This window comes from Pleurodeles waltl, chromosome 6 (assembly GCF_031143425.1).
Source record: "Pleurodeles waltl isolate 20211129_DDA chromosome 6, aPleWal1.hap1.20221129, whole genome shotgun sequence".
NCBI lineage: Eukaryota > Metazoa > Chordata > Amphibia > Caudata > Salamandridae > Pleurodeles > Pleurodeles waltl.
The window spans coordinates 1,110,571,315-1,110,643,403 of NC_090445.1; the positions used below are offsets into that span (position 1 = coordinate 1,110,571,315).

Genomic DNA, 72,089 nt, shown 5'->3' on the forward strand with positions numbered 1-72,089 from the left:
GCCATCAAGGCCAGGCACCTCATCCCCCGGCAGACTCTGAATGACCTGCAGTATTTCCTCAGTAGTTATAGGTGAATCATGGTATGCGTGATAGGCATGGCCTAGCCTTAGCATCTGAATCGTATTCAGGTAGACATTCAAATCAGGCAGGGTCTGGACAGAGGTGGCGGTGTAGACTTTCGAGTTAAAGGAGGACCTCCCACTTAAAAGTTCCAAGGGGGTTGGGCATGAGATTGGCCTTGTCATCAAGCAGTTCCACCATATAAGTGGCCACCTGTGGTTTACGGAGCAGGCCAGTGAGAGTCTTGGTCGGATGGTCCCCTTCCTCAAACCAACAAGACTGTGCATCACGATTTAAGTAATGAGTTTCCCTCTCCGCTTCGTCGGAGAACTCCAAGAGTTTAGCCCGGATGTCGGCCAGTAAGCTCTCATCCTTAGAACGGTACTACTCCAACTCCAGGTTGTGAAGATTGCGTTCTAGCTGTGTATTGCTTTCAGTACCCTGATTGTTTGGCGACCCATATGCTGCGGCTTACCACCTTAAAAGTTTCCCAGAGTGTGGAGGGTGACCACACGGAGCCCTCGTTGTGTGCAAAGTATTCTGAAATCCCCTTGTGGACCTCCTCGTGGAATGGCATGTGTCGCAGTGAACCCGGTGCAGGCGCCAGGAGAATGCGCAGGGCACAGCCTGAGGGAACCGCAACTCCAACATCGCCGGGGCGTGATCCGATAATGTGCGGGCAAGTGTGTTACCCTAGTTGTCCATGTCTGTACATCTTGAGAATATAGCCAATAGTCAATTCTAGACCAAGCATTAAGGTGTGCCATGAGGCAACTGCCCTCAAAACTGTTTGCATGGGTGTCTCTTCATATATCTAGTAGGGGATTGTCTTGGATGATCATGTTAAGCATCTGTGCTGTGTTAGGATGAGGGGGTTTGGAAATCCCAGATTGATTCAATGGATCAGCCAGCAGCTCATTGAAATCACCGCCCAATATTACTGCCTGGGTCTGAGGCCAGCTATTAGCCTCCAGATTCTGATGAAAAACTCAGGGTCGCCTGTGTTTGGGCCATACACAGCTGTCAAAATCATGGGCTGCCTTTGTAAGGTACCCGCTAGGATGACATATTGCCTATCCTTGTCAGTGATGGTACATGTCAGGTGCCATGGTAGCCCTCTGTGGAGGAGGATTGCCACACCTCTGTATAGCCCTGTGTGGGCCTTGCAACACCCCTTGGCGTGCAGACATGGAGCAGATGAATGTGTGAGGCACAGTTCCTCAAGAAAGCAAATATCTACTCAATGTCTAGTGGGCATACATGAACTAAGCAGGCTTTTCTGTGGACGTTAAACCCACAGATATTCCAGGCGAGACAGGTGGTAGGAGTCATGGCACATGAGAATGAGGGAGCATGGAAAAAACGAGGTCAAGTAGTACAGCAGAAGAAATGCAGATGATCAGGGTTGAGGTGACCTACTGTGCAGGGACCAGGAACTGAAGGAGAACTTCAGCAACCAGCAAGTCAGAAAAACAACCTTGGCGCCCCCACCTCCACCTTCAATCCTCGAACATGGTTAATGAAAACAAGACCACCCACCACCCCATTTCCCCACCCTAAAAGTAATGATCAAATTGGGACTCATCCCTGGAGGTGGAGGATAGCTGAGCATTCAACCCTGCCTAGGTGTGGCAAGGTTGTCAAACAGGGAAGATCCCATGTGTGTGACACAGCAGATGTTCCTATCAGCTCGAAAACTGTATTGCTGAGGCGGCTCTGGCAGAAATAAAAATAGTCTGTTGGTACAGAATAATGGGAGTACAATAGTGGCATCAGCAGAGAATCACAGTGCCAGCAAAGAAGGTACCAGACCTTCAGAGCCACAGAAGTGCTGAGCAATCATTCATTGTCATTGAGGGGGGCTACATCAGAGTGGTGTTGCAATTCTTTAGGTGCGCTGTCTCTTTCGGAAATATGTTTGGTGAGCCAATTTTGCATCTGTGAAGAAATACGGCTCTCCCTCAAAGGAGACTCATAATTTGGCTGGGTACAGGAGTGTAAGCAAGACCTTTGGCTTTTTACAGTAGTTTCTTCATGGGCAAAAACTCCCACTGGTGGCCTGGTAGGGTCAAGTCGGGATAAAAGGAGAGAGCATTTCCCTGATATTGAATCGACTGGTGTTGTTGTGCAAGTTACAGCATCACGTTGTGGTCCCTGTAAAGCAGCAATCTTGCAATTATGGGACGGGCTGGCATGCTAGGGGGAGGCCTCGGTCACAGCGAGCAATAAGCTCGCTCCACAATGAATACTGAGGACAAGGCCTTTCTAAACAGATCGCGAACCATGGATTCCACAAAGTCTTCCAAATGGTAATTTCCCTGGACTCCAGGATCCTAAAGATCCTGAGGTTATTGTGCCTTGACCTTGCATTGAGGTCTTCCTTTTTGGCCTTACTAAGTTCAAGAAATGTGTCCATTCATAGGAGAAGGACTTTGGAATCTGCCTAGGCACCATTTACATCTGAGACACGGTTCTACGGGGGATCCAATCGGATTTCATGTTTATCTGTGCTTTGTTTAAGTAGGCCCATGTGGCTGGTGAGTATTTTGAGTTTCGCATTAATAGTTTTCAAGCTGGCTTTCACATTCACCAAGAGTTCTCTGAGGTCGATATTGTGCTGCTCATCACCTCCAGTGTGATCTGGGGGGGGTACCCAGGTGTGGCTCCTGCTCTGCCTGGTGTGTGAGGCGCTTACCCTCAAAGGTAAATTTAGACTGTTGAGTCTTGTGCTTGTTATAGTCCTGGCTTGTGATAGCTTGGCCTGGAAGTGACGTGCCTCAAAATGGGCTGGCATGCAGCAGGAGGCTATGGTGTTGAGGGGGAGAGAGGTTGCCAGTTTGCCAGGCCCTAGAGATGAGGGTCGGATCTAGCAAGAAGCTTTGAAGCGGTGCAGATCCACCCTGCCCCGCCTCACGCAAGTGTATTGTTCGTCTCATGGACCAAAAACAGATACTACATCTCAGGGGGCATTGATGGTGAGGCAGTGGGCCCCTGATCAGAGTGATACGCTTCAGCTGCCAGCACATGCGGTGTCACCAAAGGACGCCCCCAGCCGGATTGCCCCAACTATAAGGAGAGGAAGGTATACGATATGGCCTGCAATAAAATCAGGGTTGGCCTCAAGTATAGAAAGCTCACCCAAGCAGCTGCGGTACATCGCTGCGTTAGATTGGAAGGGCTTATTGTTCAATGCAGTGCCCCAGTTGATGCACAGCTCGGCACTCCACTGAATGAAGCCCTGTCTGCCTGGTAGGACCCGCCACATGTGAGGGACAAACATCGTCTCACAGGTGCCCCACTCGGCCACCAAGGCAGGGGGTATCGTCATGGAGCTTTCCGTGCCACCGAGCAAATTCCCGCTCAGGAGCTTCTGTCCACAGGAACGAAGTCGGTGTATGGGGAGGCTGTGCAGCCGCTGGAAAGAATCCCCGGTAGCCACACAGGCTATGCAGCCAGCCAAGCAGGGAGCGCTCCTGTGCCCTGCATCCCTGGTCAATGGGGCGCGTGTGCCAGGACATCAGCAGGTGTTCAGGAGGGGTAGTCGGCAACTATGTCCCCTTTGCAGGTTCTCTCCCCTGGGTGTGCGTGGCCTCCAGTGCCCAGGTCTGCTCAGGGCCCAAATTGCTTGGACGCCGCCCAGGCCTTGTGCTGTCACCAGTGCACCAATGGCAATCAGTCCACGGTGCTGGCCACAATCATGGGCAAATTACCACAAAAGTTTGCTAAGGGTAGCACTGTGAGTTCTGGATTCTGTGGGGGCTAAAACAACTTATGTGAGCCTGGTGTTTGTGGGATGATTGAAGGATTTTAAGATCAGCTAACTGGGCCACACTACAGAGCGGCCATCTTGCAGACTCTGCCAAGTGAGACAAAATTCAACAGAAAAATTTAAAAAGGCAAATTAGGGAGAGTTGAAGAATTCAAAAATGGCAATTGATACCGGACAGACAAAAATGTTGCCAATCAGGAGGAATAGGTTTGAATTGGTCTAAATGTAGAGTTGTAGTGGACACTGAATTACTATATGGTATTGCACAAACACAACTCCTATCCTCACCGCTGTTCACCAATGTTAGAAACTGGGTCTCTAATTGGCAGAGGTATGCACCCTGTCCAAGTAGGGAACACAAGCCTAGTCAAGGCAGGTCACGTACACAACCTAAATTAACCTGTGCTCACCCTCTGATACCTTGGAACAAAGCAGGCAGGCTTCACTTAGAAGGCAATATATAAAGTATTTGTGCAACACACATGCAGCAATCACAATGGAAACACCACAAAAGGACTCCACATGGCTTAGAAAAATAGGAAGTATTTATCTGGTTAAGAAAAATAATACCAACGTGAAAAAAATCCTATCAGTAGGACATGAGATACCAATTAAATGAATAAATTACAAAAGCAGTGTGGTCGGAATCAATTGAACCCCTATTAAGGTTTATACTGTAATGTCTACACATGGGCAGAGTCTGTGTACGTCGTGATGGCCCTTTATGGGCACAACTGCCCATGCCGTCTGTGGGTGATCACAGCTGACTTGGACTCAGGGAGGGCAGGCTTTGGTAGGTGAAAAGGTAGAAGCTGCTATGTGAATCACGTGACTACCCTGCTCCAAGATGAAGGTGGAAGAAGCACTCCTCCTTGGGTACTCGGAGGGTCCCACAGGTCAGACTCACAATGGTGGAGTGGTGCAGGGGTTGCAGGGAAGCACCACACCGGTTCAAGCAGATCCTCAAGGGTTATCGCTGCTTCAGCAAAGTGGTGCAGGGCTGCGGAAGAGCACTGCGCTCACTCAAGGAAATCCTTTGGTTAAGCTCTCCTTCGGGATCCTCCACAGCAGGCACCACTTCAGCCAAGGGAAGTGGGGGATATGAACAAGCACCCCGCTCACGGGGGACTCCAAGAACAAAGCCCCACTGTGGCAGAGCGGGGCGAGGGCTGTGATGAAGAGCTGTGATCGCTGAGGGGAATCCTTAAACAGCAGATACCCCTTTAGCAGAATAGCAAGAGGCCATAAAGAAGCGCTAATCTAGCTAGGACACTCCTCAAACACAGTTCCACTTTGACAGAGCAGTGTGAGGGTTGCAATGAAGTGCCGCTCACAAGGTCTTTGATGTCCATTAGACCTCGGGGGTAAACAGGGGGCAAGCCAGCAAGCCCTTGGAGTCACTCTGGGGGATAGTTCTCGATGTACTACAGCTAGCCAGAGGTCAGCATAAAAAAGAGCAGCTCAGTGAGGCAGAGTAGCAGTGCCTTGCAACAGTCAAGCCCAGCAAGATGGCAGTCCTTCTGCACAGCAGCCTTTATTCCGCCATAGATTCTTCCAGGTCCAGTGTTACGATTTTGGGGGGACTGAGACCCAGTACTTATACTAAAAAGTGCCTTTGATGTGAGGGATGACTACAAAACATTTCTCTGAAATGCACAGTCCCCCTTTCAGCTAAGCCAACGCTCCAGAATATCCGTGAGAGGTAATCAGCCCCTTTATGTTGGCTCCAAGCCAGTACCCTTTGAGGTGTAATTGTAAGTCCATCCCAACCTTCTCCCCAGGAAGACCAATCAATATGCAGATGAATGCAGATACAGTTGAGTATCCTGTTTTGTGGGTGTCTGAAGGGAATGCACAAGTGTAGCTGTCACCTAACCCAGGCCGGATGTGTATTGGAGATAGTCTGTCAGGCACACAGGCCAGTCTGGGCAAAGAAATGCCCACTTTTTAAAGTGACATTTCTAAAATAGTAATAATAAACCTGACTTTACCAGTAAAGAGGATTTATCACTACCATTCCAATGATACCAATCAAGCTGCTCCTCTCTGGTCAGGAATTACAGCTTTAAAGTATGTTTAGGAATTCCCAATGCTGGCCTATGATAGGAGCAGGCCTCACAGTAATGAAAAGCTACTTTGGGAGTTTTTCATCACTAGGACAAGTACAGCTTAAAATTACATGTCCTGCTTTTCACTTACATGGCATCCTGACCCGTGGGCTACTTAGGGTCTATCCTAAGGGTGACTTATATGTAAGAGAAGGGGATTTTAAGGCTTGTCAAGAGGTTTTAAATGCCAAGTTGAAGTGGCACACACCGACACTGCAATGGCAGGGGCAAGACATGTTTACAGGCCTACTTAAGTGGGTGGCACAATCTGTGCTGCAGTCCCACTAGTAGCATTTCATTTACAGACCGGGAGTATGTGAGGATACCACTTTACGAGGGACTTACAAGAAAATTAAGTTTGCCAATTGTGGATACACCAATGTTTCCATGTTCAGGGGAGAAGCACATGCACTTTAGCACTGGTTAGCAGTGGTAAAGTGCTCAGAGTCGTAAGGCCAACAAAAAAGATACAGCAACAAAACAGGAGGTAAAGAAAACAAGTCTAGGGAAAGACCACCCTAATGATGCCAGGTCTAACAATCTACTACTGGTTAAAGTTTAAAATGTGTTCTGTGCCACAATTAAAAAATCTCTAGTTCACTGCCACAACCCCGTGAGGCTGTTTTGTGAGCAGTCTAACCATTCATGGTGGTAAATATAGTAACAAAAATCACTCCATTATTCCACTAATTCGAGCTCCATACATACTATGGGGGTCATTACGACCCTGGCGGTCATGGACCGCCAGGGCCGGGGACCGCGGATGCACCGCCAACAGGCTGGCGGTGCATCCAGGCCAATTCTGACCGTGGCGGTAAAGCCGCGGTCAGAAAAGGGAAACCGGCGGTTTCCCGCCGGTTTTCCCCTGGCCTGAGGAATCCTCCATGGTGGCGCTGCAGGCAGCGCCGCCATGGGGATTCCGACCCCCTTACCGCCAGCCTGGTTCTGGCGGTTTTGACCGCCAGAACCTGGTTGGCGGTAACGGGTGTCGTGGGGCCCCTGGGGGCCCCTGCAGTGCCCATGCCATTGGCATGGGCACTGCAGGGGCCACCTAACAGGGCCCCACCAAGATTTTCAGTGTCTGCATCGCAGACACTGAAAATCGCGACGGGTGCAACTGCACCCGTCGCACCCTTTCCACTCCGCCGGCTCCATTCGGAGCCGGCATCCTCGTGGAAGGGGGTTTCCGGCTGGGCTGGCGGGCGGCCTTCTGGCGGTCGCCCGCCAGCCCAGCGGGAAACTCAGAATTACTGCGGCGGTCTTTTGACCGCGCAGCGGTATTCTGACGGCGGTACTTTGGTGGGCGGCCTCCGCCGCTCGCCAAAGTCAGAATGAGGCCATGTGTTTTTCGGCCGAATTACCACTACATGAATTGTAAGATGGAAAACTGAGCCGGCTCTGTTGGGTTTTGAAACCGCAATGTACAAAGGACTTTTAACTCGGTGCGCAACTGACTTGCTGAGGCATCCTTCCAGCCTTGGTAGTATGCAGAGGTATATAAATGTCAATTTCCTCTCAGTTAGAAACCAGAAAAATTAAATGTACTTGCTTTGTAATGCCAGAAAAGTTATAGGTATTTACTTTGTAATAGACTGTATCAATTAAAATCTGCAAATGTTGATGTAAAATTGCATATATTCGCAGTAAATCACCAAATCCAATATTGAGAGACCCACATGTGCAACCTGCTGCCTATAATAGCAAGCTCTGCAAGCAAAGGCCACCACCGAAGAGATACTAATGCGACATAACCTACAAAATGTCAGAAAATGCCCTCAGAATAACTATAAAACACTACGAAGGGCCTATATTGATCTATTACGAGTCTGAATGAAAATCAAATGGCGGTCTGCTTTCAAGTATAAAATATCACCCCTGAAGCTTTCGAAGCCGTTCAAGATGTGCATCCCCCAGTACCCACATGTACTTCACTACGCAATCCTGCATAAAATATGCCCAAACAAAGGAAAAGGCATGGCCCTAGGAGAGTTCTGAACAGGCCAAAAAAATTGAATCCCATGAGCAGACCCACTGTGCTTGAGAATTCCCAGCTAGCCTCCCCAGGCAGCAGGTCATACTCACCACAGCCGCCTGGGGGAGATTTTAAGGTTGCATATGAAGAAAGAGTAGCCATCAAGCAGTGAATCACAGGCTGTCTCTGACGGACACCACCCCCTCACTCTCCATTACCATTCTCTATCAGGCCAGCTGGATGCATGGGTGTCAATTCACCAAAATGCCAGGGGTAGCGGAAGTGACGTTACATACATTTCGCCTTTACTGTGACTCACTCACACACACACACACACACACACATATGCTTACACATACATTCACACACTCACATAAGCACACCCTCACCAGCAAGCATGCATACCACATACATTTGGGAGCATTTCTACTTACCTTAGTCGTCCCATAGGGTCATTTGCCAGCGAATTGTACTTCACGTATTTATCACACAAATAGAGAATAATATTATTCACTATTTGTGTAATGAAAAAAAAACCTGACAAACCCAGGAAGGTGGTCGCCAACCCTACCCGGTGTTCCAAGCGCTGATTTTGCTACCTACGAGGCCAGGGGTAGCAAACGCAGTGGCAGAGGTTGCAAGGGGCAAGCCTGGGGTCACTGTTACGCCCCCTAGCGACCTCTAAATGAAGTCCAAGGCTGGATGCCGTGTAGCCCTGCACAGAGCCTCCATCCGGACAGCTGTCACCTCTGGACAGAAATTGTGCCTCAGCCTCTGTCCCGTCCGTCCCAAGCTGAGTACTTCCATCCCTGTGAACTGTCACACTTTCAGCAGCAGGTGATAGCCGAGAAAACAAGAGGTCTCTAGCTGAAGTGAAAGGAAGAGGTGCCTCTCTCTTTCGATCTCGGCTTTTTCCAAAAAGAAGTCATCATGCCAGAAAAGGACATACTGCTCCAGGTGAGGCATAAAGGAAATCTTGGGCCAGAAAACGAACGACTGCTATAGGTGAGGCGTAAAGGTGGTCTCAGGATGGAGTCAGGAACAGAAAACATCAACGGTCATCAGGGGCAGCCAGTCAGGAAGGTGGCCTAAAGGTGAAATTACACCTTTTCTAACACACCTAGCCCCTCTGCCGGCCGTCCATATGCCCCCTTAGCCTCCCAGGCAACCAGTGATTGCCATTTGTGAGCAAAACTGCAAAACTTGAAAATGGCCGAAATTAGCCACCACCGTGTGCTGGTCCAATCAGGACTGCACCTGTCTCCAGGGCCCAACAACTGAGCAACAGGGCCCCTAGTCCGTTTGCTGCCTTTATTTATTTTAGTATGTCTTTGTCCCTTCCATGGAGCACAGACTGTTTACCACCTCCCTGACTGGCTCATTATATTCTTCCTTGATTGAAAAGGATTCCAGCCTCATCTTTCTGCTTGACTGATTCTACTTATCTCTGCCAGGTCATCAATCTCTAATGCGTGTGAGGAACAATGCTCTGTCTAAGCGCTTCTTTCTTTTGGTTAGTGCTCTTTGCTGATAGCATAACTTAAACAATCCTGTTCCCTAATATCAGGCCCATGCAATAGGCACTGGAAGTTGGGGATTGGGGTGGGTGTTAGGCTCTGTCTTCCAGGGAGCTTGGTTTTTACTACGCTTTCTCTGACCGCAAGCTCAGAAGATTTATATGACAATTTTGCTAGGGGTGTGAATGGAAAGGCTTTAGAATATTCTCTTTTTCTCGCACACAACAACATTTAAATGTCAGTAAATGATCTGTGCATATACTTCAGAATATATTTGAATTAGGAAAGCACAATGAAGTCTATATTGTGAAATTCTGGTGTGGCGAAAACAAAAATGTTATTGCGATTAAAACAAATCAGTACACTAGGTAATGCTGATTTCCACACATTATCACATTATCATTTGTGTGCAGTATAGTTTTATACGTAAAACTTTATGTCTGCAAAGGTAATGGTGGTATCAATTGAAAATGTGTTGCATGTAATGGCAATGTGCTACTACGCCATGTAGTAGCCCACTCTTCGCCACTCCAGTATATGTCACTTTTCTCAACTCTACGCCACTCTATGCCACTCCACTATACAAGACTTTACTCCACTCTATGCCCCTCCACTCTATGCCACTCCTCTCTGCGCAACGCCACTCTACGTCACTTCACTCTATGCCACTTCACTCTGCACCACTCTACACCACTCCATGACACTCAGACAACACTCCAATCTATGATACTCCACACTATACCACTCTACACCACACCACGCCACTCCACACCACTCCACTCTATTCCACTCTTCTCCCCTCTATGCTCCCATACACCACTCTACGACACTGCCCTCTACTCTACTTCTCTGTACAACACTCTACTCAACTCCACTCTATGACACTCTACTCCATTCTATGCTACAACACTCTACTCCACACCACTATACTCCACCCCATGCCACTCTTTGTTACTACACTTTACACCACTCTGCACCACTCTAATCTATGACACTCAATTCCCTTCCACTCTAGAACACTCAATGGCACTTTACTCCACTCTACATCACAATACTCCACTCTATTCCACTCCACTTTATGCCTCTCCACCCTCTGCCAATCTATTCCACTTTGCCAATTTACGCCACTCTACTCTACAATGCTCTACTGCACTCTATACCAATCTACGCTCATACACTCTACTCCCCTCTACGCCACTTACCTCTTTGTCACTCCACTCCACTCTATGCCACTCTACTCTGCACCACTGCACTTTATTGTATTGTATTGTAATAGTATTTATATAGTGCTTACTACCTCTGACGAGGAGTTGAAGTGCTTTCGGCGAGTAGCTCGCTACCCCGGAACCCAAGAGGAATTAGTGGTGCATTATTATAGGGATATATGAGTACAGTTTTAGTATTATTAGGAGTTAATTTGAGCAGAGGATTTGCGAGTTTGTTAGTTGGATTGACTAGAGTAATGGAGGGATAGAGGAGGGAAAGATCCAGAAGTGTTAATTAGGAGTTTATAGTAATAGGATGAGGCTTGGGATGAGTAAAGGAGAGATGGAGGAGGGACGAGTCTGTGGAAAGGGTTAGGGAGATCATAGTAGCAGGAGGGGTTTTGGATGAGTCAAAGGTGAGATAAAGGAGGGAGAATTTAGTAGGGTTGTTTGGGAGATCATGGTGGTAAACTGAGGTTTGGTTGAGCTAGATGTGGAAGAGACGGGAAGAGCTTAGGCAGGGTTATTTTGGAGATTAGTAGAAAGAGTTTGGGATGAGTCAGAGTGGGGATGGAGGATAGATTGATAGAGGCATGACATAGGATGATGGGTAGAGAAAGTAAAGCTTACAAGAGAGTAAATATATATTACTTTCATTTATTTATAATTTTACTTATATTTACATATGCTTTAGTTAATAATTATTTTTATTTAATTTATTTATTCATTATTATTTTTTTACTTTAATTTATTTATTCATAATTTGAATTTTATTTATAGACTGTATTTTATTTGATTTTTCTTTAGTACAGTAGGACTACAGTAATAAATAAATAGATATGCAAATACATAGTAAGGGAATATATGTTCACGGAATATAATAATGGGTATAATAATATGAGAAGAAAAGTCGTATTGTATAAACACAGACCTTCAAGATTTTTAATATTTAAAGTTAATTAATATGCGTACTTTTATAACATTTATTTCTTTCCTCAATTTTTGAATAGTGAAATGCTTATGATAATAAAACATTTAATCAGTGTGATAAAAAACAAGAGCAGGGATTCACAAGTATCTAATATATCAACTTATCTAGGAGCTATGCAATGACCTATTGTTAAGTATAGAATATATATGTATATACACACACATACATGCACACATATCACACACACACACACATATCTATATGTATATAAATATATATATATATACACATATATGTATATATATATTTATATATATATATATACATATTTAATTGTGAGTAAATTTACATTTGATTAAAGAGTATGTGTGTAATTTATTGCTATGACATAGTAGCGATACATATTTTCTAAAGAACTATACATAGCTATAATATACACATAATCAGATGAAAAATATTTCTCAACACAGGCATATGCAGTCCATTGCTGTTTGAATATGGTGGTTATAAAAGAAAGAGCCAACTCTTGAGTGGTCTTCTGAAGACAAGATAGTTATCCGTGGATCTTATATTTGGGGGTAATGAATTCCATAGTTTGGCTGCTTGAACGGAGATGGATGTACCACCTATAGTCTTTTTCTTGTATGGTGGTGTTCTAAGGCGGGGTGCCAATCTTGAGCGGAGGTTTCTTTGTTGAATGTATTTGGTTATTTTGTTTCTGATAAAAAGCGGTCCTATTCCATGTATAGCTTTGTGGGTGACACAAAGCAGCTTGAAGGTTTATCTTCTGGCAATGTGTACCCAGTGTAGTGCTCTCAAGGCAGGGGAGATGTGGGCTTGTGGCTTTACATGTAATAGTAGCCTGGCAGTGGAGTTCTGAATACGTTTTAGTTTTTTCATAATTGATAGAGATGATCCATGGTAGAAGCTATTGGCATAATCCAGTTTGGATAGTACAAGAGAGATAGTAGCCTGCACCTTGTGTGGAAATCCGAGATGGGGGAAGATGCGTTGCAGAGTCTTCAAGGTGATGAAGCTTGTTTGTGCTAATTTGTCCACTTGGGCATTCATTGTTAATTTTGAGTCCATGGTAATTCCAAGGTTTTTAACTTCCTCGGATAATCGAGGAGGTGGTCTGAGATCGTCAGGCCAGGCGCACAGTGGCTCATCATTTTTCCAGTCACCACATATGAGTATTTCTGTTTTGAAGGCATTTAGTTTGAGATGGCTCCAAGTCATCCACTGAGCAACGGTTCTGAGGCAAGTGAAGATTTGTGAGTTTTCAATGTCTTTGGGGCATTCCAATTTAAGTAGTATTTGTGTTTCATCTGCATAGTTGTAGCATGTGAGTTGAAAATAATTGAACATTTCTGGTAATGATATCATGTAGATGTTGAAAAGCAAAGGTGAGATGATTAATCCTTGGGGGACCCCTGCTTTTGTGAGGTACGGTTTGGACGACAAGTGGGGAAAATAGATAATATTAGTTCTGTTTTGAAGGTAGGATGTAATCTAGTCGAGAACAGTTCTTCTAGCTCGGCTTTGTGGAGTTTTTGAATTAGGGTGGCATGGTCAACCGTATCAAAGGTAGCTGAGGGGTGAAAGACAAGTAGTGCAGCAACTCCATTGAGGTTGACAGTGTTATTAAGATCATCCCAGATTGTTTTGAGTGCCGATTCAGTGCCTGTTCCTGAATGGAATCCAGTTTGGTAGTCTGAAAGTATGGAATTGTCTTCAATGAATTGTGACATCTGGGCGAATGCTGTTCTTTCTATCAGTTTGCCCAGGAAGGGCAATTTGTGATTGGTCTGTAGTTGTTGGAGTCCTGTGGGTCTAGGTTTGTTTTCTTCAATAACAGATGTATGTATGCCCTTTTCAGGTCTTCAGGAAAAGTTCCTGTAGTTAAAGGGTTGTTGATGATTCTTCTTACAGGTGTGGCTGCAGAAGTAGATAAAAGAATGGTCTTGAAGATGTGTGGTAGACAAGGGTCAGAAGGGCAACCAGAAGGCCTGCTTGCTTTGACCAAATACATAAATTCACCATGTGATATTTGTTTGAAGGACTGTAGAGGCTGTGTTGATTTATTATTAGATGGGATTTTAGGAAAGGGATTGGTACTGATTGTTTTCTTCTGTTTTAAATAGGAGTCCAATGTGTCTGCCTTGGTTGTGTAATGAGTTGCCAGTTTGTTTGTGAAATCTTGAGTAGTGAGATGACTTCCTTCCATGCATTCAGGTTTTCAAAATTCATTAGCATTTAGAATTCTGTGTGAGTAACACCTTTTTTAGCTTTTTTTGATTGATGATTTGTATATTCTGATAAGTTTGTGTAGGTGCAATTTGTCTTGAATGTTGTTTGTTTTGAGCCAGGTCCGCTGCAACCTTCTAATTTGCTGCTTTATCTTTTTGGGTTCTGTGTTTCTCCAAGGTGTTGGTTTTCTTTTGTCCTGGTTAGTTTTTCTGAGTGGTATTAGGATATCAAAAGCTTCCTGTAGCCACTCATAAAGTTTTGGAACAGAATTAATTGTATCTAGATCTGTGTGGCTGTTAGTTGTGTTTCTAAGTCATCAAAATTGAGTTTGCTCCATGGTCGATAGGTGCATGTATGTAAGTAGTTGTGGGGTGTATGGATTTGTGGTGTTTTATGTAGGAAAGTTATCAAACTGACCATGTGATTGGTGTGATGCTATGGACGATAACTAGTTCAGGCTTAGCAAAGATGACATCTAGGATGTGTCCAGCGATGTGTATGGGATTGTGTGCAATCTGATGTAGGTTTAATGCGACAAGGCCAGTGGTGATAGCTTTTGGATGGGGCATATTGGGTTTGTCAAACCAAATATTTAGGTCCCTAAGAATGCATAGGTTTGAGTATAATGTAATAAGGTTTGAGACTGTATGTAGAAAAGCATCTAAGAATGTTGAGTTGTTAGGTGGAGGTCTGTAAAGTAGGAGAAAGTTACAGGAATAAGTTGCTGTAGGATGGCATCTGGTGAGGAGGGCTTCACAACCTTGTATTGAAATGCTGTTTGTTTTACTGAGATTTATTGCTTGTTTGAATGTAATAGCTAGTCCACCTCCTCTCTTGACTATACGGTTTTATGTGATGGTTTGATAGCCCGGAGGAACGGCTTCATGCAACACTGGGGCATGCCATCTCCCAACCATGATTCTGTTATGAATAGTAAGTCAGGTTGTGTGTCTGTGAGCAGGTCGTAGATGTGGTGCTTGTTTTTTTAGAGTCATCGAGTATTTATGAGCTGGTAGTTTAGAAAAAGTGTGTTAGTGGCAGTGTTGTTATGTTTAGAAGGGTGAGCAGTATATTTTAAGCTTGTAGCAGGTGTGTTAGTTGTGATAAATATGTGAGGGTCACAATGGTCCTGTTTTTCAAAATGGTGTACCTCTTCCAGCAGGCTTAGGAGGCATTTTGTTGGGTCTGTGTGTGTGTCAGTGGTGGACTTAGTGGCTGAGAGAGACATAAACAATTTACTTTTTTTGTAGGGTAGCTGTAGGAAAGTATCAGCTTGCCTGGCATGTTACCCCCATATTTCACTGTATATATGTTGTTTTAGTCTATGTGTCACTGGGACCCTGCCAGGCAGGGCCCCAGTGCTCATAAGTGTGCCCTGTATGTGGTCCCTGTGTGATGACTAACTGTCTCACTGAGGCTCTGCTAACCAGAACCTCAGTGGTTATGCTCTCTCTGCTTTCCAAATTGTCACTAACAGGCTAGTGACCAATTTCACCAATTCACATTGGCATACTGGAACACCCTTATAATTCCCTAGTATATGGTACTAAGGTACCCAGGGTATTGGGGTTCCAGGAGATCCCTATGGGCTGCAGCATTTCTTTTGCCACCCATAGGGAGATCTGACTATTCTTACACAGGCCTGCCAGTGCAGCCTGAGTGAAATAACGTCCACGTTATTTCACAGCCATTTACCACTGCACTTAAGTAACTTATAAGTCACCTATATGTCTAACCTTCACCTGGTGAAGGTTGGGTGCAAAGTTACTTAGTGTGTGGGCACCCTGGCACTAGCCAAGGTGCCCCCACATCGTTCAGGGCAAATTCCCCGGACTTTGTGAGTGCGGGGACACCATTTCACGCGTGCACTATACATAGGTCACTACCTATGTATAGCGTCACAATGGTAACCCCGAACATGGCCATGTAACATGTCTAAGATCATGGAATTGTCATGATCCCCCGGGTCTCTAGCACAGAACCCGGGAACTGCCAAAGCGCCTTTCCGGGGGCTCCACTGCAGCTGCTGCCAACCCCTCAGACAGGTTTCTGCCCTCCTGAGCTCCAAAAGCAATGGCATGACCAGAAGGCTGTTCTGATTCAGTACCAACCAGGACAGAAGGTGTGGGTATTGGAGCCTGTGGCCCCAAGAGCACTCCAAGACAAATGGAGTGGACCCCATCTCATTGTTGAAAAGAAGGGCGAGGTCACCTACTTGGTTGACCTAGGCACTGCCAGGAGTCCCCTTAGGGTGCTCCATGTCAACCGCCTAAAACCCTACTATGACAGGGCTGATCTCACCCTGCTCATGGCAACAGATGAGGGTCAGGAAGAAGAGAGTGAGCCTCTCCCTGATCTCTTCTCTTCCACAGAAGAGGATGCTCTAGTGGAAGGAGTAGTGTTGGCAGACTGTCTTACTGCTGAGCAGAAAGACAACTGCATAAATCTCCTAGGTCAGTTTTCTGAACTCTTTTCAACTGTGCCAGGCACCACATCTTGTGTGAACACACAATTGACACTTGAGACAGCATGCCTGTCAAGAGTAAAATCTATAGGCAGCCTGACCATGTCAGGGACTGCATAAAGCAAGAAGTTCAGAAAATGCTTGACTTAGAAGTGGTTGAACATTCTGAAAGCCCATGGGCCTCTCCTGTGGTGCTTGTACCAAAGCCTCACTCAAAAGATGGAAAAAGGGAGATGAGGTTTTGTGTAGATTACAGAGGGCTCAACCAGGTAACAAAAACTGATGCTCACCCTATACCCAGGGCAGATGAGTTCATAGATACACTGGCATCTGCCAAGTATCTAAGCACCTTTGATTTGACTGCAGGGTATTGGCAGATCAAATTATCAGAGGATGCTAAAGCAAAAACTGCATTTTCGACTATAGGAGGGCACTACCAATTCACAGTAATGCCCTTTGGTTTGAAAAATGCACCTGCCACTTTTTAGAGGTTGGTGAATACAGTCCTGCAAGGGTTGGAGGCTTTTAGTGCAGCATATCTGGACGATATAGCTGTCTTTAGCTCCACCTGGGATGATCACCTGGGGAAAGTTTTGGAGGCCCTGCAAAAGGCAGGCCTCACTATCAAGGCTTCAAATTGCCAGATAGGGCAGGGGAAAGTGGTTTATCTGGGACACCTGGTAGGTGGAGAACAGATTACACCACTTCAGGGGAAAATCTAGACAATCATGGATTGGGTTCCCCCTACAACACAGACCCAGGTGAGAGCCTTCCTAGACCTCACTGGGTATTACAGGAGATTCATTAAAAACTATGGCTCCATTGCAGCCCCACTTAATAATCTCACTAGCAAGAAGATGCCTAAAAAGGTATTGTGGACAGCTAGCTGTCAGAAAGCTTTTGAGGAGCTCAAACAGGCCATGTGCACTGCACCTGTCCTAAAAAGCCCATGTTCCTCCAAGAAATTAATTGTTCAAACTGATGCATCTGAATTAGGGGTAGGGGCAGTCTTATCACAACTCAATTCTGAGTGCCAGAATCAACCTATTGCTTTTATCAGCAGGAGGTTGACCCCTAGAGAAAAGCGTTGGTCTGCCATAGAGAGGTAGGCCTTTGCTGTGGTCTGGGCACTGAAGAAGTTGAGGCCATACCTGTTTGGCACTCACTTCATTGTTCAGACAGACCACAAACCTCTACTTTGGCTAAAACAAATGAAAGGTGAAAACCCTAAATTGTTGAGGTGGTCCATATCTCTACAGGGAATGGACTATACAGTGGAACATAGACCTGGGAGTACCCACTCCAATGCAGGTGGACTCTCCAGATAGTTCCACTTCGACAATGAAGACTCATCAGGTCATGGCTAGTCTTATTGTCCTTTGTTTGGGGGGGGGTTGAGTAGGAAAGTACCATCTTGCCTGGCATGTTACCCCCATATTTCACTGTATATATGTTGTTTTAGTCTATGTGTCACTGGGACCCTGCCAGGCAGGGCCCCAGTGCTCATAAGTGTGCCCTGTATGTGTTCCCTGTGTGATGACTAACTGTCTCACTGAGGCTCTGCTAACCAGAACCTCAGTGGTTATGTTCTCTCTGCTTTCCAAATTGTCACTAACAGGCTAGTGACCAATTTCACCAATTCACATTGGCATACTGGAACACCCTTATAATTCCCTAGTATATGGTACTAAGGTACCCAGGGTATTGGGGTTCCAGGAGATCCCTATGGGCTGCAGCATTTCTTTTGCCACCCATAGGGAGAACTGACTATTCTTACACAGGCCTGCCAGTGCAGCCTGAGTGTAATAACGGTCACGTTATTTCACAGCCATTTACCACTGCACTTACGTAACTTACAAGTCACCTATATGTCTAACCTTCACCTGGTGGAGGTTGGGTGCAAAGTTACTCAGTGTGTGGGCACCCTGGCACTAGCCAAGGTGCCCCCACATCGTTCAGGGCAAATTCCCCAGACTTTGTGAGTGCGGGGACATAATTTCACGCGTGCACTATAAATAGGTCACTACCTATGTATAGCGTCACAATGGTAACTCCGAACATGGCCATGTAACATGTCTAAGATCATGGTGCCAAACTGCCTTTCCGGGGTCTCCACTGCAGCTGCTGCTGCTGCCAACCCTTCAGACAGGTTTCTGCCCTCCTGGGGTCCAGGCAGCCCTGGCCCAGGAAGGCAGAACAAAGGATTTTCTCTGAGAGAGGGTGTAACACCCTCTCCCTTTGGAAATAGGTGTGAAGGCTGGGGAGGAGTAGCCTCCCCCAGCCTCTGGAAATGCTTTGATGGGCACAGACGCTGCCCATCTCTGCATAAGCCAGTCTACACCGGTTTAGGGATCCCCCAGCCCTGCTCTGGCACGAAACTGGACAAAGGAAAGGGGAGTGACCACTCCCCTGACCTGCACCTCCCAGGGAGGTGCTCAGAGCTCCTCCAGTGTGCCCCAGACCTCTGCCATCTTGGAAACAGAGGTGTTGCTGGCACACTGGACTGCTCTGAGTTGCCAGTGTCCTCAGGTGACGTCAGAGACTCCTTCTGATAGCCTCTTACCTTTCTTACTAGCCTATCCTCCTTCCTAGGCAGCCAAACCTCCTTTTCTGGCTATTTAGGGTCCCTGCTTTGGGGAATTCTTCAGATACCGAATGCAAGAGTTCACCAGAGTTCCTCTGCATCTCCCTCTTCACCTTCTGCCAAAGGATCGACCGCTGACTGCTCAGGACGCCTGCAAAACCGCAACAAAGTAGCAAAGACGACTACTGCAACCTTGTATCGCTTCATCCTGCCGGCTTTCTCGCCTGTTTCCTGGTGGTGCATACTCTGGGGGTAGCCTGCCTCCTTCTTGCACCAGGAGCTCTGAAGAAATCTACTGTGGGTCGACGGAATCTTCCCCCTGCAACCGCAGGCAACAAAAGACTGCATCACCGGTCCTCTGGGTCCCCCCTCAGCATGACGAGCGCTCGTCCCTGGAACTCAGCAACTCTGTCCAAGTGACTCCCACAGTCCAGTGACTCTTCAGTCCTGGAGGTAAGTCCTTGACTCCCCACGCTAGACTGCATTGCTGGGTACCGCGTGATTTGCAGCTGCTCTGGCTCCTGTGCACTCTTCCAGGATTTCCTTCGTGCAAAGCCAAGCCTGGGTCCCCGACACTCTAACCTGCAGTGCACAACCTTCTGAGTTGTCCTCCGGCATCGTGGGACTCCCTTTTCTGATTTCGGGTGGACTCCGGTTCACTTCTTATCTAAGTGCCTGTTCCGGTACTTCTGCGGGTGCTGCCTGCTTCTGTGAGGGCTCACTGACTTGCTGGGTGCCCCCTCTGTCTCCTCATCCAAGTGGCGACATCCTGGTCCCTCCTGGGCCACAGCAGCATCCAAAAACCCTAACTGCGACCCTTGCAGCTAGCAAGGCTTGTTTGCGGTCTGTCTGTGTGGGAACACCTCTGCAAACTTCTTCACGACGTGGGACATCCATCCTCCAAAGGGGAAGTTCCTAGTCCTCTTCGTTCTTGCAAAACACCAAGCTTCTTCCATCCGGGGGCAACTTCCTTGCACCCTCAGCTGGCATTTCCTGGGCTCCTGCCCACTCTCGACACTGTCGCGACTCTTGGACTTGGTCCCCTTGTCTTACAGGTACTCAGGTCCGGAAATCCACTGTTGTTGCATTGCTGGTGTTGGTTTTCCTTGCAGAATCCCCCTATCACGACTTCTGTGCTCTCTGGGGGTTGTAGGTGCACTTTACACCTACCTTACAGGGTCTTGGGGTGGGCTATTTTTCTAACCCTCACTGTTTTCTTACAGTCCCAGCGACCCTCTACAAGCTCACATAGGTTTGTGGTCCATTCATGGTTCGCATTCCACTTCTGGAGTATATGGTTTGTGTTGCCCCTATACCTATGTGCTCCTATTGCAATCTACTGTAACTTTACACTGCTTGCAATACTTCCTTTTGCTACTACTGCATATTTTTGGTATTGTGTACATATATCTTGTGTATATTTGGCATCCTCATACTGAGGGTACTCACTGAGATACTTTTGGCATATTGTCATAAAAATTAAGTACCTTTATTTTTAGTATATCTGTGTATTGTGTTTTCTTATGATATTGTGCATATGACACCAGTGGTATAGTAGGAGCTTTGCATGTCTCCTAGTTCAGCCTAAGCTGTTCTGCTATAGCTACCTTCTATCAGCCTAAGCTGCTAGAAACACCTCTTCTACACTAATAAGGGATAACTGGACCTGGTGCAGAGTGTAAGTACCCCTACAGTAGCCTTATTATGTAATAGACAAGGGGGTGCGAAGGTGTTAAGAGTGGCATTTCGTTTATTTTGTTTGCGTCTGTTTAGTGTGGAAGGAGTATGTGTTTGGGATGGTGGAGGAGCATGTGGATCATAATGTAAGGGTCTAAATTGTGCAATGGATGAGAGGCGGGTGAATAAATGTTGCTGTGTTGGGGTGCTTGTGGTAGATGTTTGTGAAGAGTGAGAATGTAGGGGTATAGATTGGTCAGGATTTGCATTCTCTGTAAAGTCATGAGGGTGGGAGTGGGTGTGAGGGAAAGTATGATGGATGTTTGTGTTATTTTGATGTGCTGATGTGTGTGGTCTGTATTTTTTTGTGGAATAGTGAGAGGGGATATTGATGTTGTCGTTTTCTGTGAAGGATATGTACGTGAGTTAATGCTGGTGAGTGGTATTAGAGATTTACAGGGGGTGTTGATGTGTTTTGGAGATGAGTGTATGATGTGTGTAAGAGGGGATGGATGTGTGTCAGGCGAGTTTGTGTTAGTTGTGACGATTGGAAGAGGTAATATGTGAAGTGGAGTGGAGTGAGAGGATTGTATGGTTGTGTGTAATTGGTGAAGAGAGGGGAAGGGTGTTTGTAGATGGTGTGTTGGAAGTCTGGGTTTAGGTATAGTCATGATGAAAGGGGGTTTGGCAGGCGCAAATAGAGGATAGTGCTGTTGGTTTGTATGAACAGGGAATGTGAATCTGGATGGCTGAAAGTAATGTATAATGTGGTTTTGTGCTGTGTGGGCGATGGCAAGTTGTGCTATTGGGATTGGACAGAGTTGTGTTTGCCGTGAGAATTAAGGTGTTTTAATGTTGTAGTTGTGGTGGATATGTGTATAGGTGTGGTATGTGGGTTTTGTGTTGGTTGATGAGACATTGCAATCTATCTGAGGTCAGTTTTTGATGCATGAGTTGGATGTCTTTGCTGATAATGTGTTTGCAGGTTTATGGATGTGTAGGCAGTAAGGTCCTTCCTGTGAAATGGAAAATTGGGAAGCATTTCTGGCCCTAGCTCTGGCAAGTCCCGAACAGGCCCAAACAGGCAACTGACCTTGTCCTTTCCGCCCTTAGGCTTGACCCCCGGGCTGAGATTCACTGAGCCCTAGGTTTAAATAGCCCTACTGGCCAATAGAAACCTAATCCTATCCCTAACCAATCAGATTTGTAACCCTAAATCTCACACCCAATGGGAGACTCAACCATATTCAACAATCATACCCCTAATCCTGACTACCAATCACAACCCCAACCCTAAAAACCAGGAGCCAATAGGAATCTCAACCCTCGTACCAATCACCAACCCAACCCTAATCCCTAATCAAATAGAAAGACCAACCCCAACAACCTATCATAACACCATGTGCAACAACCAATAGAAACCTGTATAAGGGTCAAGTTAACTGAAGCACCAGCCCCTGTGGGAAAGGAGGAGGGAGCTGCTGCTCTATTCAGAATCTCCTTGGATACAGACAGGCTGAATCCGCACTTCCAAGCTAGCAGAGTCTACTTTCCAAGGTAAGAGAGAGATTGTAAAAAACACAGAAACAGATAGATTAAGCAGTCTCCTAAACACACTCTGATTAGCCACTGAGGTGTATGTAGCCTTTTTACTTGAAAAAGAAGGGGGGACTTTATGCTGTCTTTTGCTGCAAACTAGGAGGGAAATTTCAAACAGTCATGGCCACAAAACAGCACTTTAAAAGCTGCCTGAAACACAGAAAGTCTACAGTAAACAGGCACGGGTAGCAGTGGAAAACACTTTTAAACAAATAATAGGATTTCCCAGATAAGTCTGGGGCTCCTTACCTAGATCTCCTAGGAATCCTGGATCACTGGGCTGTATTAGGGTGCAGGAAAAAAGCTGGGCTCACAAAATGGAGGTGGCTGTCTTGGGGTTCCCTCCATAAACTTAAGGGGCCAGGGCAGGTGTGGGAGGAGGGCTCAGGTTGCCTGGAACTCAGAAACCCAATCAGCAAGGCCCAGCCCCTGTGGGAAGGGATGAGGGAGCTGCTGCTCTATTCAGAATCTCCTTGGATACAGACAGGCTAGCAGAGTCTACTTTCCAATGTAAGGGAGAGATTGTAAAAAACACTGAACCATTGCTTGTCGCGCACTCAGCAATTTGATTATGACACTTTACTCTACTCCATTCTATGCCATTCCACTCTACAACACTCTACTCCACTCCAATCTCCAATCTACAAAACTCTACTCCACTCTATGCCACTTCACTCTGCTCCACTCTACGTCACTCAACTTCATTTCACTCAACTCTGTGACAATCTACTTCACTCTATGCACTTTACTTCACTCTACCCCATTCCACTCCATGACACTCTACTCCTCTCCAAGACACTCTACTCCACACTTTGACTGTCTACTCCAACCTGTGACACTCTACGACACTCAACACTACTCTACTTCACTTTGCACAGCTCCACTCTATGACACTCTACTGCACTCTGACACTCTACTCTGACACTCACTACACTCTACGATACTTTACCATACTCCACACCACTGCAGCCTGTTAAACACCATGATTCTCCATTCTACAACACTCAAATGTACTCTATGCCATTCCATTCTACAATACTTTACTCCACTTTATGCCACTCCACTCTATGACACTCTACTTCACTCTACAACACTCTCCTCCATCTATGACACTCCAAACTACACCACTCCACTCTAATCTATTCCACTCTTTGTCACTCCATTGTACAACACTGACCTCCACTCTACATCACTCAACTCCATGCCACTCTACTTCACTACTCCACACCACTGTACTTCACTCTACACTACTCCATTCTATGCCACTCAGCCCACCAGCACTCCATTCTATTCAGCTCTATTCTATGATACTCTACTCAACTCCACTTCACACCACTATATGCCACTCCACACTATGACACCCTACTCCACTCTGCCACTTGATGCCTCTTCAACCTATGATACTCCACACCAGTCCACTCTAAACCACACCACTTCACTTTATACCACTCCAGTCTCCGACACTCAACTCTACTCCATGACACTCTACGACACTCTACTCTGTGGCACACTACTAGGGGTGGACGGAGCTCACAGAGTTCTACCCCGCTGAATTCCGTAGAGTTATGTAGAAATTTGGTGAAATTCCATGGAGTTTTGCGTGCAGCAGAATGCCGCCTGCCCTACCACCCTGGCCTGAATGTGTCCAATTTGGAAGTGCCTAGCAGGGATGGGCCAAGCAGACCCAACCCTGCTTAGCGCTTCCGAGATCAGGTACATTCAGGCCAGAGTATGCTGAAAAAGCTGACGTTTCAGACCTCTCTGGAGCCTGCTGCTCTCAACCACACCTGCACACTTTCCTTCACCAACTGCCCTCCTTCAGAAACTTGCTATGGAGGGCCATGCACGCCCCCTGACTTGCACCAGCCTTGCAATTGCTTCCTCTGCACGTACACACAGCCCCAGACCACCCTTTCTTTAGGGCCCAGCACAAGCAGTAGTAAACCTGCTCACCACCAGCAACTTGGTATTTTCACTCAGTGCCAAAGCCTTGCTTGCCACTGTGCTCTAAGGCACTCTCTCAGGCAATACACAGATCTATTTGGTGGGGCTGCCAGACTACCTCTCAGCAGCTGATGCTCCCCGGGGCTCCAGCTCTCACTGCTGGCATCAGCAGCGTACCCCATTACACCACTTCCTTTCCCAGGGACTCTGGGGAGTCAAATTATTTTCAATTAGAGCTCTGACTGCAAGTTTCCTTTTTTCCAAGCACAGAACCCCCCTTATGTGTAAATACTGTCCATGCCCAGTGCCCGCCCCTGTGTACACATAGAAAGCGAAACGAAGGTCAGGTCAGAGTATCCTGTGGCTGAGTGCTGTCTGGGTCCAGTGGCCTGGCTCTCTGCCTCCCTCTGCCCCTGCCCCGGGGCTGCTGAGGACAGTGAAAGGAAGGGAGGCCTGGATCAGGCGCTGGTGCCCTCAGCAGCAGCTTGCAGCAGCTCCACACCGCCGACCAGCAGAAAACAAAGCCTTAGTGAGGGGGCTCCTTGCCTGATGTAGGGCAAATGTTGTCTTCATTTTGGGCAGAGTGTAAAGTGCAGCCCAGTTATGGGCTACACAGTGCAAGCGCAGACTGTGCTTGCGCTGTGTGGCCCATAGCTGGGCTGCAGTGCACAGACATGCCAGTGAGCTCTGCTCCGCTTCCGAGGCTAGCAGAGTTTTTGGCTGAACTCTGCACTAAAAGCGGAGCGTAGAGTGCCAAAAACCCTGGTAACTCTGCCAGCGGAGCAGATCTCACCTCCCACCTCTACACACTCTGTTGTTCTACTTCAGTCTATGACATTCCACTTGCTGACACTTTACTCCACTCCACGCCACTCCACTCTACTCCATCGTAGTCTCTGGCACTCTACTAAACTCTATGCACTATGCTCTATGACACTCCACGCCATTCCTCTCTACGACAGTCAACGTCACTCCACTCTATGCCACTCCACAGCACTCCACTCTATGCCACTATGTTCTATAAAACTTTACTCCAAGCAACTCCTCTCTGCGACACTCTACAGTCAATGTCACTTTACTCTATGACACTCTACACCACTCCACAACACTTTACTCCACTCTATGCCTCTTCATTCTATGACACTCTACTCCACTCTATTATGCTCTACGCCACTCCATTCTGACACCCTACTCTACTACTCCACTCTACAACACTCCACTCTGCTCCACTCTAATTCACTCTCCACCACTCCACTCTACATCACTCCACTCTACGGCACTCTGCTCCCTGTTCCTCTTTCATACGTCTCTAACTTTAAGCCACGCTAAACAGCAGCCATGCTGGTGTACACGATGGCTAACACACATTAGCAAAGCCAATAGCTCTTGCATAGGTGAGACCTATTGGCTTTGCCGATGCTTGTTCATCCTTGTTTCTCCATTTGATACTGTTTGCCTGTCTTTCTTGTCCTCCTTCTTTTACACTTTTGCTTGGGTGAATGTATGATGAGAAAAATAGGTCCCTACAGGTCCCCAAAAATGAGTGTTGGACCCGCCACATGCAAACCACCGCTCAAATTAAATGCTTGGGAGAAAAGAAGCTTTGAAGACTAAAGTGCTTACACGTTCAGATCCCAGTTAGGGATAATTTTGGTACTTTTGAGCATCAGAATGAGTGTTTGCAAACTTGTTAACAGAGGATGAAGGGCGAATTTTTCACATTTCCAAATTAGCTCGGGAGGCACGTGCTGTAGCTTTGACAGTTAGATCTGAGACGAGTGCCTAAACGGCGCCCGTGCAACCTCCAAACCGTTCACTTTAAGCACGAGACGGTGCCACATTCACACAGGTGTAGGTTTCACAAAAGTGAAATGTTACCGCGGTGTTTATTTTCTCGCCTTCATAGCTGCTGTATATTAAATATCTGCCGTCTCTTCACATATATCAGTTTACAAAAAAATATGGTACTACCAGAGGAGAATCACAAGCTCTTGTTTTTTCAAACATCCCTTCTCCGTGTTCATTTTGACTGAAGTGAAACGCTGTTAAATATTCTTTGTCTAAAAAGAAAGACCTTAACGCGTTGATTAAGGTTTCTCTCTCATTCCTGACATGCAGCACTGCCAGGAAAGACCACCCTCCTCCCTTTACTTAATGTTTATGACACGCTTTTTAGCTGGTAGCAAATGCCCTGGGCACTGACACAAGCCAGAGCTCATATTACTTTAACTGACTTTCCCACACTCTGATCCTTTGTGTCGGCTCCAGATGTCCCCCGCCCACCCCGTAACGTGCCACACTTATATTGTCCCCGCTGCTGTCTGATTGGCTGCTGAGTGTGGGAACCTCTCTCCAGCCCCAGACCCACACATTACCCTGCAGGCGGAGGGGGATAAATAGGGCAGGAGGGCGCGAGCTCTTCAGAAACAGATCACTGTGGGTTCACTTCAGAGACCCTGCTCTTCACCTAGACCGGGCAAGATGGCGCCTTCCAGCACCTTGAGGACATATGAAGAGGAGCGCGAGGAGAGAGATATTAGAAAGGTAAGAGTCAGGAAATTAATAACGATACATATAATAATGCTTTTATTGCAGGGAAATAGTAATTTTAAATAAATCATCCATTCTTCCTGTAATATATCAGCAGGACAAGCGTTTATTTATATTCTCATATTAATCTATTACGTTATTAGTTCTCAATTAATTTTATTAATCTAAACTGTTGTAGAACACATTTTTAATGCATGCTCTGTAATTGCATTCTAACGATTATGGACAACTTTCTATGATTGTTGCAAGCAAATAATAAATCCACATTTATTCCTGCAGCTGAGGAAGCCAGTGGTGGAGAAGCAGAGGAGAGATCGCATCAACAGCAGCATTGAGCAGCTGAGGATGTTACTGCAGAGAGAGTTTGAGGAACAGGAACTTCCGCCCAAAGCAGAGAAAGCGGATATCCTGGAAATGGCCGTGAGATACCTGGCCGAGCGGATGCAGACACCGGCACTAGGTGAGAGCTCGTGAAATAAGTTTTGACTTTTGTATGTATCAAAGTCTCAAGTTTGGCTGAAAGGTGCAGGCGTTGAAAGAGACGGGGAGCTATTTTGGCTGGCGTTTTGTTTTTACTTATTAAATTAGCAACATAACTGATGAATACATAGATGCAGTGCCAGGCTGCTATGTAAAATAAAGGTCAAAAACATTTTGAAGAGCCACAACTCAACTTTTCACACTAGGAGCGCGTAGTAGATGACCTATTTGTACCAGTTTTCTCTGCAAAATGTGCCGTGCAATCTGATAAGATTGTTCTGTGTATTCACTTAGTGGTATGAAAATGTACAAGCATTAACCCCTCCTCTCTCCCTGCAGCCGTGGCCTCCAGCGAAGGTTACTCCAGGTGCCTCCAGGACTCTCTGCACTTCCTCTCCCTCCACGGAGCCCCCACAGAGACCCGGATGAAGCTGCTGCGGGCCCTCCATAGACCTGCGGCTGCAGCAGAGGCTGTGTGTCCTTCTCGGCCTCCGTCCTGCCCCAGCAGCACTAAAGAGCCCGCCCAGGACAGCCCCAGAGTCCCGTGGAGACCCTGGTAATGCGGGGACTGCGGCCTGGAAATTTCTTCGGACTTCTCTAGAGGCCTCGGTCCTCTCTGAGGGGAGAATATTCATTCAGGTGTCTGGAGCCGGTCCTGCTGTGCAGGGGGAGTTTACTGCACTCCAAGGAGTGGAGTGAAGAGTGAGTGTATATCCTCACAGGATGGACATTCTGAACATTATATCCTCATAGGATGGACACAGAGAACAGTACATCTTTATAGGATGGACAGAGTGAATATATTTATATTATTCAGTTAACACCGTGAATATAACATTCTTGCAGAATGACTCTGATGGTAGTATCATAATGCGCGCCACGCGTTCAATAAGACAACGAATGTATGTTTGTGCAACAAATAGAAACACTATTTCGAAGTACGTGGTCCTTTTCTTTAACAGAAATTTAAGAGTTGTGTATATTTCGTACCTAGACCAAGAATTAAGTTGAGAATAATGTTGCATAATTGTAATGTGAGGGATGTGGATCTGAGCCTCTCTGCACATTCTGTATAGTTTACAGTACGTATTTGTGACCAAGTACAGATTAATCTGCTGTTGAATGAAATTACGTATTTGTGTATCATGGCTCCCTTAGTAAATCAATGGTGATATCTAATATTTTCAGCGAAAAATGAATCATGGAAATACCCTCCCTTCCGTGAAGGCAAAGAGTGTTCGTGTATATTTTTTAGTAGGGGTATGTGAACTATCTCTGAGTAAGGTATGTGACAGTGTGCACATTAATTATGTATTTTCCAAATATTAACATTCATTGTTAGTGAATGAAAAGGAGGAAAAGTTATCTATAGTGCCCAGTCTTCATTTTAGAATCAGTCTTGGCGCTATTTGTGTAAGTTGCACAATGTTGTGTTCTCTTTTATAAAGATGTTATGTATGCTGAACTCTCTGCCATAGATGTGTATGTCAGTGACTGAGAATAAACTACTTCCGGGTCTTCTAAAGTATTTGAAGGGCTGCGAATATCACCGGAAACCCATCCAGTTAAAGGATGAAACCTAGGATTTAGCTCCTGTGGAGAAGAAGTTACCTGTATTAGATCTAAGAATTTCCGTCTGTTTATCCTCTTGTCTCAATTGTGACATTTCTAGGACATTGTATATCTGTAATCTGATCATTCAGTGTGCCTTCGTGAAATAACATGTTTCAATTTGTGGGAATGTGGACCTCTGGAAAGAGAGATGCAAATGTAAATACAAATAAATTAAGCATCAATCGCCTTTCTTGTTCTCATTTCGTGTTGGGTGTTGTACAAAATGGAAGTGGCTTTGATGCAATGTCCATGGGATTTCGATCCCTCCTAAACTACAAGGTAGTTGTGTGTGATGCAGGCTACTTTTCATATTGGTCAAACCTTTTAAAAATAATCACCATTGAAATTGGGGTAACATTGCCTCCTGTTGAAAAGTCTGTGGAGCGAGGCCAAGGCCTGAACGTATAGTTTATAACTATTTATTTATGGTAAAGTTGATACTGACCACTCAAGTACCGAATAAGGGCACGCACTACACCATGAAGACTGATTGAAAGATATTGCTGAGAGTAAATAACAATGTGCACTATGACGGTGACGTCATGTAAGGATACCATTCAAGGCACTAAAGGGAAAATGTGACCCTTCGCAAGAGATCGCCATAACAGAGTGAGAGATTTTGCTTCACAGGCAGTGGCTGAGGTACATTGCTAGATCTGCTGTACAACAGTGTATTTTTTCACAAACAGCTGCATGAGGTAAGTCTCTCTTGCAGTGTTTTCTGAGCCTCAGCTTTCAGATTCCAGTGGATTCTGTAACCACTGAGAGACGGAAGGGGCTGAGTGGATGCTCAGAGCTGTTAGCAGGGTGGACGGGGGGGTCACATGTAACACTGGAGATGCTTAGCTTCCTATTTCTGTGCACAGTGGCTTATGTCTTGGCTCAAACTCTGTAAAATGCAGAAAGGGCGTCCTGTGAAAGGCACAGCAGCCTTGGTCCCATTAAAAGTCAGACAGAAATACACAAGTGCCTCATCTAAAAAGAAACAAGTCAGCTTGGAAATGCTAATTCTGACCGTTTATATGTGTTGCCGGAATATTGAGGGAGAAAAGTGATCAAAGACTGGTTAGATATGTATAATACAAATGTGTGTGGCGACTAAATGGATCCTAATTGGAGATCATTACAAGGTGGATCACAAGATTTGAATCTAAAGTACTGTGCTAACATCAAAGGCTCTTGCATGAAATCCCGTTCTATCCCTGTTTAGAATGCTGAATGCACAAGAAGTATCCTTTGACACACTTAAACATGAAGCTCATGTGAGTTGACTATTGCGTTGTAGCTCAACTCGTGGAGCATGTGATTCCACTTAATCAGTTTCAGAGAGGTCAGGGTAGTTAACCTTTTGGGTATCTCGGGCTCCCCTATGTATGCAATTCATGTTTAAGGACAGTGCAGTCAGTGACACAGTATAAAGAAACAGCACCAGCGGTGTTTGATTTGCAGCGACAGCAGAAGCATGACTAAGTAAATGGAAGAGGTCTCCGCTAGCATGGTGTTTGCATGCCTGGTGTGACTCTTGAGGTGAGGGTACTAAGGATGACACAGTGGAAACCCAGTCCAGAGTTACAGGCAGGTCTTTTGCAGGAGCGACTCGTGTGGCTGGGACGAGGCAGGGCGTGAGGCGTGGGGGGGCGGTTGCGGAGGGCCGCAGGAAAAAATTAATTACATTTTTGTTTTAAATCACTTACCTGCTTTGCTCCCGTGCCGCTCCTTTCCCGTCGCTACTGCACGCACAGGCTCCCAGCCTGCCCTGCGCCAATCCTGACACTCCACAGAGCAGTGTCAGGATTGGCTGGGAGTGCCCAGCCAGGGCGCTCCCAGGCAGACTGGGTGCCTGTGCATTCTTTCTCCAGCCCAGCAACCGTGTTGCTGGGCTGGGGAGAGCCCGTGCGCATGTGTGTTTGGCCGGCCTGAGATGGCCAAACACACATGCGCTCTGAGAGGAGTGCACATTGCACTGCCCTCAGCTCATCACCCCCAATGCCCCACCCCTTTCACATGGAAAGGATTTGCAGCGGATGCTGCTGGCGTGGGGGTGCAGGGCCACGCTCCTCTGCCCATACGGAGGAGGCCGCCTGGTGTTTTCCTAGGTCCCATGAGTCACCTTTACACTTTTTCCCCTCTCTCTGCCTTCTCTTGTTTCCTGCCTAAACTAAATTCCTTCTTATGTATGTCACCTCTCCTTGATCTTATGGAGTAGGTAGAGTATCTTAATATTTTTTGGTCAACTTGAAATAAAAGCTTTGAGACACGTTGTGCGTCTTACTTTTACTTACCATTTGAACACACCAGAAAATGATTAAATTACCTGACTCCAGCTTCCATTCAGTTAACGTTTGGAGTTGCACACCCAATACCAAAAGGTAACAGCACCAAAAACACACTTCCATTAAATAACAACACACTTTGCAACTAATGAACCATACCCCAATGATAGTAATCTCTTTGAATGCTAATGGTAATATGGTATGTAATCTGACGGTTGACTTGTAAGATCATTTCTGACATTAGCAACTGCATCTGCTTCCTGAAGGGGGAGTAGTTTAGCATTGCAATTTGTGTGCAAGTTTTGCTTTGCATAGGTGTTGTGTGGTTTATGGAAATATATATTTATTACCCAGTGGCTGTCACCACTGGACAGGTATAGTTAGAGTGACAGTTCCATAGGATTTTTTTTTTTTTGATTTGCTAATAACTTTTGTAAGAGTGTGAGGAATCTTCATGAAACTTTCCAAAAAACACATTCATCCACCTCAGCTGCTTCCTGGAAAATTTTGGGGTGATCTGTGAAGGCAGGGTTGAGAAAAAGTGAGTTCCTAAAATGCGTTTTCCCATTTTTTTTACATTGGGAAATTAGAAATAGTTCCAGCCAAAGCGGCTGAACGGAAATACACCAAATTTGGCAGAAAGCTAGATTTTGGTTGAGAAAGCATGATTTGTATGATTTAGCATAAATCTGTTCAGTAGTTTTTGAGAAATCAAGATTTAAAAAAATATTTAGGGTAGGGAAACCACAGAGCAGGTACATTGAAAAAACAGTTACGTCTCCTTACATCCCCCCTCTCCCTGGGCCGATTTTCCCCGTGGACCCCCAATGCCCAGGGCCTGGCCACGTCATGGTGGGTGCCATGGCCCCACCCTGAGCACCCAGTTTGCTTTGATGGGGGCAACAGTGGGAGCCTCAATGCCCTCACGGTCCCTGCCAGCTCCCCCTATCCTGTTAAAGCTGGCATTGCTCCCGCACGCAGGTAGCAGCATAAGATGCTGCTCTCTGCGTGCGGTATATATATATATATATTAGCTACTGCTGGTTGCCAGTAGGTAGTTATAGTTAGGACTGTTTTTCCATAGAAAAGCATTTTTGACTTGACTATATCTTTGGCACCGTTTGAGGAATCTTCACAAAAGTTTCCTAAAAAAAGTGTGCACGTGATTCATGTTGCCCACGGAAAGTTTTGGGGTGATCTGTCAAGTGGGGCTGAGAAAAAGGGGGGGTCAAAAAAGTTGCATTTCCCATGTTAATTCCCATAGGAACTTTGGACATGACTACAGCCCGGGCCACTGGACGGAATTACACCAAGATTAGAAGAAAGTTAGCTTTCAGTATGAAGATTGTTCTTTCGCTTATTTGGTGTAAATTCCTTCAGTAGTTTTTGAGATATTAAAGGGCAAAGAAATTTATATATCTGAGGTCACAAACTCTTTGTGATGACTTCACAAAGATTAAGAGCTCGTGAACAGCAAATGCATAACTCTGATTTGCTGCCAACACTTCAAATCAGGAAGTGTTGGCAGCCATCTTGGAACTCGACTTCAGCTGAGTCCTAGCAAAAAAATGCAACAAAAAAGGAAAAGGTGCCAGGATAGAGTAACCCTGACTCCTCAGCTCTCTTGTTGGGGTCACAGAGGGACCCCCCAGGGCACAAAAGCACTTTAAAAAAATGCAGTGAATTTGTAGCGTCGCTGCAAATTTGCGGTCAAAAAAAAAAAAAAAAACAGACGCAGTCTCCCACACTTGTTTTTTAGAGCCCCAGGGTGGGTGAGGTCCCGGAGGCATATAAAAAAATAAGGAGGGGGCGCATGAGGCCCCACTCCAGGGCTTATTGCTGCCCCGGGACCATCACCCCCCCAGAGTTTTATTGAAATATAATGCGGGGACTGCATGGCCTCCCTCTGCCCCAGGGACTGATAACTCCCCAGGGCTATAATGAAATAATCACGGAAGACTGTTTCGAACCGCCTGCCCACGGGACTACTACCTCCCCGGGACACTAATTCAAATTAATGCAGGGGGGGCACTTGTTCCCCCGCTGCCCAGGGGACCGTTACCTCCGGGGCTATAATGTTATAATCAGAAAGGTCCATTTTGGGCCCCACCCCGGGGAACTCCACCTCCTCGGTCCACTAATTGAAATAATGCGGGGGCCCTCCTGGCTTCCCCGTTGCCATGGGGACCACCACCTCCCCAGACTCTAATGAATTAATGGGGGGGTCAATTTCGGAAACCCTGCCCAGGGACCGGCACCTACCCGGAACTAATTCAAATTAATGTAGGAGGCTGCCCACCCCGCCACCCGCTGCCCTGGGGACCTCCACCTCCCCGGGGCTACAATAAAAAAATGAAGGGGGTCTGTTTCTGAACCCTGAGCCCGGGGACCACCACCTCCCAGGGCCAATCCTCTTTAGAGGGGGGGCTGTTACTCTCTCTCTCTCTTTTCCATACCATTGGGGAATGGAAGAGAGAGGGAGATTATCATTGCAGTGGTCTCTCCATGCAATGATTTTAAAGCATCAAGCTAACAATATGCTTGGTACAATGTTATAGTTACCTAATTCTAGTATTTCTTGGCACTGTGTTTGTTTATTCACTAGTGTTTTGACTGTTTAGCCTTCCTAGTGATGGAACATTCATGTTTGTTATTTATCACATGGTGGGGTGAATGTCATAGTTATATCTGGAAACAGCAGTATAAGGAGCCACCTGTGGTGTAATGGTTAAGGTCACCGACTCTCACACAGTGAGAATGGCCTGCGTTGCTATTCTACATGGACAATATTTTAGTAAAATCAAATGTTGAAGAAGTTTTCGTACACCACACATCCTAAAGGTATGTATTTCAAGATCGTAATATATGAAATAATAAAGAACAAGCATTGGCCTATGGGAAATCTGTTGTCTTTGTCAATATTTTTTGTACATGTTGCAGATGACTACAATAAAGATGTGAAGTAACGGAAAAGAGCTGCAGACTTGCAGAGCCGGGTTTGAGTCTCAGCATCAGCTCAGCATCCTGTAATTCATGCGAGGGAGGAAGCCCATGAAGGGATAGACGAAGGGTTAGGAAGTGTGGCTGCGGTAAAGAAGGCAGGGTTCACACTGCACCACAGGGAGCACTGGGACAGCAGACCGTAGCTAGGAAGTGGGGAGATATCAGCCACAGCTGGTTCTGAGTTGGGGGTAGTAATAAAATATAGTAATAATGGGTATTCAGTGGGTTTCCTAGACTTTTTGGCCTCTGTGCCACTGCACCTGCTGTACCATTCAAATCATGACCCTAGTGCCTGCAAGGTAACTGAACCAGTGAGTGCTTGTTTAGTAGTAAAATATAGCAGTAATCAGAGTTCAGCAGGTTTCCTAAAGCATTTGGCCCCTGTGCCACAGCACCTGCTGCACCATCCAAATCATGAGCCTAGTGCCTGCTAAGACAAATGAGGAAATTGTTTATATGCAGTAATATATGTGTTCAGAAAAAGGTACAGTTGCCAATGGAATACATAATTGTGTAGCTAAACATTAACACAAATGATTTCATAAAAAGTGCTTTTAAAATTATCCAGTTCTCCAAAATGAGTTTTCACAGATAGCATATGCTTTACACATCAAAGTGAAACCAAGCATTATTAAATTGTGCTGGCTCTTCCCTGTGAAAATATCTTGTCCTGTGCCTGACAGTGAAAGGGCCATAAACAGTGTAAATTGCCCAAGATCACCATATGTTGGGCTGAAGCTGAGACTGAAATCGGGTTTTGTACTTTTTTTCCTAAAAAAGGCAGTTTCACAAATTAAACAGACGCATCAAAAAAGACGATTTTTGGAAAAAACTTATTAAATATGTAAATGTCTCTGCAAAAAAATCCAAAAATGTATTTAATTCACACACAGAACTGTTTTATCTTGGTAGTACAAGTACATCAGACTAAGTCAGTGTGGTTCACAAGCGCCATCCTGAACTTTGCATGCCCCCCATTAAAAATGGGCAAGCATTTATTTACAAGTTAATCAATGTTCGACATGAAAGAAAGAAAGTAACAAGGGTATCCTCCACACATATCTTTCAGGCCACCTTCATTTGTAAAGACATTTTTGAAAAATCGTGTTAAATATTAAAAAGCCTCTGCAAAAAATCCAAAAATTTATTTCATTCACATGAAGAACTGTTTCATCTGTAATTAATAGTTTTCAAACATGATTTTAGAAACGTTCATGCTTCTGCCCACCATGACAATGCAAATAGTGATCTTCTTGCCTCACGAATGAAACACAAATGTTTTGTGTAGCTGAAGAACAAGATACCTTTTGAGATGGCTATGTCCAAAATAAAAATTTGAAAAAGGCACGAGCAGGCTCCATGGAGAAATGATGCTGCATTCCCCTTTCCTGTAAAGGCTTTCACTTTCAAGTCAGTTGAAAGCAAAATCAAGACCAGGCTCCCTCAAACACACAGCTTGACATTTTACCGCCATCTATGAATACCCAGCAAATGTGGCAAGATAAGAATAAGATTTACAGGCCTGTTATAATAGAAAACAAGTTTGTGGAAGAATAGTCTAAACACTGCTTTGGCATCGGGAGGTACGAACTTGAACAGGGAAGCCTAAAGCAAATAAAGCCAGCAAATGGAAAGCCAGAAAACGTGAATTGCAAACCACAAAGCCAATGGCAAGCAATGGGCAGAATGCATTCCCAGGTCAACTTTCTGAAACTCCCCCAGATGTCTTTCACATACCAAACAGCTGTGCTGCCTTGTAGGCTGTAACCTAAAAAGGAACCTCTCAAACAATCAAAACCTTTATTTTTTTAATTTACATTTTTTCAATACTGCTGGGGACTTCTGCAAGCCCGACTGTCCAAATATCTATACATTTTAAACTTCAATTTCTGAAAACTAATTAACAGATTTACACTAAATCACAAAAACACGTTTTCTGGATAAAGGTATGCCTTTCTGCCAAACTTGGTGTCATTCTGTTCAGCTGTTTTGGCCATAGCATGTTCGAAAATCCCTATGGAAACTTTCCGAAACGCATTTCCCCATGCAAGTTTCTAGAGGAAAATTAGACACAGCTATAGCCAAAATGATGGAACAGAATTACACTAATAAGCTTCTCAGAAATCTAAGTCTTGGTCCAGAAAGTGTGCTTTTGTGATTTAGGGTAAATCCTTTCACTGTTTTTTGAGAAATTAAGGTTAGAAATGTATGTACATATCACACAATGGAGGATCCACGGATCTAACAGGTCAAAAGGTATGATCTGATCAGCTGCCACCACATCAACAAACTTATGGCAGCAGCCATTTTAGAACTTGGGGCATACCCTGCTCCCAAAGACCTTTGTTGGTGATGCCAGAAGGACTGCCCCTGGGGCCAAAATTGTATTTTTTTATTGGTTCTGCGGATCAATGGATTAAGCAATATGGCCCTCATCATAACATTGGCAGTAAATCCTGCTTACCGCCGTGCAGAAGACTGCCAACACACCGCCGTGGCCGTGGAATTCCGCCACAGCTATTACGACCCACAGCTCAGAATCTGCCAAAATCTAGACACCCACACAAGTCCACCACACCAAAGGTCAGTGATAAACTGGCGTTAACAAAACCTCCACCGTCATGCCAACAGGAATACACGCACACTATCACAACCCACGAATCCACGTGGCGGTCTTTCAACCGCGGTATTCCATTGGCGGTACACACCGCCGTGCTCAAAATACACACACATTTACAAAACACTACCACATTGGACAAATCGAAATACACACACCTGATACACATACACACACCACTCCCACACACCCAATACAATATAAAACACACACCCACATTACCCACAAACCCTTACAATGAAAAATTTTGAGGAAGCAGAGAGACAGCAAAGCAAAGACCACACCAGCATACAGAGGCACACAACACCATCACTCATACACATCCACGCACAAAACACCAAACACCCCTAAACATCACCCCACACATCACAACACACACCACCCCACACATCACCCACACCACACCATGGCACCGCAAAGACACCCCAGGCTTTCTGAGGAGGAGCTCAGGGTCATGGTGGAGGAAATCATCCGGGTAGAGCCACAGCTATTTGGATCACAGGTGCAGCACACCTCCATAGCTAGGAAGATGGAGCTATGTCGCAGAATCGTGGACAGGGTTCAACGCAGTGGGACAGCACCCAAGAACACGGGATGACATCAGGAAGAGGTGGAACGACCTACGGGGGAAGGTGCGTTCTGTGGTATCAAGACACCACATTGCGGTTCAAAGGACTGGCGGCGGACCCCCACCTCCTCCCCCACAACTAACAACATGGGAGGAGCGGGTCTTGGCTATACTGCATCCTGAGGGCCTCGCAGGAGTAGCTGGAGGAATGGACTCTGGTAAGTCAAATCTTTCACTACTTCATCCCCCACCCTACCTGCATGCTATCACATACCCCCACCCTCGCCCTGACCCAATCACTCCAACTCCTCACATATGTCCCACTATCACAAACCACACATTCCAACAGCAAGTCCTGCATGCAACAACAAAGCATGGACACCCATCACCAATGCATGTCCACTACAGATACCCACACAGACCCCTAAACAATTATCACACAAGGTCCTACACAAGAATGTAAGAACTGGGGTACAGGGTCACCCACCCATTGCACACCATGGCACACACAGATGCAATAATCATGCCTTTACACCCCTGCAGGACCCCTACCCAACATCACCGGACAGGAGGTTCTAGACATGTCCACTCCCCCCACAGAAGAGGCCCACAGTGATGACAGCAGCTCTGTCCAACTGGATCTAGATGACCAGCCCGGCCCATCTGGGACTTCAGGACAGTTGGTTCCCCTCACACAGTCACAGGCCACCACAGAGTTTCCCCCCTCAGGAAACAGCAGCACAGCACCCACCCAGCGGGCCCATACCTCTGTCCCCAGGACACGTCAAGCAGCAGTGTGTCACCACTACAGGGAACCCAGGCTAACCCACCACCCCAAGAGCTGCAGGGACCTGGGGGCAGTGGCAGTGGGCACACGGTTCAGGGGACAGAGGCCCAGGAAAACAGGGGAACTGGGAGGTCTGCTGTGCGACAGGGAGAGGACAGGCCCAGGGAACCCACTCTCCACGAGGCCCTCTCCAACATCATGGGGGCGTACCATCATTCCCAGGAAACGATGGCAACGGTACTGGCCAAGTTTCAGGAGACCCAGCGTCTGCAGGAGGAACAGTATTTGGGGTTCAGGGAGGAACTCAAGTCCATCAACACCACCCTGGGCACCACTGTAGGGGTACTGAAGGACCTCGTAAACACCAGGGGGGACACTGTGTCACAAAAAGGGGCCCCTGACACTAGCCTGGACGATGAACTGCCCACCACCTCCGCCGACGCTAGTGGACAGGAGGCACTGCCACAGGACCACAACACCAGCACCCCACTCCCTGGAGATGGAGAACCACCCCGCAAGCGGTCCCTGAGATCCAGGACAAAGACAGAGAACAATTCCAAGACCTCCGCCAAGAAATGAGACCACCATGAATGTCATCCTTCTGTCCCACTTTGTCACCCTGTCCATCCTTAAACTGCCCTAGCTCCACTTCCTATGCCCCTTTGGACAATGCACCTATGAGCCCAATAACTGGACTCTGCCATGGACATTCCTCCACCATCACCCCTGGCCATTTTACAACCACCTCCACTATTTAGCACTTAAATAAACACCCTTGAATCACAAAACAATCTGGAGTCAGTCTGTGCTTTCACAAATGTGTATTTGCAATAACTGAGGGAAATAGCAATGTCCATTGTATTGTCAACATACCTATGCACATAGCTCTAGTCCATGAGGTAACATAGCAGAGGTCACACAGTGGGACCCACATCTGTGAAATCAAAAGGGAAAGTGACAAATTAGGGTCCATACACCGGGTGAATGTGACAGACAGATGATAGGTCAAAAATTTTATAAGATGTAGGAGGCAGTGATGTCTTCTTACCTGTGTCTCGCTGGATCACGGTGTTTCTGTTGTCTATGTCCTCTTCTTCTGCCTCCTCTTCTTCACTGTCCACAGGCTCCACAGCTGCCACAAGACCTCCTTCTGGACCATCCTCCTGCAGAAGAGGCACCTGTCGTTGCAAAGCCAAGTTGTGCAGCATACAGCAGGCCACGATGATCTGGCACACCTTCTTTGGTGAGTAGTATAGGGAACCACCTGTCATATGGAGGCACCGGAACCTGACCTTCAGGAGGCCGAAGGTCCTCTCTATAACCCTCCTAGTTCGCCCATGTGCCTTATTGTAGCGTTCCTCTGCCCTTGTCCTGGGATTCCTCACTGGGGTCAGTATCCATGACAGGTTGGGGTAGCTATAGTCACCTGCAAGTGGTGAGTGCAGGTGTGCTATCTGGGGACAACTGTTAGACACACACTAACCATTAGGGACAACCCCAGACAACTATTCACACTGTATAGGGTCCTTGTCCTCACCTAATAGCCACGCACAGCGCCTCTGGAGTTGCCCCCTCACATAAGGAATGCTGCTATTCCTCAGAATGTAAGCGTCATGCACTGAGCCAGGAAATTTGGCATTCACATGGGAGATGTACTGGTCGGCTAAACACACCATTTGTACATTCATCGAATGGAAGCTCTTCCGGTTTCTGTACACCTGTTCACTCCTGCGGGGGGTACCAACGCCACATGTGTCCCATCAGTGGCACCTATGATGTTTGGGATATGTCCCAGGGCATAGAAGTCACCTTTCACTGTAGGCAAATCCTCCACCTGAGGGAAAACAATGTAGCTGCGCATGTGTTTCAGCAGGGCAGACAACACTCTGGACAACACGTTTGAGAACATAGGCTGGGACATCCCTGATGCTATGGCCACTGTTGTTTGAAAAGACCCACTTGCCAGGAAATGGAGTACTGACAGGACCTGCACTAGAGGGGGTATTCCTGTGGGATGGCGGGTAGCTGGCATCAGGTCCCACTGGGCACACCGTTCCTGGATTGTGGCACGATCAAGTCTGTAGGTGACAATTACATGTCGCTCTTCCATTATCGACAGGTCCACCAGTGGTCTGTACACTGGAGGATGCCGCCATCTCATCACCTGCCCCAGCAGACATGCCCTATGGATGAGAACAGCGAGGAGAGGGTCAGCCAACACTGGTGTACTAAAACAACAACTTTATTGCACACATTTGTCAATCCGCTATGTGCCTGTCTTGGTGTGTATGCAAGGCCTAGATATGTGTGACACATTTAAAAATAATGCCATGTGGCCCCCTGAAATGGCAGCTGCCTGACCTGTAATGTGGGACAAGGGGATATGAGGTAACTGCACTGGCGTGGTACACCGTCGCGGTAGGCGGTCGAAGACTGCAGCGCAATCCTGCATTGGTTAACATTGGACCCTATGGGTCCCAGGAGCCAATGACGATGTACGCCGGCGGTGACGGTACGCACCGCCGCAGACGTGACCGCCTTTTCTCTATGTTCACTCACTTGATACCTGATCTTCAATAGGAGAGGACATACACTGCAAGTGCTGCTGTGACCTCAGTCTGGAAGCGACGATGGCTCATGTGTCTGGGGAAAGGGCCCCTGCCTTCACATCGGAGGAGTTGGAGAAACTAGTGGATGGGGTCCTCCCCCAGTACATGCTACTCTACGGTCCTCCAGACAAACAGGTGAGTACACTGTGAGCATGCTGTATGGGCAATGCCTATTTGGAGTGGTGTGGATGGGAGAGTGGTGGGGATGAGGTGTGCATGATTCGATGACTGTGACGGTCCGGATTAAAAATGTTGTACCTTTTCCCCTGTTATATTCCTGTAGGTCAGTGCCCACCAGAAGAAGGATATTTGGCGTGCCATCGCCAAGGACGTCTGGGCCCTGGGGGTCCATCACAGACGGAGCACCCACTGCCGTAAAAGATGGGAGGACATTCGCCGCTGGAGCAAGAAGACAGTGGAGGCCCAGCTGGGGATGGCCTCCCAACGTGGGAGGGGTGCCCGTCGCACCATGACCCCCCTGATGTTCCGGATCCTGGCGGTGGCGTATCTGGAGTTGGATGGGCGCTTGAGGGCATCACAGCAGCCGCAAGGGGGTGAGTACAGTCACATCCATCTGACTCTGCGCGCATTGGATGTGTCCGGGTGTGGTAGGTGGGCTGTGGGTTCCCCTAGGCTAGGGCGAGCCTTGTAGGCAAGGACCCTTTGTGAGGCAGGCTAAGTGGCACCCCAACCCCACCAGTAGTAAGAGCCATCTACACCTAGTCAGGCTCCTGTGACTTCCATGTGTGCAGCAATCAGGCATAGGCCATGTACTCCATGTCCGTGTGAGGAATTAGGGAACTCTAAGTGCATGGCGTTGTGCAGAGGGCTGCTGTGTCTGTAGTCTCCTGAGATCCCTCGCTGTTGGGCAGTCTACCATTCTGAATGCCATCCAGGGTGTAGAGAGGCAGTTGCAACAGACAAATGCATACATGGAAGGCATTCATTCTGGTCAGGCAGCCCAACAGAGAGCATTTCAGACTCTGGCCTCAGCACTGATGGCAGCCATTGGCCCTGTGTCCAAACTCCCCCCTTCCAACTTCCTCCACCCAGACCCAATCCCCTGTACCTCAGCGTATGCCAAGCACACCATCAGACCAGCATGCACACACCTCAACACACAAGGGTAGCTCTGGCAAACATAAGCACCACACATCCCACAGGCACTCACACAAGCATCATACCCATGCACACATACCAACATCCACTGCCTCCGCTGTGTCCCCCTCCTCCACGTCTCCCTCCTCCCTCCCTGTCATGTCTCCACTCACACCTGCATGCACTACATCTTCAGCCACTACCTCCATCACCAGCACGCCCATCACCAAACACCGCTCACGTGCAATCACCACCCCCACTACCATTCACACATCCCCTGTGTCTGTGAGCCCTCCTCCCAAAGTACACAAACACAGTCACACACCCACCCAACAGCCATCCACCTCACGACAGCCTCCAGCCCATGCACCTTCACCCAAAGTCAGCAAACGAACACCTCCTACAGCCACTACCTCTTCCTCCACTCCCAAACCCCCTCCCTCTACCCGTCCCACTGTGTCTAAAAAACTTTTCCTGTCAAACCTTGACCTCTTCTCTTCACCTCCCCCACCCCATCTGTCCTCTAGGGCCCGCCTTTCCAGGTACCAACCCAGCACCTCAGCCACCACATCACCGGGCACAGTGGTGCCAGCAGTAACCGGATTCTGGAGTGCACCAAGCAGCAGGGCTGCCAGTGCCCCAAGGAGCGAGGCCAAGGACATTCCCCCACATCCAAAACAGAAGAAGTTGCCCACATCCTAGAGGGAGAAGGCCAAAACACCTGGCACCAAGGGCTCAGCCAGGACAACATTTGGGAGTGGCAAGACAGCTGCGCCACCATCCAAGGTGGGGAAGGGCCTGAAAAAGAAAGGCAAGTCAACGTCGCCGCCAACCTGCACGGAACACAAGACCGCCACGGGCACCGCTACATGCACCGCCGCCACGGGCACCACCGCCAGAACCCAAGATACACCGTCTGCACCGCAGACACTGTGCCCTTCAGCAGCACCAAGGTCAGTAAGCCCGCCACCAGCACCGCCGCTCAGGACACCGCTGCCAACACCGAGGACAGTGAGCCCGCCACCAGCACTGCCGCTCAGGACTCCGCCGCCAGCACCGCCGCTCAGGACACTGCCACCAACACCGCTGCTCAGGAGACTGCCGCCAGCACCAAGGTCAGTGAGCCCCCCGCCAGCACCGGTGCTCAGGACACCGCCACCAGCACTCCCGCTCAGGACACCGCCACCAGCACCACCGCTCAGGACACCACCGCCAGCACCAAGGTCAGTGAGCCCCCCACCAGTACCGCCGCTCATGACACAGTCGCCAGCACCGAGGTCAGTAAGCCCCCCACCAGCACCGCTGCCCAATGAGCGCCGCAAGCATCGCGGCTAGTGAGCCTGCCGCCAGCACTGTCAGCGGCCACGCCACATCCTGAGCCAGTGGCACCACCAAAGACATGGCTGCCATCCCCAGTGGTCATTCGTACGAGGCAGGTGGTCAGTTCCAGGGGCCTGGCCAGCTTGTATGTTGCACCACCGTCAGTGGAGTGTCACATCCACTACCTCAGTCCTTGGCCGGATGAAGCACTCTGGGCACAAAGCCCCCTCCAGAACCAGTGGAGAAAGACATCCACTACCTCAGTCCTTGGCAGGATGAAGCACTCTGGGCACAAAGCCCCCCCCAGAACCAGTGGAGAATCACATCCACTACCTCAGTCCTTGGCAGGATGAAGCACTCTGGGCACAAAGGCCCCTCCAGAACCAGTGGAGAATCACATCCACTACCTCTGTCCTTGGCAGGATGAAGCACTCTGGGGACAAAGCCCCCTCCAGAACCAGTGGAGTATCACATCCACTACCTCTGTTCTTGGCAGGATGAAGCACTCTGGGCACAAAGCCCCCTCCAGAACCAGTGGAGACTGTTATCCACTTGAGAGACTGTGGCTTTGCACTCCCCAGGATAAAGCAGTGGGCAAAACACCCACTGGAAAGACTTGAGAGACTGTGGCTTTGCACTCCCCAGGATACATCAATGGGCATGGAGCCCCCCCGTGGAGCTGGCGTTGTGCACTCATCCGGCTGAGGTGCCCCCCCTTCCTTTCCCCCTGAGGTGCCTGTGTTTTTTTTCGATCTGATGCCCCTGCAGTGTTCTCTCCGTTTCGATCGGGTATCTTGTGTGGGCCTCGCCCATGCATTTTGGGCCCAGTGATCCACGGACTAAATTGATGCAGTACCTGGACTTTAATTCTTGGTGTACATATTTGTATATAGTGTATATACATTTTTGATTAATGGATTTTACATGATTACAATCGCTCACCTCATTTCCTTTTGTCCTAGCGTTCTTCCAGAGGGGGTTTGGGGGTGTAAATGTAATGTTTCAGCATATATTGGTGTGTGTGTTATTGTGGGGGGGGTGTTGCGTGTGTGTGTCACTCTCCTTTCCCTCCCCCCTCCCCTGTGTCGCTGGTGCAGTACTCAATGTGGTCGTCGCCGCTGTCGGTCGTGCTCCTGGTAGAGGAGCAGGAAGACAATCGCAGGGAGTATTTGGAGTTCAGGCTCCATGGTGTCCTGGTTCCTCGTGGAATGTGTAGAGGTGAGTGTTTCCCCTTCCAAGTCCTGTTTCTGCCGTGTTTTTGTTTGCGTTGAATCCGCCCCGGAAAAGGTGGCGGATTGGCCTGTCATAATAGTGTGGGCGGTACATTGTCTTCCGCCTGTCTGTTGGCGGTGACCGCCATGCTGTTTGTTTGTCCCGCCGTGGTGGTCGGAGTGTTAAAGTGGCTGACTATGTTGACGATTTCCGCCACGGTCATAATTCAATTTTTTTTACCACCGACCTGTTGGCGGTTTTACCGCCGCTTTACCCACGGCCGCCATGGTTGTAATGAGGGCCTATATATTATTATATTAAAAAGGCCGTAAGGGGTAGTGGAGGTTTACTCCATACAATATATAATACTTTGGAGGGGTAAGATTTACTATTTCTACTCCAGTCTGTGCAGCATTAGGGAAAGTGTTGGACTTCGGAGGGATAAGATTTAGAGGCAGATGTAAGGAAAGAGGCGCTGCACCCAGTGCAGTGCCACTTTCTTTGCACCCCTTAGCGCCCCCCTGCCACCCCTATGTGTGCGCCGCATTTAAAATATGGCGCTCCATGGCGCAGGGTAGGGGCAATAGCGTCATTTTATGTGACACTATTCATGTACTCTGCAGGAGTAGCGTCAAAATGTTGGTGCTACTCCTGCAGAGTGCATAGGGGCCCATTCTAAATAATTGTATGCCTCCTTTTAATGCCTGCTCTGAGCAGGTGTTAAAAGTGCCCAACAAAATGGCACAAGGAAATCTCACAGATTTCTTTGCAACATTTTTTCAACCCCCTAACAGGGGAATGCCCCCCTTCAATATATTATGCCTGGCACAGGCATAATGTGGCGCAAAGGTTTACAAAGTGGTGGAATGCTATGTATATCTGGTGTGTGGGAAATGCCACCTTAACGCCACATTTGCCTCAAAATAAATGACGTAAATGTGGTTCCGCTTAGTATTCCCACTGCAGTATGTGCAACAGTAGGGTAAGCATTGGATTTGGAGGGGTAAAATTTACCGTTTCCACTGCAGTCTGTGCAACAGTAGGTAAACAACTTCACTTCAAACCCATTACATATCTGAATAACCCAATACATTTAGAAAAATTATATAAATCTTCATATAAATATTATTATTTAACATAATATTTACACACACACATATAAAGATTATGGTCATTTACTTATTGCGCAATGAACTTGCCACCCTATACCCTTCGAAACCTAGCAACCCACACCTAAAATATAGCTAAAATAAATAAGCATAACACAATTAACATAATTGATAATCAATTACATAATGAATTAACAATCAATAATAAAAAATTACTTAATTAACTTCCCACACAACAATTCTCCAAACCTAGGAGTCAACACTTTAAAAATAACTAAAATATATTATTATTACACAATTTACATAATTAATCATCAATTAAATAATAAATTAAATATTTAATGATACATTAATAATAATTATTTTTTAATTATTACTTAATTAGCTTTCTGCCCTATGCCCCTACAAACCTAGCAACCTGCAACTAAAATATAACTAAAATAAATCAGTATTATATAAAGTATATAAATAATTATCTATGCAATTATTAAAAATAATGTATTATTAGTTAATAGTTAATTAATTATTTCATAATTAACTTCCTACCCTACACCCCCATGAACCCGGCTGACCGCATCTAAAATTGAACTAAAATATATGATTATTACATAAATTACATGATTATTAATCAGTTAAATAAATATTATTAAATTAAAAATTGTTAAATCATTATTACCTAATTACTTCCATCCCCATTCCCCTCAAAAGGTAGCAACCAACCTATAAGTAAATTAAATGAGTTTTACATAATATACATAATTAAAATCATTCACATACATACTTAAAATCATTAATTAATGATTTGTTATTACTTAAATTCCCACTCTATTTCCTTGCAAACCGAAAAAAACACTACACTATCAATTATTATCAAATAAATTAAAAGTTCTGAATCACTTAAAATTACAAACTATATTTAAAAAAATGAATAACAATTATACAAATAATAGTAACACATAAAATTAATATATGAACTAAAATAATTAAAAAACAATACTTTTTACAGCTGTATTTTTGAAAATTCTGCTGGTTCCTTAGCAGGTAATGGGTTCTTGCAGGTAGGGCCACCTTGGTGTCTTCCTGTGCCCTCATTACGAACATGATGGGAAAGACCACACTGCCAGCGGTGGCGGTAACTACCGCCAACAGGCTGGCGGTCTGGACCGCCAAATAATGAAGCACATGAAAAACAGGCAGCCTGAAAACCATTCACCGCCACTGGGTACAAAAACTTTATTACAAATGTAATAGTGGAATGTCCAAATAAAGCCATTGGCCAGTCCAACACAAAAAGGCTGAAGGGCCCAAATGACCTGAACTTGACTCGCACATGTGCACATGGTACTCTACCATAAAGGGACATCAATGGGGCAGCCAGGCACCTCAGGGAACAGGGGCAGGGGATGGCAGGGGTGGGAACTTACGACTGGGGGGGGGGCTTGGGCTTACGTTTGGGAGGTGGAGAGGGTTTGGCTTTAGCCTTGGAAGGTGGGGGAGCGGGCTTGGACGGGGGGGTGGCAGATGGACCAGGACCAGCTAGTGGCTTTTTGCTCACTGGGGAAGGGGCACGGGAATGGTAAGGGCGGACAGAGGCGGACAGGGGCAGACGTGGAAGGAGGTGGGCACGTTTAGGGACGAGACGGGGTGGGCCAGTGGGTTCGAAAAGGTCAATACAGGACAGGAAATGTTTTTTAGGGGTAGTCGGGGTGGACATGGAGGAAGGTGTGGGAGTGGAGGTAGAGGGAGTGCTCGTAACGGGTGTAGGTGTGCTTGACATGGATGCAGGTGCCTGTACAGTATGCTGAGGTGTGGTGGATGTGCGTTGGGTGGGTGTCTGGGAACATTTGAGTGTCTTGGGAGGAGGGGTGGTGGACACAGTGGGACAAGACAGGCTGCCAGTGTAAATGGATGTTGCCTGTGTGTCTGCAAGTCTGGTGAGTCTGCTGAAAGTGTCACTTAAAGTCGTTGTGGTGAGTGCAGGTGTGGTGTCTGGGGTGCATGACTGGATGTCTGATGTTGTGGCGACTGCAAGAATGTGTCCAGCAACAATGACTGAGGGTACAGTGCTTGTGAGTGTGCATGTAGAGGTGACAGACGGGAGAGGTGGACACCCTGGGGGAAGTGGATGTTTTTGTGTGTGCCTTTGTATGTTGGCTGTGTGTATGCCTGTGGTGGGAAGTGTGGTGCTTGTGTTTCTCTGTATGTTTTTTGTGTGTTGAGGTGTGTGCATGGCTGTCTGAACGTGTGCTTGGGATGGGTGAAGGGTGTGGGGTGCTGGAAGGAGTGGAGGTGGTTGGAGGGGAGATGGAAAGGCCAGGGATACTGGCTGCCGTCAAAGAGGAGGCCAGAGCCTGAAGAGATCTCTGTAGGCCAGACATGGCACAGTGAATGCCTTCCAGGTATGCACTGCACTGCTGCATCTGGGATGCTAGCCCCTGGATGGCATTCACAATGGTTGTCTGCCCTACTGCGATGGTCCTCAGGAGGTCAATAGCCTCCTCAGTGAGGGCAGCAGGGATGCCTGGGGCCGGGGATGAGGTGCCTGGGGCGAAGGAGATGCCCACTCTTCTGTGTGAGCGGGCACGGGCAACTGGGTGGGGAGCAACTGGGAGGGCGGTGATGGTATGGGGGTGGCGGAAGATGACAATGAATGGGTGGGCCCACTGGGGTATGCCACCACCAGGGAGTTCCCATCGGAGGAGGTATCAGTCACTGCAATGGGTGTGGTAGCCTCCCCCGTGGTACTCCTTTCACGCTCCAACCCACTGGTCCCCTTGGTGTCGGTAGACTCTGCTTCCTTGGAACCGTGGGCCGCTGCATCCCCACTCACTGGTGCCACTGCTCCCTCGCCAGGTGATGCTGATATACACAGACAACACAAGAGTACAGGGGTGGGGAGACAAAACAGGAGAGAAATATGTTAATATCTGAATGGATGTACATATTTGGTTCACCCATACTCCAACCCAGCTAATACACCACCACGCAGCACATACAGCTATAGGCATGCCTATGCCCCTGACTCGTGGCCACAACCCTAGCATACAACCATCTCCCACATGACTGAAGGACCTGAGGCACTGCAGACCTGCCCCTAATCATGGGGGGCGTATTGCTGTAAGACACCAGCCAGAGTCCCTGCCACTAGACAGCATGCATACTACAGCACCCTCAGACATCCATCAAGGAGGCATGAAATGGTCTTGGTACTCACCCCCTTGTGTCTACTGTGCAGCCTTCAAGTGCCCATCCAAGTCTGGATATGCCACCGCCAGAATGTGGTGCATTAGGCGGGGTCAGGGCCCGACAGGCACCCCTTCCTCATTGGGAGGACTTCCCTGGCTGGGCCTCGCAGGTCTTCCTGGCCCAGCGCTGCAGGTCATCCCACCGCTTCCTGTGGGTGCTCCGCCGGTTGTAGACCCACAGGGTCAGCACCTCCCTGGCGATGGCCTGCCAGAGTCTCCTCTTCTGATGGGCGCTGACCTGTAGGGGACACACAGAAAAGTAACACAAAGGTCAGGCAATGCCCATTTGATACCACTGGCTATACGTCCCCTATGGGACGGACACTTAACAACAGCATTTCACCACCTCACTCACGGTACTTGCCACACATTCTGCGCCTGTGCAGTTACAAATCGTGCACACATGCATACAGGCATCCACCACCATCACACACATCCATGCACGCCATCCGCTTACTCACCTGCACCTCTGGTCACCCATATAACTTGGCATACAGGGGTAGGACCCCATCCACCAGCTTGTACAGCTCCTCCGAGGCGAAGGCCAGGGCCCTTTCCCCTGTGACTCTTGCCATTTGAGTAACCAGAGTCAGAGCACAGCAGCACACTCAGTGGAGTACTTCCATGCCCGGAATCCGGGAGTCAAGTGAACCTGGGGTGACGAAATGGCGTACGCTCCTCGGCGGTGTGCACCATCACCGCCAGCGGCGATCATGGTAGGCCCATAGTCCCCATTGACAACCATGTTAACCAATGAAAGTGTGCACGGCGGTGAACACCGCCTTACGCCATAACAACAACCGCTAGCGGTATGAGGTCACTTCTACTGCTACATATCTGGATGGCAGGGGGCTGCCATTTTGCAAGTACTACGCAGATGTTTCCTGGTCATGGACCCCATGCAGTCCCTATTCACCCCAGCCCTCAATCGCATTCCCAAATGACTATTTTCTGCCCACAACAGTCCAGATGTATCAGTTCAAACATGTCACTCAAGTTGTATATATTACAATGCTTGTGTGTAACCTACATGTTGTACAGCAGCGTTTTATACATAACAGGTTGTGCAAATGAATGTGTGTCCCTCACATGTGTTCTCCACTCTTCCTAGGTACAGACTCATGTGGCGAGGGAGGGCCCCATCTGTGTACAGACCTCTTTATGATTTGGAGACCATGGTGGAACGTCACATCATTATCAACTACAGACTCACTCGTGCTACTATCCATGAGCCTTGTGCATTACTGGATCCTGTACTGAGACCAGCAAATCGGAATCAGCATGCCATCCCTACTGAAGTGCAAGGGCTCTCAGTACTCCATTTCCTGGCCACGGGCTCATTTCAGGTGACAGTGGGCATGGGTGCAGGGTTCTCACAGCCAATGTTTAGCCTTATCCTGTCCAAATTCCTGGATGCATTTGTACTACACATGCAGACATATGTGAAGTTTACCCAAAGGGCTGAACTCCCTGCCATCAAGTCAGACGTTTATGCCTTTGCTAACATTCCCCATGTGATAGGTGCCATCAATGGCACCCACATAGCTCTCATCCCCCCCAAGAGTGAGTTAACAGGTGTACAGAAACAGGAAGAACTTCCACTCAATGAACATACAATTGTGTGTACTGCAGACCAGTACATTTCATATGTGAATGCCATGTTCCCTGGATCAGTCCATGATTCCTTTGTCCTGAGGAACAGCTGTCTGCCACATATGATGGAACAACTACAAAGGGACAGAGGATGGCTCATAGGTGAGTATGTTTGACACTTTTTCTGTACATAGCTGACAGCCAGGCTGTCGCAAGTGATGGTAGTTTGTTACAGTCCTGGTCCGCCCACTTTTACAGGTGATTCTGGCTACCCCAATATGCATTGGCTTCTGACACCAGTGAGGAATCCTAGGACAGATGCTGAGAGGAATTATAATGAGGCCCATGGAATTACTAGGAGGGTGATAGAGCGCACTATAGGTCTCCTGAAGGCTAGATTCCGTTGCCTCCATCTCTCTGGGGGATCCCTGTACTATGGCCCTGAGAAGGTGTGTAGAATAGTGGTGGCCTGCTGCATGCTGCACAACGTGGGTATGAGGAAATCTATCCCCCTACTGGAGGAGGAGGGTGCTATATATCCATACCTGCATCCTCTGAGAGGGGATGAGAGTGATGGTGATGATGAAGAGGGGGAAGATGTTCACTCCAGGAACCAACTGATCCAACTATACTTCCAGTGACTATGAGGAACTGTTCACTGATGATGTTGTTTGCACTGCATAATGTCAGGTGGACTTATTCACTATGGGGATGCGGGGTCTGTAGTCATTGACACTATTACATGAATTTAAGGTACCACGTGCCATGATAACCAACATGGTGTACATTTCAGTTTACTCCACACAATGTTGTGCGTAGGGTGCAATTCTTGCAATAAAGGTCTGATTATTGAATTTAACTGGCAAATGCATTCACACTTACAATTGATTCAACATAATGACAGGGGACATAGGAATTGGTGTACATGTGTTTTATTTGTTGCCAGGAATGCATTGGTGCGCATTACAGTGATAGAGAGTAGGCTGATGGTGGCTGTCCATACATCCACTGGGACATGGTATCAGTGATTGGTGGCAGTGGGTATAGGTCCACCTGTACCTTGCAAGTTGTTGAGTTGCTATTGGCCGGTGAGGATGGTAGCACAGTGGCGCACTTGGGAGACAGTTCATGTCAAAATCACTTCTTTGAGGGTGCCTTGTGCTTGGCAGGTGTTCCCGTGCCATATCTGGGTCTGAGGGACCATTTAAGTGTCTGGTGTGGGCTGCACAGATAGGGGTGCTGGTCTCCTGTGTGTCCTTAGACAGTGACATCAGTCCAGTTGCTGCTGCTGAGGTTGATGGGTGGTCTGTGTCATCGTCAGTGGTAGGGGCTTCCTGGTTTGTGGGGGTCTCAGGCTAGGTTGGGTGGTGGTGCTGCAGCACCCCTGCAATAGTGGCCATGGTGGCATTGAGTTGTTTCCACTGCTCCATGGTCTCTTGATGTTGGCCTATCTGCATATTTTGACTCTGCTCCACAGTGGCCAGGATCTGGCCAATCCTGTCTTGGGTATGGTGATATGCTCCCAGGACCTCAGAGATCACCTCCTGGGCTGCAGCATCCATCCTTTGGCCTCCCCCCTGGGCCACTGGTACCCTCCCACTGGGCCTAGAACCCTGTGCCTGTGTCCCCTGCAAAGGTCTGGCGGTACCACTTGTAATGGGGCCATCGTCATCCTGCCTGTTGGTAGGTGGAGACTGTGGCCTCTGTACTTGTGTTCTACCAGTCTGTGGCCTGTATACACTGGTGTGGGGTTGTTTGGCATGTGCAGATGTTGGTGGCTGGGTGGTAGGGGTGTCAGTGGTGTCCTGGGTGGGACTGCTGGAGGTTGACAGTCCAGGACTGTGTGACGGGCCAGGATATACCTCAGTGTCCACAGTTCCCTCTCCAGTGTCCTGAGTGGTGCCTCTGTCTCCATGTGGGGCACTGGCACTCCTTGGCCTTTCTGTCAGGGTGGCATGGGTGGTGGTGCCTGTGGGGGAGAATGGTTTTGTGGGCATGCAAGGTGCCTGGATGTGGTGATTGAGGCCAGGGTGGGGTGTGATCCTGGTGGTAGCTGGAGGGGTGAGGTTGTACATGCATTACAAGTGTGGTGGATATGGGGTAATTTTAGATGACTTACCCGAGTCCATTCTTCCAGTGAGTCCAGTGAGGTCCTCAGGGTGCAGGATGGCCAGTACCTTTTCCTCCCAGTCAGTGTATTCGGGGGGTGTAGGTGGGGGTCCTCCCCCAGTCCTCTGGACCGCAATGTTATGCATCAATGCCATTGACCTCACCTTCCTGCGCAGGTCGTTCCATCTCTTGCGGATGTCGTCACTCGTGCGTGGATGGTTTCCCACTGCGTTGACCTTGTTCACTATAGTCTGCCATAACACCATCTTCCTGGCGATGGGTGTGTGCTGGACCTGTGCCCCGAAGATTTGTGGCTCGACCTTGAGTATCTCATCCACCATTGTTCTTAGCTCCCTTTCTGTGAAGCGTGGGAGCTTATGGGGTGCCATGGTGTGTGTTGTGGGTGGTGTGTTGTGTTGTGTGGATATTGGTGAGGGTTCTCTTGTGTGGTTAGGTGTGTGAGTTGTGTGATGTTGCGTTCAGTGTCTGCGTGTTGTGTTGTCAGTCTGGCTTATCCTATTGGCGATGCAAAGGATTGTGGGGTGTGTCTGCGTGTTTTATAGTGTTGTGGATGTGTGTAAGGTGTTTGGGTTTCAAACTTGCCAATGTGTGCATTTCTTGCTGTTGGGTCCCATTGCTCTCCGTGGCTATCTGTACCGCCAATGGTCGTTCGACATCCACTGACCGCTGCAGTGATTTGTGCACCATTATTCGGTGGGCGTGGGGATTGGTGTGCTTGGTGGTGGCGGGTTGGGATGGGCAGCCTTTTCGCCGACAAGGCCCTGGCGGTGGCTGTTGGTAGCAGAAAGTTTGGCGGATTCTGTATTTGGCATCTTTATATGGCTGGTTTCTCTTCACTGCCAATGGCGGTCTTCTGTTCACCATCGCCACGGCTGCCGACGGTGTTTACCGTCATGTTCATAATGACCCCTTTAGTGTCATGCATATCTGGTCCAAAGGTGCTAGACAAATTAATTGGCTCATTACGAGTTTGGAAGTCCAAATGTGGGACTGCCAAACTCGTAGGGAGAATGCAACCGCCATGGTGTGGATTCCCCCCACCCTATTACACCCTATTACAAGGTTTCTGCCAGCCTGACTAGGCTAAACCTTGAAATAGAGCATGCCCGCCGGTCTGAGCAGCGGGAACAGTGCTTCAAGATAGCACTCAGCTCCCTTAAAGGATCCGAGTGCTATCTCAGCACAGAGGGGAACGTCAAGCACCGTCAGAATGCAAAGCAGACAATGCGCATTGGGATGGTGTGGGCACTCGCAGTTATATGTTGTCTCAAGAGAGAAACATCTGTGTGCAAAAAACGAGGCCTCATCACCTCGAGAACACGACACACGCTCCCAATATATTCTATGTCTCATAACATAGTATTTCAATATTCTCAGCCAGCGTCATGAAAGAGGACGAGCATTATTGTAACGCTGGCTGAGAATATTGAAATACTATGTTATGAGACATAGAATATATTGGGAGCGTGTGTCGTGTTCTCGAGGTGATGAGGCCCCGTTTTTTGCACACAGAGGTTTCTCTCTTGAGACAACATATAACGGCGAGCGGTTGCCTGGTTTTTATGTATAAAGCATTGCCAGGGGGACACGCCGTTTCTCTTTAAAGTCCGAGAGCAGCAAGGGGAGCTGTTGGGATTCCGGGTGTGCGCTACTGGTGACAGTTAGAAACCGGGCCTTACCAATTGACCTAATTATCGTCGGAGGTAGCCTGCAGCTGTCTTGTGTTTCCCGGAGTGATTACGTCAAGTACATCAAGTACGAAATTTAGGGAACTATAAAAGCGCGTCTTTTGAGACGCTGCGTTTTGCTCAGGAAGTAATCGGTTATACGAGGGCATACATACGGACGAAGGTATAGTCTATTGTGATTGAATTAGAATGTAGGTGTTTCGTGTGTTTGTTTAAGACGGTTTCTTTCTTTTTCAAGGTTAAAATAACACTAGGGGTTCTTTTTTATATGTGAATAGAAGATACTAAAGGGCATAATTAAGCTAAACACAATGTTTGTTATATAATTTGAGGTTATTTATTTATTTTCTTTTTTGACTTGAGATGGAGGTTTTTTGTTGGAGAATGTGGAACTTTGTGGATTTGTTGTTCTGAATACTTTGATAATGATTGATCCATGTGCCGTATCTAAAGGGCAGGAGAGCCATAACAATGAAATATATGGTATTTTACCAGAATGCAAGAGTCTTAGAGTACTTTGCAATGTGTTGTTAGTAAATTAAGAAAATATAAAATACAAGGCTGTTACTGTTGAAGATATAAGAGGATACTAGGAGTGAGTTACATTTATTGATTGGCTTGTGGTAATGTATTGTAATTGGTATTTCTAGATTGCATTGAATTAATGGTTGATACGGTGTATGTGGGAGACATTTGAATAAAACAGAAATAGGTGAGTTGGTTGGATTGAAGGTAAGTTTTCTTATTTTTAAGGATATCAGTCTGATGGATAGAATAGATGTGGAATGTCTGATTTGTTTTATTTGGTTTCATTTTTTAGATTTAACTGCTTGGCAAGTAGAATTATGTAATAAGTGACGGGTTCAGAGGATATGATAAGGTAAGTATAGTTTGATATTGTAAGTCAGCATAGGTGACAAGTTGAATGATTTGTATTCTGATTGAGTCTTTGGTGATGTTTTAGGGACTCCCATTAGTCAGTCCTGAAGAAGACCCATTGTGGAGCAGTGATTTGGCCCAGGATATAAAGGGGTCGAAACGTCGGTGTACATGTTTCAGTTTGGATTGGTTTCTGCATAGGATACTAAAGAAGGACATAAAAAAGAGATTTATATTCTTTGATGATTTGGAATGGACTCAATGCAGTAAAAAAAAGAACCAACCAACTGTTTTTATTTTTTATACAGTTTTTTAAATTTATTGGGATATTTACTATTCTTGTTTTCTTTTATTATCTATCACGAGCACTTTTTCCCTACACTGGTTTGTCCTTCTAGTTTTTTGATCATGAGATGGGTTGTTCCTATGGGATGTATATAGAAAGATGTGTTTTAATATGTATATGTATATGAACAAATAGATTGTTGTATTTTCCCCCATGTTGCTTTATGATATGTGTAAATATTTTTTGGTTTCCCCTTAAGGGCAGTTTCTACCCAGCCCCTTGATGTTTATGGGTTACCCTCTGTGGTCTATAAGTAGGTGGTCTGACTATGGCGCTACCACCACAGTCGTAATGTGGCGGTCGGACTGCCACATTGGCAGTGGTCTGACCACCCCTGTGGCCCTGGCTGTCTTAAAACCGCCAGGGTCGTAATGACCCTCTATGTCTTGTTCATTTGTTTTCCTGGGTTTGCCGAGGACTCTCCCCTCACTCACACGTCCAGTCAGCAAGAGGTTGACAACAGTAGAGCCACTGAAAAAACTTCAGGCTTAGTAAAGCCTTAAGGAGACATGGAGCGTATAACTCCATTCACAAAAGCACAAAGAGGTCTTGCAGGCGTGGCTCTTCAAACTTCTGTAGAGGGGCTGCACCTTATAATCTCAGCTTGTAGAAGACGGACAGCACCGACAGCAACCAGCTCCTTTGCTATTTACAAATTCTTCTCCACCAGCAAATCTAATTGAAATGCATCTCCACAGGTTTTCTTCCTCTCTTTTAGTAATTAGTGAAGGCTGGATAACAATACCATTGGCGTAACAAAACTAAAGTGCCCCCCTCAAAGTACTTCCAGTGACGCTCCAGTAGTGATTTTTACTGTGCCATATTTACACTTTTTGTGGCTTCACGCCTCCTTGTAAATATGCCCCCTTCATACAGTTTTCTGCTTTAGAGGGGCATGCAATGGGTGTTGCTGTGGGCATTCCACTGCAGCACCCATGGCTTTTGGTGCTGCCCCAGATTTACAAGAAGGCATAAATCTGAGACAGCATCAAAACCTAACACCACCCACAGGGGGAGCGTAGGCATGGCACAATGAGGAGGAATACTTTTATTTCTCCTTAATTTGGCTTTTTCCATGTGTTCTGCATTCTGAAGCACACATAGAAGAAAGGTGTCCCTTCCTGCACATAAACAATCATTCCAAAATGACACTTGGTACTTCTATGCGTGCTGCATTTTGCAGCACACATGAAAGTGCCACATCGCCACTGTAGATTGTTTATGTGCAGAAACGGATGCCTTCCTGCACATAAACAATCTATCCCCTCAACGCAGACACCCTTACACTATGGTGCAAGGGTGCCTGAGTTGTCATAGACAGCTTAATTCAGTGCTGGCGCAGGGGGAAACTCAGGTGTGTGCCATATTCCTATAATTACGGCGCATCCCTGTGTTTCACACAACAATTCTCCAAACCTAGGAGTCAACACCTTAAAAATAACTAAAATATATTATTATTACACAATTTACATAATTAATCATCAATTAAATAATAAATTAAATATTTAATGATACATTAATAATAATTATTTTTTAATTATTACTTAATTAGCTTTCTGCCCTATGCCCCTACAAACCTAGCAACCTGCAACTAAAATATAACTAAAATAAATCAGTATTATATAAAGTATATAAATAATTATCTATTCAATTATTAAAAATAATGTATTATTAGTTAATAGTTAATTAATTATTTCATAATTAACTTCCTACCCTACACCCCCATGAACCCGGCTGACCGCATCTAAAATTGAACTAAAATATATGATTATTACATAAATTACATGATTATTAATCAGTTAAATAAATATTATTAAATTAAAAATTGTTAAATCATTATTACCTAATTACTTCCATCCCCATTCCCCTCAAAAGGTAGCAACCAACCTATAAGTAAATTAAATGAGTTTTACATAATATACATAATTAAAATCATTCACATACATACTTAAAATCATTAATTAATGATTTGTTATTACTTAAATTCCCACTCTATTTCCTTGCAAACCGAAAAAAACACTACACTATCAATTATTATCAAATAAATTAAAAGTTCTGAATCACTTAAAATTACAAACTATATTTAAAAAAATGAATAACAATTATACAAATAATAGTAACACATAAAATTAATATATGAACTAAAATAATTAAAAAACAATACTTTTTACAGCTGTATTTTTGAAAATTCTGCTGGTTCCTTAGCAGGTAATGGGTTCTTGCAGGTAGGGCCACCTTGGTGTCTTCCTGTGCCCTCATTACGAACATGATGGGAAAGACCACACTGCCAGCGGTGGCGGTAACTACCGCCAACAGGCTGGCGGTCTGGACCGCCAAATAATGAAGCACATGAAAAACAGGCAGCCTGAAAACCATTCACCGCCACTGGGTACAAAAACTTTATTACAAATGTAATAGTGGAATGTCCAAATAAAGCCATTGGCCAGTCCAACACAAAAAGGCTGAAGGGCCCAAATGACCTGAACTTGACTCGCACATGTGCACATGGTACTCTACCATAAAGGGACATCAATGGGGCAGCCAGGCACCTCAGGGAACAGGGGCAGGGGATGGCGGGGGTGGGAACTTACGACTGGGGGGGGGGCTTGGGCTTACGTTTGGGAGGTGGAGAGGGTTTGGCTTTAGCCTTGGAAGGTGGGGGAGCGGGCTTGGACGGGGGGGTGGCAGATGGACCAGGACCAGCTAGTGCCTTTTTGCTCACTGGGGAAGGGGCACGGGAATGGTAAGGGCGGACAGGGGCGGACGCAGACGTGGAAGGAGGTGGGCACGTTTAGGGACGAGACGGGGTGGGCCAGTGGGTTCGAAAAGGTCAATACAGGACAGGAAATGTTTTTTAGGGGTAGTCGGGGTGGACATGGAGGAAGGTATGGGAGTGGAGGTAGAGGGAGTGCTCGTAACGGGTGTAGGTGTGCTTGACATGGATGCAGGTGCCTGTACAGTATGCTGAGGTGTGGTGGATATGCGTTGGGTGGGTGTCTGGGAACATTTGAGTGTCTTGGGAGGAGGGGTGGTGGACACAGTGGGACAAGACAGGCTGCCAGTGTAAATGGATGTTGTCTGTGTGTCTGCAAGTCTGGTGAGTCTGCTGAAAGTGTCACTTAAAGTCGTTGTGGTGAGTGCAGCTGTGGTGTCTGGGGTGCATGACTGGATGTCTGATGTTGTGGCGACTGCAAGAATGTGTCCAGCAACAATGACTGAGGGTCCAGTGCTTGTGAGTGTGCATGTAGAGGTGACAGACGGGAGAGGTGGACACCCTGGGGGAAGTGGATGTTTTTGTGTGTGCCTTTGTATGTTGGCTGTGTGTATGCCTGTGGTGGGAAGTGTGGTGCTTGTGTTTCTCTGTATGTTTTTTGTGTGTTGAGGTGTGTGCATGGCTGTCTGAACGTGTGCTTGGGATGGGTGAAGGGTGTGGGGTGCTGGAAGGAGTGGAGGTGGTTGGAGGGGAGATGGAAAGGCCAGGGATACTGGCTGCCGTCAAAGAGGAGGCCAGAGCCTGAAGAGATCTCTGTAGGCCAGACATGGCACAGTGAATGCCTTCCAGGTATGCACTGCACTGCTGCATCTGGGATGCTAGCCCCTGGATGGCATTCACAATGGTTGTCTGCCCTACTGCGATGGTCCTCAGGAGGTCAATAGCCTCCTCAGTGAGGGCAGCAGGGGTGACTGGGGCCGGGGATGAGGTGCCTGGGGAGAAGGAGATGCCCACTCTTCTGTGTGAGCGGGCACGGGCAACTGGGTGGGGAGCAACTGGGAGGGCGGTGATGGTATGGGGGTGGCGGAAGATGACAATGAATGGGTGGGCCCACTAGGGTATGCCACCACCAGGGAGTTCCCATCGGAGGAGGTATCAGTCACTGCAGCCAGTGGTAGTAGCCTCCCCCGTGGTACTCCTCTCACGCTCCAACCCACTGGTCCCCTTGGTGTCGGTAGACTCTGCTTCCTTGGAACCGTGGGCCGCTGCATCCCCACTCACTGCTGCCACTGCTCCCTCGCCAGGTGATGCTGATATACACAGACAACACAAGAGTACAGGGGTGGGGAGACAAAACAGGAGAGAAATATGTTAATATCTGAATGGATGTACATATTTGGTTCACCCATACTCCAACCCAGCTAATACACCACCACGCAGCCCCTGACTCATGGCCACAACCCTAGCATACAACCATCTCCCACATGACTGAAGGACCTGAGGCACTGCAGACCTGCCCCTAATCATCTCAGTGCCCATGGGGGGCGTATTGCTGTAAGACACCAGCCAGAGTCCCTGCCACTAGACAGCATGCATACTACAGCACCCTCAGACATCCATCAAGGAGGCATGAAATGGTCTTGGTACTCACCCCCTTGTGTCTACTGTGCAGCCTTCAAGTGCCCATCCAAGTCTGGATATGCCACCGCCAGAATGTGGTGCATTAGGCGGGGTCAGGGCCCGACAGGCACCCCTTCCTCATTGGGAGGACTTCCCTGGCTGGGCCTCGCAGGTCTTCCTGGCCCAGCGCTGCAGGTCATCCCACCGCTTCCTGTGGGTGCTCCGCCGGTTGTAGACCCACAGGGTCAGCACCTCCCTGGCGATGGCCTGCCAGAGTCTCCTCTTCTGATGGGCGCTGACCTGTAGGGGACACACAGAAAAGTAACACAGAGGTCAGGCAATGCCCATTTGATACCACTGGCTATACGTCCCCTATGGGACGGACACTTAACAACAGGATTTCACCACCTCACTCACGGTACTTGCCACACATTCTGCGCCTGTGCAGTTACAAATCGTGCACACATGCATACAGGCATCCACCACCATCACACACATCCATGCACGCCATCCGCTTACTCACCTGCACCTCTGGTCACCCATATAACTTGGCATACAGGGGTAGGACCCCATCCACCAGCTTGTACAGCTCCTCCGAGGCAAAGGCCAGGGCCCTTTCCCCTGTGACTCTTGCCATTTGAGTAACCAGAGTCAGAGCACAGCAGCACACTCAGTGGAGTACTTCCATGCCCGGAATCCGGGAGTCAAGTGAACCTGGGGTGACGAAATGGCGTACGCTCCTCGCCGGTGCACCATCACCGCCAGCGGCGATCATGGTAGGCCCATAGTCCCCATTGACAACCATGTTAACCAATGAAAGTGTGCACGGCGGTGAACACCGCCTTACGCCATAACAACAACCGCTAGCGGTATGAGGTCACTTCTACTGCTACATATCTGGATGGCAGGGGGCTGCCATTTTGCAAGTACTACGCAGATGTTTCCTGGTCATGGACCCCATGCAGTCCCTATTCACCCCAGCCCTCAATCGCATTCCCAAATGACTATTTTCTGCCCACAACAGTCCAGATGTATCAGTTCAAACATGTCACTCAAGTTGTATATCCTACAATGCTTGTGTGTAACCTACATGTTGTACAGCAGCGTTTTATACATAACAGGTTGTGCAAATGAATGTGTGTCCCTCACATGTGTTCTCCACTCTTCCTAGGTACAGACTCATGTGGCGAGGGAGGGCCCCATCTGTGTACAGACCTCTTTATGATTTGGAGACCATGGTGGAACGTCACATCATTATCAACTACAGACTCACTCGTGCTACTATCCATGAGCCTTGTGCATTACTGGATCCTGTACTGAGACCAGCAAATCGGAATCAGTATGCCATCCCTACTGAAGTGCAAGGGCTCTCAGTACTCCATTTCCTGGCCACGGGCTCATTTCAGGTGACAGTGGGCATGGGTGCAGGGTTCTCACAGCCAATGTTTAGCCTTATCCTGTCCAAATTCCTGGATGCATTTGTACTACACATGCAGACAAATGTGAAGTTTACCCAAAGGGCTGAACTCCCTGCCATCAAGTCAGACGTTTATGCCTTTGCTAACATTCCCCATGTGATAGGTGCCATCAATGGCACCCACATAGCTCTCATCCCCCCCAAGAGTGAGTTAACAGGTGTACAGAAACAGGAAGAACTTCCACTCAATGAACATACAATTGTGTGTACTGCAGACCAGTACATTTCACATGTGAATGCCATGTTCCCTGGATCAGTCCATGATTCCTTTGTCCTGAGGAACAGCTGTCTGCCACATATGATGGAACAACTACAAAGGGACAGAGGATGGCTCATAGGTGAGTATGTTTGACACTTTTTCTGTACATAGCTGACAGCCAGGCTGTCGCAAGTGATGGTAGTTTGTTACAGTCCTGGTCCGCCCACTTTTACAGGTGATTCTGGCTACCCCAATATGCATTGGCTTCTGACACCAGTGAGGAATCCTAGGACAGATGCTGAGAGGAATTATAATGAGGCCCATGGAATTACTAGGAGGGTGATAGAGCGCACTATAGGTCTCCTGAAGGCTAGATTCCGTTGCCTCCATCTCTCTGGGGGATCCCTTTACTATGGCCCTGAGAAGGTGTGTAGAATAGTGGTGGCCTGCTGCATGCTGCACAACGTGGGTATGAGGAAATCTATCCCCCTACTGGAGGAGGAGGGTGCTATATATCCATACCTGCATCCTCTGAGAGGGGATGAGAGTGATGGTGATGATGAAGAGGGGGAAGATGTTCACTCCAGGAACCAACTGATCCAACTATACTTCCAGTGACTATGAGGAACTGTTCACTGATGATGTTGTTTGCACTGCATAATGTCAGGTGGACTTATTCACTATGGGGATGCGGGGTCTGTAGTCATTGACACTATTACATGAATTTAAGGTACCACGTGCCCTGATAACCAACATGGTGTACATTTCAGTTTACTCCACACAATGTTGTTCGTAGGGTGCAATTCTTGCAATAAAGGTCTGATTATTGAATTTAACTGGCAAATGCATTCACACTTACAATTGATTCAACATAATGACAGGGGACATAGGAATTGGTGTACATGTGTTTTATTTGTTGCCAGGAATGCATTGGTGCGCATTACAGTGATAGAGAGTAGGCTGATGGTGGCTGTCCATACATCCACTGGGACATGGTATCAGTGATTGGTGGCAGTGGGTATAGGTCCACCTGTACCTTGCAAGTTGTTGAGTTGCTATTGGCCGGTGAGGATGGTAGCACAGTGGCGCACTTGGGAGACAGTTCATGTCAAAATCACTTCTTTGAGGGTGCCTTGTTCTTGGCAGGTGTTCCCGTGCCATATCTGGGTCTGAGGGACCATTTAAGTGTCTGGTGTGGGCTGCACAGATAGGGGTGCTGGTCTCCTGTGTGTCCTTAGACAGTGACATCAGTCCAGTTGCTGCTGCTGAGGTTGATGGGTGGTCTGTGTCATCGTCAGTGGTAGGGGCTTCCTGGTTTGTGGGGGTCTCAGGCTAGGTTGGGTGGTGGTGCTGCAGCACCCCTGCAATAGTGGCCATGGTGGCATTGAGTTGTTTCCACTGCTCCATGGTCTCTTGATGTTGGGCTATCTGCATATTTTGACTCTGCTCCACAGTGGCCAGGATCTGGCCAATCCTGTCTTGGGTATGGTGATATGCTCCCAGGACCTCAGAGATCACCTCCTGGGCTGCAGCATCCATCCTTTGGCCTCCCCCCTGGGCCACTGGTACCCTCCCACTGGGCCTAGAACCCTGTGCCTGTGTCCCCTGCAAAGGTCTGGCGGTACCACTTGTAATGGGGCCATCGTCATCCTGCCTGTTGGTAGGTGGAGACTGTGGCCTCTGTACTTGTGTTCTACCAGTCTGTGGCCTGTATACACTGGTGTGGGGTTGTTTGGCATGTGCAGATGTTGGTGGCTGGGTGGTAGGGGTGTCAGTGGTGTCCTGGGTGGGACTGCTGGAGGTTGACAGTCCAGGACTGTGTGACGGGCCAGGATATACCTCAGTGTCCACAGTTCCCTCTCCAGTGTCCTGAGTGGTGCCTCTGTCTCCATGTGGGGCACTGGCACTCCTTGGCCTTTCTGTCAGGGTGGCATGGGTGGTGGTGCCTGTGGGGGAGAATGGTTTTGTGGGCATGCAAGGTGCCTGGATGTGGTGATTGAGGCCAGGGTGGGGTGTGATCCTGGTGGTAGCTGGAGGGGTGAGGTTGTACATGCATTACAAGTGTGGTGGATATGGGGTAATTTTAGATGACTTACCCGAGTCCATTCTTCCAGTGAGTCCAGTGAGGTCCTCAGGGTGCAGGATGGCCAGTACCTTTTCCTCCCAGTCAGTGTATTCGGGGGGTGTAGGTGGGGGTCCTCCCCCAGTCCTCTGGACCGCAATGTTATGCATCGATGCCATTGACCTCACCTTCCTGCGCAGGTCGTTCCATCTCTTGCGGATGTCGTCACTCGTGCGTGGATGGTTTCCCACTGCGTTGACCTTGTTCACTATAGTCTGCCATAACACCATCTTCCTGGCGATGGGTGTGTGCTGGACCTGTGCCCCGAAGATTTGTGGCTCGACCTTGAGTATCTCATCCACCATTGTTCTTAGCTCCCTTTCTGTGAAGCGTGGGAGCTTATGGGGTGCCATGGTGTGTGTTGTGGGTGGTGTGTTGTGTTGTGTGGATATTGGTGAGGGTGCTCTTGTGTGGTTAGGTGTGTGAGTTGTGTGATGTTGCGTTCAGTGTCTGCGTGTTGTGTTGTCAGTCTGGCTTATCCTATTGGCGATGCAAAGGATTGTGGGGTGTGTCTGCGTGTTTTATAGTGTTGTGGATGTGTGTCAGGTGTTTGGGTTTCAAACTTGCCAATGTGTGCATTTCTTGCTGTTGGGTCCCATTGCTCTCCGTGGCTATCTGTACCGCCAATGGTCGTTCGACATCCACTGACCGCTGCAGTGATTTGTGCACCATTATTCGGTGGGCGTGGGGATTGGTGTGCTTGGTGGTGGCGGGTTGGGATGGGCAGCCTTTTCGCCGACAAGGCCCTGGCGGTGGCTGTTGGTAGCAGAAAGTTTGGCGGATTCTGTATTTGGCATCTTTATATGGCTGGTTTCTCTTCACTGCCAATGGCGGTCTTCTGTTCACCATCGCCACGGCTGCCGACGGTGTTTACCGTCATGTTCATAATGACCCCTTTAGTGTCATGCATATCTGGTCCAAAGGTGCTAGACAAATTAATTGGCTCATTACGAGTTTGGAAGTCCAAATGTGGGACTGCCAAACTCGTAGGGAGAATGCAACCGCCATGGTGTGGATTCCCCCCACCCTATTACACCCTATTACAAGGTTTCTGCCAGCCTGACTAGGCTAAACCTTGAAATAGAGCATGCCCGCCGGTCTGAGCAGCGGGAACAGTGCTTCAAGATAGCACTCAGCTCCCTTAAAGGATCCGAGTGCTATCTCAGCACAGAGGGGAACGTCAAGCACCGTCAGAATGCAAAGCAGACAATGCGCATTGGGATGGTGTGGGCACTCGCAGTTATATGTTGTCTCAAGAGAGAAACATCTGTGTGCAAAAAACGAAGCCTCATCACCTCGAGAACACGACACACGCTCCCAATATATTCTATGTCTCATAACATAGTATTTCAATATTCTCAGCCAGCGTCATGAAAGAGGACGAGCATTATTGTAACGCTGGCTGAGAATATTGAAATACTATGTTATGAGACATAGAATATATTGGGAGCGTGTGTCGTGTTCTCGAGGTGATGAGGCCCCGTTTTTTGCACACAGAGGTTTCTCTCTTGAGACAACATATAACGGCGAGCGGTTGCCTGGTTTTTATGTATAAAGCATTGCCAGGGGGACACGCCGTTTCTCTTTAAAGTCCGAGAGCAGCAAGGGGAGCTGTTGGGATTCCGGGTGTGCGCTACTGGTGACAGTTAGAAACCGGGCCTTACCAATTGACCTAATTATCGTCGGAGGTAGCCTGCAGCTGTCTTGTGTTTCTCGGAGTGATTACGTCAAGTACATCAAGTACGAAATTTAGGGAACTATAAAAGCGCGTCTTTTGAGACACTGCGTTTTGCTCAGGAAGTAATCGGTTATACGAGGGCATACATACGGACGAAGGTATAGTCTATTGTGATTGAATTAGAATGTAGGTGTTTTGTGTGTTTGTTTAAGACGGTTTCTTTCTTTTTCAAGGTTAAAATAACACTAGGGGTTCTTTTTTATATGTGAATAGAAGATACTAAAGGGCATAATTAAGCTAAACACAATGTTTGTTATATAATTTGAGGTTATTTATTTATTTTCTTTTTTGACTTGAGATGGAGGTTTTTTGTTGGAGAATGTGGAACTTTGTGGATTTGTTGTTCTGAATACTTTGATAATGATTGATCCATGTGCCGTATCTAAAGGGCAGGAGAGCCATAACAATGAAATATATGGTATTTTACCAGAATGCAAGAGTCTTAGAGTACTTTGCAATGTGTTCTTAGTAAATTAAGAAAATATAAAATACAAGGCTGTTACTGTTGAAGATATAAGAGGATACTAGGAGTGAGTTACATTTATTGATTGGCTTGTGGTAATGTATTGTAATTGGTATTTCTAGATTGCATTGAATTAATGGTTGATACGGTGTATGTGGGAGACATTTGAATAAAACAGAAATAGGTGAGTTGGTTGGATTGAAGGTAAGTTTTCTTATTTTTAAGGATATCAGTCTGATAGATAGAATAGATGTGGAATGTCTGATTTGTTTTATTTGGTTTCATTTTTTAGATTTAACTGCTTGGCAAGTAGAATTATGTAATAAGTGACGGGTTCAGAGGATATGATAAGGTAAGTATTGTTTGATATTGTAAGTCAGCATAGGTGACAAGTTGAATGATTTGTATTCTGATTGAGTCTTTGGTGATGTTTTAGGGACTCCCATTAGTCAGTCCTGAAGAAGACCCATTGTGGAGCAGTGATTTGGCCCAGGATATAAAGGGGTCGAAACGTCGGTGTACATGTTTCAGTTTGGATTGGTTTCTGCATAGGATACTAAAGAAGGACATACAAAAGAGATTTATATTCTTTGATGATTTGGAATGGACTCAATGCAGTAAAAAAAAGAACCAACCGACTGTTTTTATTTTTTATACAGTTTTTTTAATTTATTGGGATATTTACTATTCTTGTTTTCTTTTATTATCTATCATGAGCACTTTTTCCCTACACTGGTTTGTCCTTCCAGTTTTTTGATCATGAGATGGGTTGTTCCTATGGGATGTATATAGAAAGATGTGTTTTAATATGTATATGTATATGAACAAATAGATTGTTGTATTTTCCCCCATGTTGCTTTATGATATGTGTAAATATTTTTTGGTTTCCCCTTAAGGGCAGTTTCTACCCAGCCCCTTGATGTTTATGGGTTACCCTCTGTGGTCTATAAGTAGGTGGTCTGACTATGGCGCTACCACCACAGTCGTAATGTGGCGGTCGGACTGCCACATTGGCAGTGGTCTGACCACCCCCGTGGCCCTGGCTGTCTTAAAACCGCCAGGGTCGTAATGACCCTCTATGTCTTGTTCATTTGTTTTCCTGGGTTTGCCGAGGACTCTCCCCTCACTCACACGTCCAGTCAGCAAGAGGTTGACAACAGTAGAGCCACTGAAAAAACTTCAGGCTTAGTAAAGCCTTAAGGAGACATGGAGCGTATAATTCTATATCAGGAGCGGAGGCTCGGATTATGCTTTCTCTTTCTTTACTGAAAATTCACAGCAGCCAATTAAAACACGTTTAAACAAAAAACAACATTTCCCAATGTGCTCTAGTGTATAAGTCACATGCACCAATCAACCATCGTGACCTTAGTCCATAAAGTCCATAACCTAGAACGTCATAACCTCTTTCTTTGCTGCTTCGCAGCAGATAAGTAACTTTTCACTTTTTCTTAAATTTATTACCTTTTAGATTGTGGTATTGAAGTTTAAAAGTGTTTAATTTCACAGGCGTTGCGAGTCTGCACGCCTTACTGTTTGTATTAATCCTTTGGTTTCGGCTTCTTACCGAGTTAATTATGTTTATTGATTTTCTGTCAAGAGCGACTGTTGTTAACTCGACAACCGGCTTCCTGCCGAGTTAAGTGTTTTATTGATTTTCCCTCGCAGAGGGAATTCTCTTGTTTATTGATTTTCTGGTTTAACTTTGCCGAGCAGGCTGCACATTTCTTTTCGGCTTCCAGCCGAGTGTTTAATTTAAGTAGATTTTCCCTTATGTAGGGAACCCGGGAGAGGACTGCGTGTTAGACACGCAGTCTGTTTTCTATGGCAACCGGTGTTGCCAAACGCGTGCGTCATTGACGAACCAATCTCATTCCACTTCGATTCTACATGAGATCGGTTCGTCTTCTGATAGCGCGTGAGACATTGGAGTTTGTCTAGAGCAACTGCTCACTTCCTCCCCAACGCCCAGTTAAGAAGAGCACTTACTGGGTTGTAAAATATCTTACAAAGGCTGGGCCTAGAGTGAAATTATTAATATTCTGCAGGCATCCTTCTCAGTGATTTACCATTGCTGCATATATATATGCTTATCTCCCATTAGATAGGTTTTAAGTGTATATATATAATATTCCCCTACTAGTGCACCTGCTGGGGTTTTATCACTCCCCCTGTTATTATTCTTGTCTCCTGGTTTTATAGTTTATTCATTATGGCTCAATGGAGCGACCAGGATGCAGGGTTCTACCCTGAGGATACCGGCAACCAACTAGAGATAGATTTGGTTGAAGCTCTAGATTCAAGAGTACAACAGTCGATTAATGATGCTCTGGCTAGAGCTCTTGGCCCCTTTCCAGGCCAATTATTAGAATATGCCCAAGCACAGGGCTGGAGGACCGGAGACCCCTCCCCCTCCTCCGAAGGCAATACTACCCCTGTTCCTACAAAATCAAAATCTAAGAATATCTCACAGGAGGATCCTGTTGGAGAGTTGCATGCCGACATGTTTGAAAAATTGCGCAAGAAAAGAAGCGCAGAACACAATTATAGCTCCCAACGCAATTCCTCTTCATCAGGGGACTCCGATGATCCGGATTCTGATGACATTACCACTCTAAACCTTAGTAAGAAATCAAAAACTACCTCTTCTACACCTCAAATTTTAGATTTTAACCCTTCAGAGATTATACATCCTAGATGTTCGAGTTGGCTTCCAACTCCTGAGGTAGCACTCTACGTTCACGCTAACTTAAGGAAAGGTTTTGATAAAGAGGTGCGCTCCAGACACAAGGCGGAATGCCCCAGACCGGAGCTAGATAATAAGGTGGCGGAAACTCCCGAAATTGACCCCACTTTGATTACTTTCATGAAGAAGTACGGGAAGGATCCCAAAAAGGGTCTAGACAGATCCTGGCGCCTTTGTCAAGACAAATTACTAGACATGGCAGGCCCATTGACAAAAATCTTAGACCTGGCTACCACATCCAAGGAATCAGGCACCCCAGTGAGCACTGATGTTTTATTGGGTTGGGCTCAGAGGGCAGTTTGCCTATTAGGTAACACAAACTGTGCTATCTCCACCGAACGCAGGAAATCCATACTGATGCGGATGGATCCTAAACTTGTAGACTTGGCTTCCTCTGAAGCGGGACCAGCAGCTGAGGGTCTCCTTTTTGGCTCTTCCTTCATTAAGGAGCTGGCCAAATTTTGCTCTACCTTTTCCACTTTAGACAAGGCTCAGCTGTCCCTAAAAAAAGGTTTTTCGAAGGGGCCTTTTTGTCAGGGCCGGGCGTTACGGCGGACGAATGCCAGGCCGAGGTAACTTTGTCAGTCCCCAAAATTACTACCCGAGGGGTAGAGGTAACTGGTCTGGAGATCAAGTCGACACCACGTTCTACCCTTCACGACCTCGTGGAGGAAGGCCCAGGTTCCGCAGAGGGTACCGTAGAGGCCAGCAAGGAGCTATACAAGACGCCTCCTTTACCTGTAAGAATTATTCTACATTCACAAGTTATTCTTGGGGGAAGAGTCAGGCTGTTTGTGCACAAATGGAGAGAGATTTCAGGAGACCCCTGGGTTATTCAGACAGTGTCAGGTTTTCACCTGGAGTTCCTCAACACTCCGTTTCAGCATGCTCCTCCGATAAACATGTGTTTTTCCCAATCAGAATTTTATAGATCGAGAGGTGCAAGCATTGTTGGACAAAGGTGCGGTAACTTTTTCAACTCCACACCCTACCGGCTTCTGCAATCCTATTTTTGTGGTAGACAAAAAAGGAGGCGGTCACCGGTTGGTATTAAATCTGAAAGACTTCAACTCTTGGATTGTTTACAGACACTTCAAGATGGAGGGGATTCACATGTTGCGAGACATTCTTTTAGAAGGGGATTGGATGGTTCGTTTAGATCTAAAAGATGCGTACCTCTCAATCCCAATTTTTGCACCCCACAGGAAGTATCTTCAGTTCCAGTGGAAGGGGCGTTGCCTAGAATTCATGGCTCTCCCATTCGGTCTATCCTCGGCTCCCTGGTGCTTCACAAAGCTCTTGAGACCGGTAGTGGAATGTTTGAGAACCAAGGGAGTTCGTCTTATCATATATCTGGACGACATCTTACTGATGGCGCAGGATGCAACGACGTTACTGACCCATCTAAATTGGACAGTCACGTTGCTCCAGGAATTAGGTTTCCTTATCAATGCGCAGAAGTCACTGTTGAAACCATCCCAAACGATAGAGTTTTTGGGTTTCAGGATAGATTCCATTCTCTCCCTATTGATTCTTCCAGCGACAAAAATTCGCAATATCAAACGAGAATTGAGAGCAGCATTACTCAGCCCGAGTATTTCCCTAAGGAGCATTGCTCGACTAGTGGGTCTGTTAGCTTCATCCATTCAAGCAATTTTTCCTGCCCCCTTACACTATCGGGCCCTCCAGAGATTGAAGATTCAATATTTGAGGCAAGGTCTGAGTTACTCAGACCAGGTTCCTCTGACTTCAGAGGTCAAGGAAGAGATTCAGTGGTGGCTTCACCACATGGAAGCGTGGAATGGCAGGGCCATTTTCGGATCTCACCCAGAAGTTGTCATAGAATCGGACGCCAGTCAGTGGGGCTGGGGAGCACGTTGTGGCTCAATGACAACAGGGGGTCGTTGGTCTTCAACAGAGAAAGATTTACACATAAATTGCTTGGAGCTCCTGGCGGGCTCTTTCGCAATAAAGAGTTTATCCCCGATCAGGACAGATTGTTGCATTCTTCTGAGAATGGACAATATATCAGCGGTTCGTTATGTGAACAAACTGGGGGGAACGCGATCCAGAATCCTGGCGGAGATTGCCAAGGAATTTTGGCATTATTGCCTGAGACACAGACTAGTGGTGTTGGCGGAGTATCTTCCGGGAGATCAGAACATAGTAGCGGACTGGAACTTCAGATATCTGACGGATCCCAGCGATTGGAAATTGGATCCACAGATATTTCAACATATTGTCCAGGCTTGGGGTTCCTGCGAGATGGATCTTTTTGCGTCTCGCCTCAACAACCAAGTTCCGAAATTCTTCAGTTGGAGGCCGGATCCTCAAGCCTCGGCAACGGATGCTTTTCTACAGAATTGGAACTCGTTCCAGTGCTATGCATTCCCGCCGTTCCTATTGATACCCAGAGTCTTGGCTCAAGTGAGGAGACAGAAGGCAGAACTGATTTTAGTGACCCCGTTGTGGAGGTCTCAGCCGTGGTTCCCTATTGCCCTTCAGTTAGCATGTGCGCCTCCACTTCTAATTCCTCCTCGTCTGGACCTCTTGCTCAGTCCGGAGGGCCATCAACATCCCTTAATTGTATCGGGGACTTTAACTCTGATGGCTTGGAGGATTTCAGGACTAAATGGAAAGCCCCAGGAATTTCGCAACAGGCTGAAGGCTTTATCAAGCGAGCATGGGCAAAGAGCACCCACAAGAGATATGCTTCGGCATGGCGTAAATGGGTTAGTTGGTGCAATGGAAGAGATCTTAATCCCATGGGGTCAGGTATTGATATGATTATTAACTTTCTGGCTGAGTTAGCCTCGGCAGGTTTGGCCTATAGGACAATCAACAATTTTAGATCGGCAATTTCTTCAGGTCATCCACCTATAGAAGGTAAACAGGTAGGTGAACATCTGCTAATTTGTAAGCTGTTGAGGGGTATCAGATTTTCGAATCCTCCTCAGCCTAAGTACTCTGTACTTTGGGATGTGAATATTGTGTTAAAATTCTTAGATTCTTGGCCCAGTAACAAGTACTTATCCCGGAAACAATTGTCAGCTAAATTAACTATGTTACTATGTTTAGTCTCTTGCAAGAGAGTCTCAGATGTGAGAGCCCTAGATTTATCGGGGAGACTTTATTCTCCGGAAGGAGTAACCTTTATTATCTCCAGAAGGACCAAGAATAATTGCAGGTCAGTAACGTACCCTTGGTTTCCAGATAATTCAAAATTATGTGTGGTACAGTGTCTTAAAGATTATGAAGTATCTACCGAAGAACATAGACAGGACATGAATGGGCAAGTACTAATTGCACTTCAGAAACCCTTTAAACCGGTTGCTTCTGCCACTCTTGCAAGGTGGTTAAGATGGCTTATGAATGAAGCAGGTATTGATACTAGCCATTTTGGAGCTCATTCAGTAAGAGGAGCAATGGCATCTAAGTCTTTTATGTTAGGTTCTAGTTTAACAGACATTATGAAATCTGCAGACTGGTCGTCTGAAAGTACTTTTCGTAAGTTTTATTTTAAACCTGTTTTGGATGTGGCCTCTGTTGTTATGGGTCAGCTTTGAACTAGCATAATCCGAGCCTCCGGTCCTGATATAGAATGAAAAAATTTCTAGCTTACGCGTTAAGAATTTTCAATTCTATTAAGGACACGGAGGCGAGGATTATCCCACCCTATCATGAATATGGATAATTTTGTTGATCTTAAAAAAATGTTTAATTCATTGTTACCCTCCCACGTTTTATATTGTATAATAAGATGTGAATGATTTTAAATGGTTGTTACCATTAGTTTGAAGATATTACCG

At 47.0% G+C, this 72,089-nt stretch overlaps 1 protein-coding gene across 1 annotated transcript; it reads left to right on the forward strand.

Annotated features, from left to right (window-relative positions):
- Positions 1-26,509: 26,509 nt before the first annotated feature.
- Positions 26,510-28,911, forward strand: LOC138300632 (transcription factor HES-5-like). Its single transcript, XM_069240244.1, has 3 exons — positions 26,510-26,625; positions 26,911-27,091; positions 27,451-28,911. The coding sequence occupies exons 1-3, from the start codon at positions 26,563-26,565 to the stop codon at positions 27,669-27,671; spliced, it is 465 nt and encodes a 154-aa protein (XP_069096345.1). The 5' UTR covers positions 26,510-26,562; the 3' UTR covers positions 27,672-28,911.
- Positions 28,912-72,089: the final 43,178 nt, after the last annotated feature.

What these genes read in the sequence shown, in the direction of transcription:
- LOC138300632 (XM_069240244.1), top strand. Translation starts at nt 26,563, where the DNA reads ATGGCGCCTTCCAGCACCTTGAGGACATATGAAGAGGAGCGCGAGGAG. An exon ending in AGGAGAGAGATATTAGAAAG is followed by an intron (nt 26,626 to 26,910) that starts GTAAGAGTCAGG and finishes TTATTCCTGCAG; the next exon opens with CTGAGGAAGCCAGTGGTGGA. An exon ending in GATGCAGACACCGGCACTAG is followed by an intron (nt 27,092 to 27,450) that starts GTGAGAGCTCGT and finishes CTCTCCCTGCAG; the next exon opens with CCGTGGCCTCCAGCGAAGGT.